The sequence below is a fragment of the Puma concolor genome, chromosome B3 (assembly GCF_028749965.1).
Source record: "Puma concolor isolate L17-30 chromosome B3, mPumCon1.1.hap2, whole genome shotgun sequence".
Classification (NCBI taxonomy): Eukaryota; Metazoa; Chordata; class Mammalia; order Carnivora; family Felidae; genus Puma; species Puma concolor.
The window spans coordinates 46,289,290-46,361,378 of record NC_141672.1 but is presented as its reverse complement, the minus strand read 5'-3'; the positions used below and the strand labels follow the sequence as shown (position 1 = coordinate 46,361,378).

At 39.9% G+C, this 72,089-nt stretch overlaps 1 protein-coding gene and 1 long non-coding RNA gene across 4 annotated transcripts in view; both read right to left on the bottom strand.

The window, feature by feature from the left end:
* The window catches only part of LOC147579950 (uncharacterized), an 8,895-nt gene extending 8,590 nt beyond the window's left edge, over window positions 1-305 (bottom strand). Inside the window, exon 1 of the long non-coding RNA XR_015252360.1 lies at window positions 1-305. This exon is cut by the window's left edge and continues 1,085 nt beyond it. This is a non-coding gene — a long non-coding RNA (uncharacterized LOC147579950).
* A 19,629-nt stretch (window positions 306-19,934) lies between these two features.
* GCH1 (GTP cyclohydrolase 1) lies at window positions 19,935-67,848 on the bottom strand. 3 transcript variants are annotated; one of them, XM_086709704.1, is made up of 6 exons: window positions 67,334-67,847; window positions 40,339-40,448; window positions 37,665-37,720; window positions 24,250-24,281; window positions 23,237-23,321; window positions 19,935-21,248 (listed from the first exon to the last, which is right to left on the bottom strand). In XM_086709704.1, exons 1-6 carry the CDS (start codon window positions 67,671-67,673, stop codon window positions 21,239-21,241), a joined length of 633 nt encoding a protein of 210 aa, XP_086565830.1. In that variant the 5' UTR covers window positions 67,674-67,847; the 3' UTR covers window positions 19,935-21,238. The 3 variants fall into 3 exon arrangements, with proteins under 3 accessions (XP_086565830.1, XP_025775520.1, XP_086565831.1); XM_025919735.2 differs by having other exon boundaries at window positions 19,935-22,332; window positions 67,334-67,845; XM_086709705.1 differs by lacking the exons at window positions 23,237-23,321; window positions 24,250-24,281 and having other exon boundaries at window positions 19,935-22,332; window positions 67,334-67,848.
* Between the last annotated feature and the right edge of the window lie 4,241 nt (window positions 67,849-72,089).

Sequence of the window (72,089 nt, the reverse complement as noted above, 5' to 3'; positions counted from 1 at the left end):
CCTGGGCCCTGGGTGCTCACTGCTCCCTCAGAGTCTCTCCCCCCAGGTATCCTCTTGGCTCTCACCTTCTCTCTGCTCTGTTCAATTGCCAGCCAATTAGAAAGATCTTCCTGGGGGCACCTGAGTGGCTCAGTCGGTTAACTGGCCAACTCTTGGTTTCAGCTCAGGTCATAATCTCACAATTCGTGGAATCAAGCCCCGCGTTGGGCTCTGTGCTGACAGTGCAGAGCCTGCTTGGGATTCTCCCTCCCCCTCTGCCCCTTCCCTACTTGTGTGCTCTTTCTCTCTCTCTCAAAAATAAATAAACACTTAAAAAAAAAAAAAGATCTTCCTGGACCACTTATCCTAAATAGTAATCTGTCCATTCCTCTGCCTCAACATTTTATCATTACTGCATGCCATATGTTATCGTTTTGTGCTGTCTCCACTCCCATAGAATGCACCCTCCACAAAAATAAGGGATGCGTTTTCTTCTCTGCTCTATTCCTGGTGTCTACAACCATGTCTGGCACATACCCAAAATTCATGAAGTGTCTGTTGAATGAATGAAGAAATGAATAGTCCATACAACAGGCCCTTAGGATAGACTTCTCCATTCTCTGATGGCCACACATGACTTAGCCTCATCTTCTCTTTAGTCTGTATGCACCTCAGGCACAGAAGGCCTCCCCACTAGCTGTTATCAACTCCACCACCTCCATCATGGCCACTCCTTAACAATATGAGCTCAGTAAGTGCCATATTGATTGCTGGCTGAAAACTCAAAGAGATAGTCATTGCTCTTGCCCACCTGCTATCAGGAATAGTAATTTGTGATTGTGAGCATCTTGCTGGATGGAAGGAAAACTCACTCATGGCAGTGATGAATTCTGTAATTAGTCTTGATGAGACATGGCAGGCTTTGGGTGAGGGTGATTCATTTTAATTAATGATAAGACTGCATAAAAGTGTTTTGCCCATTTATCTACAGAATTTGTTGGCCTTATTTTTATTTCTCTATTTATTAAAGCCCATATATCCTAGGAAGGTAGATATGGTTCAGTCCTTAATATTTCTTTCACATAAACAGAAAGAGAGTAATATAGGCCTGTGGTTCCCTCTCGATCCAGATCCTCTGGAAAGTCTGGACAGAGCTGCAATGATTGGCTCAGGTCCCCTCGCCATGGACCTTGGGGCTCTCCTGCGCCCATCATGGCATAGTCAACCCTCCACAAGATCCAGATGCACCTCTGTCTAGGGAAGGGCCCATCCTGATTAGCCACAGGTGATGACCTGGATATGTATCCTTCCTTGGCCACCAAACACCCCAGCTCAACAAAGAGAGTAAGCCAGGATGCCAGGATGACCTTCCCCAGATCTGAAGCTTACTTGGGAAGGAAGCATAGCCAAGAAGCCAAGACATACACATGCATGGATAGAAGAGCTTCATCTCTGGCAGTTCTGACACTAAGGCTGTTGGGAGAGGATCTAGGAGGCTGTACAGAGGCATCACCCAGGGCACCCAGATGCCCATGGCGTCTAAGCCATGTGGGGAGAAGATGGACTTGGCACATGGAAAAGGCATTTCTACTTGACCCCTTTCTCTGTTTCCCATAGTCTTGCTCTCTCCACATCTTTTCTTTGCTATCTCAGAACTGTCAATTCAATGTATTTCCTTGAATGTGTGTTAAAAAGGTCTCACTTCTGGCATACATGGCCTGCCTGTCATCACTACCTTGTCACCCCAGCTACCTTTCTGAGGATATTATCATGGGGGTTGTCCACAGCCTTGCCTCCTCTGCCAGCCTGCCAAAATCAAGCCTGCAATTGTCAGGTGACTTCCCTTGTGCCTCCCCCCTCCCAAAGAGGGAGTATCCTTTCTTTTGGAGGAACGGGTAGTGGGAGGGAGAGAGCAATGTTGGGGAAGAGCTTGAATTATGGAGGGGATTGTTCTGGGGCTGCTGAAGGCATGATGGATATTGTAGATGAAGGCAAGAGGTTTTGTCATTTTTTTTCTGTGGTTTATGGAAAGGAATCCTCTTGACAGTTTTGAAGAAGGCTAAGCAATGGACTTCAGCTGCTTTGGGGTTGCCTTTGGCTCCTGGACAGTATTTCTTTTACCACATTACCCTCTGCTTGGGCCCAGGCTTTGAAAGGGTTACAAGCAGATTTAGATCCTCACTATGGGATGTTCAAGAAAAAAGGTTTGTCATCTACCCTGCCACTAACAGCTGTATGACCTGGGACAAGTCATTTGAGCTAGTGTCTTTATCTACAAAATGAGTGACTTGAAGGGAATAAACTGAGAACATATCAGCTCCTAAAACATGATATTTGAAAGTTCTATTCGAGGAACGATGATGATGATGATGACCTAGCATTTACTGCACTTCCATTATATGCCAAAAATTTTAAAAGCATCATCTTAAGAAAAAAGGCCTAAAGTTTTTATTCTGGGTACCATAATCACATGAGAAGATGAAAGCCTTTCAGAGTGATGCCCAGCTCCTGGGGCTGGGAATGGGACACCTGAGCAAAGCACAACGTGATAATTCTCTCCCCAATTATTGTTCCACCATGAATTCAAATGCAGAGACCCCTTGGCCCACAGAACCTTTGGACCACACAATACCCAGGAGGGATTGGAGGATACACAGGCCAACTTACTTTTTATTGCATGTTTCGATGCTATTGACCCAGGATTACTTGGGGGTTCTGCATTAAAGATTCTGTGTTTTTTTTTTTACAGGTTACTAGTCTGGCCACTGAATCCTTGCTGCAGAAACTGCCATCCAGCATGGACTTGCCCAGGGCCCCATCCCAGAGGAGCTGGGACAAGAAACAAGGCAGGCAGGAAGCCTCTACTGTTTGGGATACTGGAGTAGGAAGCAGTTGGGTTAACAGTCTCAGGTAGGAGAATGCAGGTCAGACTCAGCTGCTATCTTCAAGTAAGGATAGGGCCTTTTTGAATTTAATCTTGGCAATTTTACAAAAGTATGCAGAATCATATAGTGAACTTCTATTCATTACCCAGCTTCAACATTTGTCAAAGACTCACTGATCTTGTTTCATGTATCCCAACCCCTGCCCCTGCTCCACCCCACCCCCCACCACAGTATTTAAACACAGATCTCAGACAGGAAGCCATCTCACTCAAGAATGCACATCCTTGGTCCCCGCTCCACACCCACACATCATTGATTTTGTCTGCATTCTTTCTATCCTCTTTCCTATATCTTGCCCACAGGTCATACTTAAAATAAATAAGCTCTTCCTTCTTCTCTTCTCCTTCCCTGCCCCGTCAACAATCCCCTTCAGACCTGTAGCCTGCAACCTGTCCTGAGAGACTGATTCTTTTCTTTAACATAGGGGCTCGATCAAGACTCCCCACCTGATATGCTATTTCAAAGAGTCACATGCACCCCAATGTTTATAGCAGCACTATCAATAGCCAAGTATGGAAAGAGCCCAAATGTCCATCGATGGATGAATGGATAAAGAAAATGTGGTATATGTATATACAATGGGATATTACTCGGCAATCAAAAAGAATGAAATCTTGCCATTTGCAACTATGTGGATGGAACTAGAGGGTGTTATACTAAGTGAAATTAGTCAGTCAGAGAAAGACAAATATCATATGACTTCACTCATATGGGGACTTTAAGACACAGAACAGATGAACACAAGGGAAGGGAAACAAAAAGCATATAAAAACAGGGAGGGGGACAAAACATAAGAGACTCAAAAATATGGAGAACAAATAGAAGGTTACTGGAGGGGTTGTGGAAGGGGGGATAGACTAAATGGGTAAGGGGCACTAAGGAATCTACCCCTGAAATTATTGTTGCACCATATGCTAACTAACTTGGATGTAAATTAAAATAATAATAATAATAATAATAATAATAATAATAATAAGACTCCCTACCTGAGAAAGTAATTCCCTCAGCTCCTCATCCACAGTAGACATGACTCCCTTTGTCTCACTTTCCCTTTATGGCCATCCTCAAAGAAAAATCTATGGGGCACCTGGGTGACTCAGTCAGTTAAACGGCCAGCTCTTAATTTTGGTCAGGTCATGATCACACAGTCATGATACGGAACCCTTTGTTGGGTTCCATGCTGGTGCATGGAGCCTGCTTAAGATTCTCTCTCTCCCTCTGCCCTTCCCCCACTCACTCACATACCATGCTCTCTCTCTCTCAGAAAAAAGAAAAAAAAAATTAAGTCTAAACTTGCAGTTTATACTTCTTCTCTTCCCATTCACTCCTCAGGCAGCTTTGGCAGTGATTTCCACATACTGAATCCAATGGGCACTTCTCCAGTGTTGTCCTGCTTACTACCCTGATGGGTTTGCCTACCTACCAATGTAATATAAGTTTATTGTGTTCAATCTGGAAAAGAGAGAAGGCAAATAGGAAAACTTAAGTGAGTACTGAATAAATAATATATGAATACTAAAATAGTATTTTCTATTATTCATTTTGATGTATCTGTCACCAGTGGGTTTTTTTTTATACATAAATTTTTTATATTTTAACAGCTGCATGGTATTCTATCACATGGTCATGCCATGATTTAGTCCTTGTTGTTGGATATTTAAGTTATTTCAACTTTTAAATATGAACAATTCTAGGATAAACATCCTCATAGATACATTCACCTTTTACATACATCTACCTTGATTTCCTCACATTCTCTCTTTCTGGAAAACCCATCTGGACATTGAGCACACCCATCTCTCATGGTTCTCTGAGTCTAACTATGGATGGTCTTTGGGAAAGTTCACATCTCTCCAGTGTCCTCACTGTGCTCTCTCTTGGCTGACTCAGCTCCAGGTACAACTTGAGCAGCCACTGGTCTGCAGTTGACTTTCACCTCTCTGCCTCCCGCTCAGACCTCACTCTTAAACTTTCATTTCTAGACATCTGCACTTGGGTGTCCCACAGGGATCTCAAAGATGATGAAGGCTCTACTGCCCACCCTTCCCCTACCCCGAATATCCCCAAATGCCCATTTCTCTTATTATAATCTCAGTGATCAGTACTACTGTAATTCTCAGACACCCAAGCCCCAAAACTGGGGACTGTCCCACATTAATTGTCTTCAGTCATTTGCAAACAAACTGTTCAGGTTCTACCTCTTAAATTCTTCTGCTGTCTGCTTTTCTCAGACTCCACTGCCACTGATCTAGATTGGGCTTCATTATCCCCCCTAAATTAATGCAGTGGCCCCCTAAGCTGTCTGTCCTCCAACTCTGATTACAAACCACACTTCTCTGCTTAAAATCCTTCCACTAGCTTTCCAGAGCTACAGGATCAGGCCCTGGGCAAAGCATATAGGCAGGGTCTTCTGTGGCCTAGCCCCTGTCCACCTCTTTGACCTTCTTTCTCCATTACTCCCCTGTCCATTGTGGGCTCTACATATATTAGTGCTTTTTATCCAAGTGTTTCCCATATTTCTCCATATTATCTCTCACTAGACTTAAGGACAGGGCAGTCTTACTCATCTTTGCATTCCAATACACAACATGGTTAAACCAAAGGGAACAGTCATGTATGAGAAGATCTGGGTCTCCCTCATCAATACCAACTGTAGGGCTGTGGTGCTGTCTCCAGGGCAGCCTTGTCAGGGCACGCAGGACCTTGCTCCCAGGAACCACCTGGTCTGGTAACCCATGAGTGGAGATAGGGCCTGATATCCATGAAGCCTCCTTGATACCCAACCCCTCAGAACTTCTGGAGCTAGGGTGCCCCAAACCAGCTCTCCTGGAACAAAGAATCCAGGCTTCTATACCATGGCCTCCTTCCTGTATTATTTCTATCTCTGGTAGTGAAATTTCCAGCAATGAAGTACTCACTGAAATATAGCTTCATTCACAGGGATGTTTCTATAATCTAAACAGTAAAAATAAATGAGAATAGGGAAGAGGGAGAGGAGAAAAGGAGGCCAAGAGGATTTTAAAGCCTTCTATGGGATCATTTCCATAGTTGTAAATGCTAGGAAACTGACACTCACCTACTTCAGGTTAAATTCCTCTTTGCAGCCCATATGGTTGCAGCTCCTTGCTGTTCATGGGAGAGAACCACACAAATGTGTTAGATCTAGAGCCAGGGTCTGCAAATTCTAGCCTGCTAGCCAAATCCTGCCCACACCTGCTTTTGTAAAGTCTACAAGGTACAAATGTTTTTTATATTTAAAAACTTTTTTAAATGTTTATTTATTTTTGAGAGAGAGTAAAGAGCACGAGTAGGGGAGGGACAGAGATATAGAGAGACACAGAATCCGAAGCAGGCTCCAGGCTCTGTGCTAACACAGGACTCGAACCCATGAACCCCAAGATCATGACCTGAGCTGAAGTTAGACACTCAACCGACTGAGCCACCTAGGAGCTCCTGGTTTTTATATTTTTTAATGATTAAAACAAAAAAAAGAAGGTTTTATTACACATATAAATTATATGAGATTCAGTTTTCAGTGTCCATAAATATAGTTAAATTGGAACATAGCCAGGGCTCCTGGATGGCTCAGTTGGTTAAGCATCCAACTCTGAATTTCGGCTAAGGTCATGGTCTCATGGTCTTAAGATGGAGCCCCGCGTGGGGCTCTGCACTGAGTGTGGAGTTTGCTTGAGATTGTCTCTCTCCCTCTCCCTCTGCCCCTCCCCGGCTTGCACATACACATGCTCTCTTTCTCTTTCCCTCTAAAAATAAAAAATAAAAAAATGAATTGGAACACAGCCATATCTATTCATTTACATATTGCCTTATGGCAGCTTTCACACTACAATGGCAAAGTTCAGCAGTTGCAACAGAAACCACCATGATCTGCCAAGTCTAAAATATTTCCTATCAGTCACTTTGCAGAAAAAGTTTTGCAATCCCTGATCTAGCGTACCAAAAGCACTGAGAATTACAGAGAAATAAAGATGCAAAAATTCAGATGAAAGCAATGATTTCTTTATTTCATCCAAGAATTCACATACTTTATCTTTATCCTTTTTTCCCCCAAAACTTACTTCAGCTGTAACGTTCAAAGATATTTCAAATAGTCATTACATGGGGCGCCTGGGTGGCTCAGTCGGTTAAGCGTTCGACTTCGGCTCAGGTCATGATCTCACAGTCCGTGAGTTCGAGCCCCGCGTCGGGCTCTGTGCTAACAGCTCAGAGCCTGGAGCCTGCTTCAGATTCTGTGTCTCCCTCTCTCTCTGACCCTCCCCCGTTCATGCTGTCTCTCTCTGTCTCAAAAATAAACATTAAGAAAATTAAAAAAAAAAATAGTCGTTACAGACCCTATACTTACTTTTTTTCTCTTGGCTCCATATATGTAGATAAAGATGTATATATATATTTTAAAGATATATATTTTTAACTTTGAACAAAAGAAGTACAGGCACACGATTTTTTAAAAAGTCAAAAAGCGACAGGTTTACAATTTAAGAGTCGACCCCACCTTCCCATTTACAAACAACGTCTTAAAAGATGGTTCACCTGTATCTCCTTGTAGTAACTTAACTAAAAAATGTGCTTAATTGCTCTTTCTTGATTGTTCAAGTTAGATGTTATCTAAACTGTGTCGTCACAAATGAAGATAGAGGTTATCTTACAACTTTTAGTTAACTCAGTAATCAGTGTTTACTTTATGACTGTGTAAATATTTCTCACCACAGAGACAAGTAGCATTCCATGGTTACGTTTCTCACATCCATATTTTTGTTTTCTTCCATGTTTTTAAAAGCTAAGAGGGGGAACTCTGTGTCCCAATACTGTCAGAAATTCTAGGTCTCCAATAATGATCTTCCCCAAACTCAGTACACTGCAAATTATCAGAGCAATTACATATCTATAAAACAGATTATGAAACACAGATGTTGCTTAAAAAATAAACAGTCTGTTCTGAATTACAGGCACTCAGGTCTGCACTCCCCTTCCATGTCACAATACCTCATGTGGCTTTTACATAAGAGTTTTGGCCCTTTGCTTTCAATCCTAAAGGAAAAGAGTAAGAAGAGTAAGGAGGACAAGTCTGCATTGCTCACTTCATCTGCTTACAGAACATGTTATTGAAGAACCACTGCCCCCAGACTTCCCTGTCCAGCCTCTAAAACTGAAAGTAAATCAAAGAGGCCAGGACTCCCGGTCCACGAGCTATTTTCTTAGAATGCGATGTTAACTTACGACTTTAAAGGTTCTCAACAAGAACCACCTGAGTTACCTGCCTAATCCCAGAACTTTGTTCAGTGTGAGACCAAGACATTAAGGTGGACAGGGATCAAAAATCTAATTCACCTCCAGGTGGAAGGACTCTAAAAATCACAATCCAAACCTCAAATGATCACTTCACATACTTTGGGTTGAGAGCTGACTTATAAGCAAGAACTTTCTTGTTACAAACAATGCTGAAATGAATAAACCTTGTACACAAACAACACTTTGACACATACACAAATACATGTAAAGGATAAATTCTCAAAAGTAGAATTGTTGGGGTAAATAAAATATATATATATATATAGATAGATAGATAGATATCTATATCTATATCTATATCTATATCTATATCTATATCTATATATATATAGTTGTTTTCAATGACATATAGAGGATCTTTCAGAATTTGATCTTTTTTGCTTATACTCAATATGATTTCTAGATCTATATTGTTCAGGACTACATGGTTACAATTAAATTGCATTTTCTATGCATCGTGTATACTCACTTCTCTAGGCTAATTAGGGAATGATTTATCATAGATTGCATTTCTAACCCCAGCACCTCCCCATGTTATATTTGCCTGAGGACAGTCCCTTCTAATGCCACCTGTTTATATCATCTACCCCCCACCCCTATTCTCTATATCCCTTCAATTTCAAATTCATCCATGTAGTGTTGTTTATAATCTCCGCAATTCCAAGTTCAGCAATGCTCTTACTTTTGCAGAAACAGTGGGTTATAATAAAGGTAGCTCCACACTGATTCACTATAGACCAGTAATTCTGACCCAACAAAAGGAGACATCAGGCCATGGTGCGTGCCATGATGATTTGGAGTACCCTGACCAGTAACAAGGAGAAAGAATATGATCATTTCTCAGAAAGAAACTGAGAGGGCCCTTCCTCTCAGAGATTATCTCCTCTCAAAGAAAATACAATTATTTTCATTCAACTGTACTTAGAAAAGGTAAGTATCTTTTGACTTAGATCAAATCCCTTTTAGAAATAATTTTAGCAAAAGTCTTCCAGTCTGTCTTTAGACAGAAAGCCACATTAAACAAAATATGATTGCCTCAACCACATGAGCAGAGTAGTTAGTACCAGCTTTGTTAAAGATAGAAGTCTGAATGCTTATTGCATTTGGCAGTTTAGTGATTTGATTTTTGCTGAAAATAACATTTTGAAGTATTGGACAACCAGAGAAATTAAAGAAACGTCTGTCCCATATCCTCTAGGAGAACATTGGCCATAATCTTTGAGATCCAATTTGATAAGAAATGTATTACGACTTTAACACAAAGGTAGAACAATGAAAATATTGTTCACTTAGGAATATATTACATTTTTAAAATGATACTCAATGTTGGTAATACTTTGGCAGCAATCTGGAATATTTACCAAAAGTCTTTGTGTGTGTGTGTGTGTGTGCGCACACACGCGCTTAAATTTCCTCCTGAGAACAGTTTTCCAATAACCTCAAAACACACCCTTTCATTTACAAACAATTGATGTACTAATCACAAATCATTCTCATCTATTTATTAGCTAGTTTCAGTAAAGCCATACATAATCCAAGGTCTTTCTTTACAATGTCCTAGTGTTTTTATTATCATTTTAACAAGATGAACTGTGGTTTTGTATACTGTCATTAGAAAGGACTAAAGATCACAAGCATACTGAAATGCAGAACTCAGATCTCAAGAGTTTTTTTTTTTAATGTGAAGATGTGGGATGTGAGATTATAATAAAACAATACAACGGACCCTTGTGCTGTTAGAACTGTTTACTTATCTTGACCCTGTGGAAGTGAATACCAAACCAAATGTTCATTATTAAAACTTAATACAGGGGCGCCTGGGTGGCGCAGTCGGTTGGGCGTCCGACTTCAGCCAGGTCACGATCTCGCACTCCGTGAGTTCGAGCCCCGCGTCGGGCTCTGGGCTGATGGCTCAGAGCCTGGAGCCTGTTTCAGATTCTGTGTCTCCCTCTCTCTCTGCCCCTCCCCCGTTCATGCTCTGTCTCTCTCTGTCCCAAAAATAAATAAACGTTGAAAAAAAAATTAAAAAAAAAAAAACAACTTAATACAAATACACACACACACACACACACACACACACACACACACACACACGAGTACAAGCAAAACTGGGAAAATCTGAATAAGATTAGTGAATTGTATCAATGTCAGTATCCTGGTTATGATATTGTATGATAGTTTTGTTCAATTTAGCATTGAGGGAAACCACTGCAAAGTATATAAGGGATCTCTGTGCAATGTTTTTCACAATAGCATGTAGACCTACAACTGTCTTAAGAAAATATTCTGTTTAAAAATGTGAATCTGGGGCACCTGGGTGGCTCAGTCAGTTGGGCATCCAACTTTGGCTCAGGTCATGATCTCATGGCTCGTGGGTTTGGGCCCCGCATTAGGCTCTATGCTGACAGCTTGGAGCCTAGAGACTGCTTCAGATTCTGTGTCTCCCTCTCTCTCTGCCCCTCACCCTACTCACATTCTATCTCCCTCTCTCAAAAACAAATAAACATTAAAAAAAAATTTTAATAAAAAAATAAAAATATGAATCTGCCAAGATAAATGAAGTGCAAAGGTGCCCCTAGGTAAAAGAAGAAATTAATCTGTGTACTATTTACTAGGAGACAGTTACATATAAAGGGATAACTATATATTGTAGAGGTTGGGAGGTGTCATGACTAGTTCAAGTGAGGTCATCCATTTTTGTTAAGAGAGGGGAAGAGGGAAAAAGGGAGAGTGACTTTTTGTTCTAGTAAATCCATATCTAGAACCTTATTCTTGGGAAATAGAAATGTTTACTATAGCATTATTTATAATAATAAAAAACTGGAAACAATCTATAAGTTCTTCATTATAAATTTGAGCAATACATGATGATATTTCCATCATGGAATGTCACATAACCATTTAAACAAAGTTGTAAGATACCAAGAGAGGGAAAGGCTATGTGTACTTTACAGTATCTAAAGAATTAGACAGTTACATGGGGATAACGAGGAAGCAAAGGCTGGCATAGTATATATCAAAGTGTTAATAATGAACACTAAAAAGAAATTTGAGACAATCTGAGAAAAGGTCAATGCAGAATGGGTATGATATTAAGTAATCATTGTAGATTTTTGTTGGGTGTAGTAATGCGTGTGTGTTTTAAGTGCTTCCTTGCCCTTTATTCATTGGTGTTACATATTGAAGTAAATACAGATGAAATGAAATGATGTCTGGACAAATTTGCTCTAAATAATCCAGGAGTGTATATATATTATTTTTACAACTTTAAAATAAATGTTAAGAGTAGTTATCCCTGGACTGTGTAATTATAGGTAACTAGTCCTTTTCTTTATACCTTCCTATATTTTCTAAGTTTTCTATGATGATCAACTAAAAAAATCAGGGGGAAAAAGTAAGATATATTTAGAAAAATCAGACCAGAGAATTAAGTTATTTATACACGGGTAATTGCAGCACTAATTATATTAATCTGGAGACAGTCCCTTTTAAGGGGCAATTTACCTTTAGACTTATCAGCTGAGTGGTTGCAGATGCCCTTAACTGTGGATAGTGGAACCGATTGCTCACAGCTCGCAGAAGGATCCATGCAGCTGCTTTTCTGTCCAAATCACCTGGACTTGGGCCCAGTGGCTTCCTGATGTGTCCCATGGCTCTGAACAGATCTATCTTAGACTAGTGGTTCTCAACCAGAGGAACCCACCAAAATAACCAAGGGCAGTTTTTTTTTTTTTTTCAAAATACAAATACCAAGTAAGTCTTCATAGGGTAGAGACACATGTATTATCTAACAGTTCCCCAGGCAATTCTGATTCAAATAAGCAAACTAATATATATTTAATGTAGTATAGGAATAATTCTCTGTGTGTATTAACTTGCTTACATACGCCTTAAATATTTTTGGAATTATAAGAAGGTAGTAAAAACCAGTCATTTGGGGGAGGGGAACTGGGTGGTTGGGGACAGACTTTTCACTGTGTTTTTGAATTGTATGCAAATGAATGCATTCGCTATTCAAAAATGGTGACAAGTGGGGAAAAAAAATTTTAAGAGCCTCTGCTTTAAACACTCAGCTCATCAGAAGCACTTTTCGTTGCTAAAGTGGTCAAACTTCTGTAAAGTGGACACATTTTTTGGCTGAAATTTTTGCTAAAAAAAGTTTCCAAAAAAGCATCTAATGTTGACCTAAGAACACTACAAGTAATAATCTTAATGGATCTCACATTCTGATAGTTACAGAAACCACTCACCACTTTAGAGCGACACATTTTACCATTAAAAGTACAAACAGCCTCCATGGAGGAAAGAGGGTTTTCAATTTACAATAATAGTAAAGCATTTCATAAAATATCCCTGGTAGTAACTATTGTCTGGCTTACTCACGGGCAGAAGTAAAAGTAAGCTTTTCCTTAATATCATTTGTGCTGTTTGAATTTTGTTCTAAGTACATGTGTTACCAGTATAAAAAAAATTTTTTTTTAAATGTGAGCATTTAAGACCGTATGACCAGATGAAACAATACACGTAGCCAATTCACAACCCTATCTTTGCACTTTTGAGTTCAAAGGATAAGGCCAATTTACATTTTCAAAAATCAGATTCCAATTCAAAACAATGGGGGCTCAGCGTTACAGAGGTCACCTGGAAAAGATTAACTAGCTACAATGATGAGCTGTTACGAGTAATCTAATGGCCTGAACCCATTGACTAATAGAAAGACCAACAGATGGAGCAACAAGATAGGAACCTCTGTTCTTTAATCCAGTGGCAGTGATGCAAGTCATTTAATCTTCCTAGAGCCCAAACTTGCTCACCGATAAAATAGAAATGTTCTTTATTCAAGAAGACGGTCAAGAAAATAATACTGTGGGAAGTTCTATTGAATGTTTACCCCACTTTAAAAGAGCACCTTGGGGATGCCTGGGTAGCTCAGTCAGTTGAGCATCTGACTTCGGCTCAGGTCATGATCTCACAGTTCATGGCATTTGAGCCCTGCATCGGGCTCTGTGCAGACAGCTCGGAACCTGGAGCCTGCTTCAGATTCTGTCTCCCTCTCTCTCTCTCCCTCTCCCCCACTCACTCTGTCTCTCTCTCTCTCAAAAATAAATGAACATTTTTTAAATAAATTGATAGATAGATAGATAGATAGATAGATAGATAGATAGATAGATAGATAAGCAAGCACCTTGTAGGAGCACCTGAGTGGCTCAGTCGGTTAATTGTCTGATGCTCAGGTCATGATCTCCCAGGTTCGTTAGTTTGAGCCCTGCATGGGGCTGTCTGATGTCAGCGCAGAGCCTGCTTCAGATCCTCTGCCTCCCTCTCTCTGTCCCTCCCCAATGTGCATGTGCTCTCACTCTCTCTCACTCAAAATAAACAAACATTAAAAAAAAAAAAAAAACAAGCATCTAGTAACAACTTTTCCAGATTTAACATTGGGTACACATGCACATGTTCACATCACACACAGTATTAAATCTGGAAAATTCTTCTTCCATCCCCCGAAAATTAAAATGCAGGGAACAAATGATCAGTTTTCAAAACTCAGGGTTTCACCTTGATTTACATTTTTTTTACAGTGCTCTAGTTAAAAAGGCCATGAGAATTTATTGTTGACCTATCTATACTTCAAATGTATAAGACCCTTTTTAATTTATAATTATTTTCTAAATATTAAGTTTATGTGGAAAATTCTGTTAAAATATTCAAGGATTGACATAAAAAAATCACTCTCCTCTTACCCCTTCATTGTGAGGTGATTTTGACAATTGCTAAGCAAGAAAAGGTCAAATAAGATTTGAATAAGGACTTCAAGTTCACATGCTCCTAGGTCACAGTGAATCAACTTTCAGGAGAATCAACTTTCAATCCAGAAATGAGAAATGAGAAATTTTGCTCTGAGATTAGTTGTCCTTGGTTAAAGTTACTTTCCAAATGACCAATATGAAATAATCCTGTGGTTCCTGCTAGTTGTTTTAAATTGATTTTTTTTTTTAATTTACTAACTTTTCTGTCTCTTTTCAGTTTATCCCTAGGTTGTAGATGTGAAATGACCCTCCAAAGAGAAAAGTCTCCACAAAGAAATTTACCAGTTAAGATAGGATATGACTGTAAAAATTAGTATCATCACACATATAATGGGAAACCCCACAAAAAGACAAACTAGAAAGAAAAATATCCCATTGGTCTATTCACTCAGCACATTTTCAAATAAGAAAAAATCCAGGAAAAAAAGAGGGAGAAGAAACTCATCCTAAAATGAGAAGAAAATCAACAAAGCAGAAGTGTGACAGCCTCAGAGGAAGTTTTCATACATGCCCAGGCATTTCATCCCAGACTCCCCTCGATACAGCCTTCTCTGCACTGACCAACAGCCAAACCACATCTCTCTGGGCAGCACAGTCAGTTCCAGAAGTTAAAGGATTTCTCAAAAGGTCAGGGTTGTGGACACATTGCTCAAACCAAACAGGAGAATGTAGAAATAAGAGGAAAAGCGGATGGATGTATTAGGGCTGTGTAATACATGTGCTAGGAGTTATCCCAACAGAATTTGTAAGCAAGTCATAACTACGCCATTAGGGAGAGAATAAAAGAAGCTGCTTAAAAACAAGACCTGGTGTGTCACTTCCTTCTCCACCCCAGTCAGCCAGAGCCAGCCTGGTATCCTTACTCAGAGGGCCATACAGATGTAACAGCAGTCAGGCACCCAAACACTCCTACCTTCCAACCCAAACCTTGGAATTCCCCAAGGACAGGACCTCAAAGTGATGTCAAGTCCTGGTGGATTCACTATTTCCAGTCCTATAATAACCCTTCCACCTTAACCAAATCTTAGCAGCCAAGGAAGCCATGTGGTAGATATTTTAAAACTAAAGCCTATCCAGAAAAGATAGACACCTCCCCCCACCAAAAAAGGAATAAACTCTATTCCATACCTGGGTGGGTGTTACTGGGTCACAAAACTAAAAAGAGCTGTGTCCAAGTTGAAGGGTGAGCCTGCACTACTCAGTGCTGCCTCAGGATCCAGGCTGCCTTGGAATAGGAGTTTAAGGTCATGGAGGAATGTCATAGAAGACAGCAGCCCTTTCTCTTCTGCTTAATTGAAGTTTCACTTCATTCGGGCAGCCACAGACATCCCAGCAGTTGACATTTCATGAGCTCACAGGGACTTCTCCAAAAGCAAATGACCAAATAAATGGTAAGGATAGTATAAAAGAATGGGAGCAAGAGGTGAATCTACAACTTTAAACAGACTTAAGAAACAAATCAACCAAAGAATAATCCAAAGAAGAAATTAAGAAAATTCTATTTACAATAGCATCACAAAGAATAGAGTAGGTGATGAGTACATGGAGCACAGATGATACTTAGGGCAGGAAAAACTACTCTGTATGACTGTAATGGTGGATACACATTATTATGCTGTATTATTATATTGTCCAAACCAATAGAAGGTACAACACCAAGAGTGAAACCTAATGTAAACTATGGACTTTGTGTCAATGTTGGTTGATCATTTGTAACAAATGCACCACTCTGCTGTAGGATGATGATAATGGGGGAGGCCACATGAGCATGGGCAGGAGGTATAGGAGAAATCTCTGTATCCTGACCTAAACTGTCTAATAAAGTCTGTTAAATAAAATAAAATAGAATAGAATAGAATAGAATAGAATAGAATAGAATAAAATAAAATAAAATAAAATAAAATAAAATAAAATAAAATAAAATAAAATAAAATAAAATAAGATACTTAGGAATAAACTTAACCAAGATGGGGAAAGACTTAAACAGTGAAAACTACAAAACAGTGATGAAAGAAATTAAAGACATAAATAAATGGAAAAAATATCTCATGTTCATGGATTATAACACTTAATATTATTAAAATATTCATACTACCCAAAGAATCTCTACATTCAATGAAGTCCCAATGGCCTTTTTTGCAGAAATAGATTTATATGGAATCTCAAAGGACCCCAAATAGCCAAAACCATTTTGAAACAAAGCCGGAGGCCTCACACTTTCTCTCTCATTTCAAAACATATTACAAAGCTACAACAATTAAAATAGTGTAGTTCTAGCATGAAGACATATAGACCAATAGAACAGAATAGACAGCTCAGAAATAAATCCGCGTGTATATGACCAAATGATTTTTGACAAAGGTGCCAATGCTACACAATGGGGGAAGAGAATCTCTTCAACAATGGTGTTGGAAAAACTAGGCACCCACTTGTAAAAGAATGAAGTTGGACCCATACTTTACACCATACACAAAAATTAACTAAAAATGGATTAAAGATCTAAACGTGAGAAATAAAACTATAAAACCCCTAGAAAAAAGCATAGAGGGAAATCTTCACAACGTTCAAATGGGCAATGATTTCTTGGATATGACACCAAAGGCATAGGCAACAAAAGTAAAAGTAGACAAATGGGACTACATCAAACCTAAAAACTGTGCATCAAAAGAAGCAAAGACTGAAAAGGCAATCTATAAAATGGGAAAACTATTTGCAAACTATTTATCTGATAAAGGGTTATAAAGAGCTCCCATGCTCAATAACAACAAAAAATAAATAACCTGATTTAAAAAAAAAATGGGCATAGGACCCAAGTAGACTTTTCTCCAAAGAAGATATACAAGTGACCAATATGCTTATGAAAAGATGCTCAAGATCACTAATCGTCAGTGAAATGCAAATCCAAACCACAATGAACTATTATTTCATGCCCCCTTAGGATGGCCATAATCCAAAAAAGCTGGAAAATAACAAGTTTTGGTAAGAACGAGGAGAAATTAGAACACTTGGTACACTGTTGGTAGGAATGTAAAATGGTACAGCCATTTTATGGAAAACAGAATGGAGGTTCCTGAAAATTTTTTAAAGAATTACCATATAGAGAGAATATAGAAATTCTATAATCCCATTTCTGGGTATATATCCAAAAGAATTAAAAACAGGTTCTCGAAAGAGACTCATAAATATGGAGAATGAACTGAGGGTTGCTGGAGGGATTGTGGGAGGGGGGATGGGCTAAATGGGTAAAGGGCATTAAGGAATCGACTCCTGAAATCATTGCTTCACTATATGCTAATTTGGATGTAAATTAAAAAAAAAAAAAAGTTAAAAAAAAAGCAGGTTCTCGAGGAGATATTTGCACACCCATATTCATTGCAGTATTATTCACAATAGCCAAGAGGTGGAAGCAATCTAAATGCCCATGAATACATTAATGAATTCTAAAAATGTAGTATATACATTGTGGAATATTATTTAACCTTTACAAAGAAGAAAACCCTGTCATATGCTACAACATGGATGAGTCTGGAGAATATAATGCTAAGTGAAATTAAGCCAGTCACAAAAAGACAAATACTGCATGATTCTACTTTATATGAAGAATCTAAAGTAGTCAAACTCAGAAACAGAAGCAGAATGGTGATTACCAGGGATTGGGGGGAGGGGGAAAGAATTCAGTGGATATAAGGTTTCAGTTTTACAAAATGAAAAAGGTTCTAGAGATCTGGTGTGCAACAACGTACATATAGCTGTTACTAAGTGTATACTAAAAATGGTTACGATAGTAAATTTTATGTGCTTTTTACCACAATTAAAAAAAAAAAAAACCAGATCAACCAATTGCAATGTATGGAACTCATCTGTAGCTTGATTCAAATAAGCAATGAATAAATTTATGAGACAATGAGGGAAAATTGAATGCCAACTGGATATTTGATATTAAAGCATCATTTTTTGTGTGTGATAATGGATTTTTTTTATGTGATTCCTCTCCTTTTAGATAATCAAATATTTCATGGGTGAGATAATATCTGCAATTTGCTTTGAAATAATCCAGCGGGGATGGGAGGTAACGGAGGAATCAAGATGGCCATGAGTTGAGACTTATTGAAGCTAGGTGATGGGTACATGGAAGTCACGTAATTATGTACTATCTACTGTTATGTATGTTTTTTTCTTTTTTTAAATTATTTTTGGGGCGCCTGGGTGGCTCGGTCGGTTAAGCATCTGACTTCGGTTCAGGTCATGATCTCATGGTCCGTGGGTTCGAGCCTCGTGTCGGGCTCTGTGCTGACAGCTCAGAGCCTGGAGCCTATTTCAGATTCTGTGTCTCCCTCTCTCTGTGACCCTCCCCCCTTCATGCTCTGTCTCTCTCTGTCTCAAAAATAAATAAACGTTAGGGGCGCCTGGGTGGCGCAGTCGGTTAAGCGTCCAACTTCAGCCAGGTCATGATCTCGCGGTCCGTGGGTTTGAGCCCCGCGTCAGGCTCTGGGCTGATGGCTCGGAGCCTGGAGCCTGTTTCTGATTCTGTGTCTCCCTCTCTCTCTGCCCCTCCCCCGTTCATGCTCTGTCTCTCTCTGTCCCAAAAATAAATAAAAACGTTGAAAAAAAAAATTAAAAAAAAATAAATAAACGTTAAAAATTTTTTTTTAATTATTTTTTACGAAAAAATTTTGTTAATGTTTATTTATTTTTGAGAAAGAGACAGAGTGTGAGAGGGGGGAGGGGCAGAGAGACAGGGAGACACAGAATCCGAAGCAGGCTCCAGGCTCTGAGCTGTCAGCACAGAGCCTGACGCAGGGCTCGAATTCACGGACCACAAGATCATGACCTGAGCTGAAGTCAGATGCTTAACCGACTTACCCAGGCGCCCCTGTTTTTTTTTTTTCCATAGTAAAGACTAAAATAAACATAAACCAGGTACCTCGGGGGAGAGGGGGGCGGCTATCGTGTATTTATACTTCACCTTGAACTCATCTACTGAGACTCCCTCTTCTCACCATCAACAAGTGGACCCAGGCCCTTCAGGGTGAATCCAGGTGTTCTATGTTGGCAGCATTCTCTAAAACCTTTGGTGTCTTCAACTGCTCTTTCCCTAAGCGACAAAACAGGGAACTCAGCCAATCTTTAAAAGTGAAAAAACTCAGGGGCAGCAACTTGGGCTTAGTTGAGCAGCTCGTTGTTCTACTGAGTTATGGTTTTAGGAATGTGGTATTTCAATAAGCATTTCTAGATTGGGTGGCTAGATTCACCGCCCAACAGTCCACAGAGTCCTTGAAGGAGCAGCAGGACACTCCAGAGCCCCAGAATCTGGGCACATGGACATTAGGGAAAGGCAGGGGCCTCTGCCTAGGTAGAGCAGCAAATGGGGAGAAGAACCCCAGAGGAGGTATGGACAAGGGCACCAGACACAGACAGAAAAGAGGCAGCAAAAGCTTTGCACTTCGTTGGAAGTTTTGTCCAAGGCAGGCTCTTCCCTAGAAGAAGGAGGGAAACTCTCTTCCACTCCCAGCACTGCCTGGCTCCCTGCCCCAGCCTGCTCTTCCTCCAACAGCTCCCACACAGAAACAGCACCAGTTCTCAGGAGGCTGATGTTTTTCAAACTTAGATTTAGGACAATAGGGACATGAGGGCCACTCAGACTCCTCACTCTTACCCCAGACCTCCTCTTCCCTTACCAGCCAGAGGGTGAGGACAGTAATACCCAAACCAAATACCAAAGGAAGACAGAGGACCCCAGGTTAATTTCTACTGCCACTGGGATTTATATTTTAATAGCTTGATGACTGAGGGAAGCCCTTATGATGGGTATCTTTGGTAAAAGAGAATACAATTAAAATAATCTATTGTTATATCTATACAAGTGGTTCAGAAAGAAACTACTTTCACAAGAAACTATGGTATAACACTTTAATAATTTCAATAGAACCAACTTCAGGAACAGATGCACGCATACATAAAATTCAAACAATTGAACAGTGTACTTAAATGCATCAAATTCTTAAAAATCCCCAAAATGGATTCACAGATATGAAAATTTTAAAGTACTGCAGACTAGAGTAAAACAGACAAGATTATTACTTTGCATTTACCAATAAGACAATAGCCTGTAGATACATTAGACCTTTATGAGAACACTTGTAGGAAATGTTAGAGACTCATTAAAAAGGAATACAATTGATCTCAGAAAGATGAATTTATAGCTAATAATTTCTTTGGTCCTCCAAATCACATCTTTTTTTACTTTAAAATACCAAACATGAGTTGAGTGCTTAATTCTAGTTCTTAAATGTCTAAACATTAAGCAGGATAATGTTTATATCAGATTAGATTTTTTTTAAAGGAACTCAGAATGAATTAACACTGTATTTCAGAAACTCCAAGTATAGAAAAATATAGAAAATAGAAGTAGGGAAGAATTTTTTTTTTAAACATTACTTCTGGGGGCGTCTGGGTGGCTCAGTTGGTTAAACAAACAACTCTTGGTTTCAGCTCAGGTCATGATCTCATGGGTTTGTGAGATCAAGCCCTGCATTGGGCTCTGTGCTGACAGAGCAGAGCCTGCTTGGGATTTTCTCTCCCTCTCTCTCTCTCTCTGCCCCTACTCTGCGCATGTGCGCTCACTCTCTCTCTCAAAATAAATAAAGAAACTTAAATAAATAAATAAACAGCACTTCTGCCACCGTGTCCCATCATAAGTCAAATGACATCAAAGTGGCAGATTTAGGACCATCAAGGTTAAAGAAAGCACTGCAATTAGTTCTTAAGGTAACAGAATAAATCTGAAGAGCATGAGGTCAACCAAATAAGAGACTTTTCCATGGAATGACTGTGGTTGTGTTTTTGCAGGGGAGTTGGGTTTTTTCTTTGTTGTTTTAATTTGCCCCACACTGCCCCAGTGGAGGAAATTTCAGGTAGTCATTAATAAGGCAACAGCTTCCTGGAAGAAAAGACCTATATACCACTTGAACAGTTACACTGAAGACAAGACCCACAGGGACCACAAGAGGAGCCAATATGGGGGCTTCCTATATTTTCCAGTAATTCCAGAAAATTACAGTGCATTTTCATAGGCACCAACAATGCAGCTTTCATTAAACATTGGATATCGGTCACAATGCAGTCCACGGTTAGTTCATTCTGCCATCTTTCATATTCACAGAAGCTATGGTTCTGCAGACCTGATAATGATGGACATTCTCAAAAGTTTCTGGAAATACATAGAAAAATACTTGATAAGACTTTTAAAAAAAGTTTTCAGGCATCTACAAGGAATACACAAAGTAAGCTTGCAAGAGACTTCTAAAGGTAAAATTGTGAGGACTAGTTATTTGCAGTGTTGGTACTTAAGTCTCATAAAATAATGGCTTTTTAAAAAATGGCAAAGGTAGCTACACTCCAAGTGGTGTGATATTCGCATCAAGGCACAGAGAGTTAAATGTCTAAATCCCTGTATGTTGACATGGGAATACATTCGTAAACAAAAGGAACAAATTCTTTGTACTTGAATTTAAAAAAGAACAGAAAGTAGAAACGTGCCTTTTTAGCTCACAGTAAAATAAAAAACATAGATATCCTACCACCTTCCCTTTCATGACTAACATTATAACTGGACAGTTAAAAAATAAATATATAAAAAATAAAGTGCCCTGGCAGTTTATGAAATGTGATTATGGTGGAGCCTGTTGGACTTTGTGTTTGCAGAGCAATGCTGCATGCTGTACAGGAATTATTTTAAGCACTACACCATTTTTGTTTGGGGAGGGGGAAAAAAAAAAACAGTATATTGGCCATAATTTCCTCCCATTCCCAAAATTCCTACGCTTATGAACCCAATTACCATAGTATTTGAACGAAATACTTGAGTTTTTCTTCCTTTCCAGCACCCAATGGTTATCCAAATGGCAGTGAGTTTGTGCATGTAACTTATACTATTTGGCAGTTTCCTTGACAGTTACCACTAAAAGGTGGCAAGAAGAAAGTAGAGGGCTCACCCCTTTATTAATTATTTTTATTTCATTGCTATAAATAATTATTAAACACAATTAGTGACAAGGGATAAAGTTCACATCTGTAACAACTGGAAACGGAATGTACAAACAGTTAAGACCAGACAAACAATGTTTCTAGTGGCACGATCTGCAAACCACAGGACACACGCTGAAGTTCAGCTCTTAATGAGAGTTAGAAACTCTTCCCGAGTCTTTGGATCTTCCCGGAACACACCCAACATCGTGCTGGTCACAGTTTTGCTGTTCATTTTCTGTACCCCTCGCATTACCATACACATGTGTCTACAAAACAAGACAACAAAGGTGGCTTAAAGAAATCGACAGTTGCTGGTTTGGTTTTTAAAGTAAGAAGCAAGCCAAAAAGTTAAATCCGATTATACTGAGTTCACAGCTACCAGCTGTATCCAATATCACTTCTTAGACAGATTTGACCTGAAGTTTTCATTAAGTTTCTCAGTGGTTGAGTCTTTGATGCATCTAGCAGAAGGGGAAAAAAAGGAATTTTCTTTCTTGTGAAAATACTACAAGGGGTCCGCAGAAATACAACAACTTCTGGATAAAAAGAAATACAGAATTTTCACTTGAACAGTCTTTAGGACCCAGACAACACAATGCTAGCTTACGTGCGAGGAGAAACACTGAAGTATGCTGGTCTCACCAGGCGAATCCACAGAACGGTGACCACAGTGAGCCTAAGCAACCTGATGGGGCCAGACAGCACGCACAGCACAGAGCTCATGCCATGCCAGGAGAATGGAGAAGATGTGCGCAATTCCCATAATTCATTTGAACTTAAATAAGTGTCTTCAGGTGCCCTGTGCACACAGTCTTAGCTCCATTTTTTAAAACGTGTGACAAAATATCAGGAAAAGTCTGCATAGAGCAACAAAGAGCTAAAGAAGAAATCAAGAGAAGACATTTGTGCCACGGTTGCACAAATCACTACACTGATGACTCCCTACACCTCCATAACCCTCACCAAAAACAAAACAAAGCCTGTCTCCTGTACCCAGTTTCCTATATCAACAACACAGTAAATGAAAGAGGTAAAAAAAAGCTTCAGTCTCAGAGACAGAAAATGGGACAGTGTCAATTGTGTGCCACCACCCAGCGCTGGGAAAAGAGCAGCACTAAATATCACTTCCATGCACCACAAGGACATTATGAAAGGCAAACATAGACTTACGTTGCTTCCACCACCACCCCAACTCCAGCAGGCCGCAAGGCTTCTGTGATGGCTACTGCGATTTGTTTTGTAAGACGCTCTTGAACTGTGGGTGTGACAAGAAGCTCGGTTTAGGAGTCTGACACACCCAGCCATCTTTAGAGTATTTGTTGTCTTTAGAATATCTGAAGTCTTAAAAAGCAGACTTCTGTGAAGTTTGAGAGCTAAGGCACACCAGCTTTTCCCAGTTTGCTTTGTCTGCTGCCTGGCCCACAGGGGGCAGCTGTTCAATTCCCTCACCTGCAGAATAAGTACTGACGGGGGCTCAGCACCACTGGAGGGAATGCTAAGAATGACAGCTGTCTCTTAGGTGTGCAGTGAGACCAACAGAATATTGATAACAAGCACCTCCATGCAAATGAACAAGTAGCTCGCAACAGGATTAACAAAGGCGCTACAGTCCAAGTATTGAATTGAAAGCTAGAGACCAACCATTTAACCTACGCAATGCAGTTCCCGTGCTGAATAAACAACTCATCTCTGAAAACACATTAAGAGTGTTCACTGCAGCACTGCATCTATTTGAAAACTGACAAAATTTTCAAACATCTATTGGAGCAGGAAATGGTTAAATCAAGCCCCACCACGGCCGTACAATGGAATGCTAAACAGCCAGCAAAATCAATGAGATAGTTATGTGCATGTGGGGAAAAAAAATGTTTTATTTGTTAAGTGAAAAAAAATAGGGGGAAAAAAGTGAAGCCCATTACATACAATATGAGGACATTTAAAAATATAATAAAAATAAATTGATTTCAAAATGTTGGTAGATGCATGAAATACGAAGGAGTTTGCAAATACATCAATGATTTCTTCTGGAGGCTTGAAACACTGCAGACTTTCTGTCTTACATTCCTATGAGGTTTTGATTTTGGTAAGTCGCATGTATTCTACTTGAAATAAGAACAACAACCGAAAATACTTTTTCCTTAAGAAAAAAATGTTTTTCTGTAAATAAATGTTTAAAAGTTTACCTTGTAATCGTCTACTATAGATTTCTACGATCCTAGAAAAGAAAGAATCGTTTTAGTTAATCATAAATTAGTTTGAAGTGGAATTCATAAGGCTTCTTTAAAAGACTAAAAGGACTTTATTGAAGCAATTGTAGGGTGTGGGCAGGAGATTGAATCTTCTAAGAGGGGAAAAGATACAAAAACTAATGGAAATGAGAAGAGGGAGGGTCTTGAGGAGACCACTAAGCATGACACAGAGTGGTACTTCCCAATGTCCCCAAAGAGAGAGAATTAGATGAACATTCACTTAGGAAAAACACAATGGGACATAAGTTTAGAGCTCCCAAGTCATCAATTTTAGGCCAAGTCTCAAGTGTTCTAATTAATCATATTGTTTAATCACAGCTTAAAGTTCAAGTTAAAAATAAAAGACTATTTGTTAATTAATAGCAGGCCACTGTCAACTATTGTACCCACTAAACCTATTAGGATAATCAGATTAGAACTGAACAGACTTCTTCAGACATCTCTTTATAAGATAGATCTATATAAGCACTCAATACGATTAACTCCCCAAATTAAAAGCCTCCTGATCTTAGCTTATAACACAATCTGTCAAGTGATGGATTTTCCACTTTCAACATCTTTCACTCTAACTTGTGAAATGTAAAGATGGCCACGTGAATTACTCATTTGAGGATAACAATTCACGTTAAGGATCTTTTTTTCAAAATTTGGCTTTTTAGTCCTGAATTTGGACTCAATTTAAGGATCACCTCACCTATGAGGCATTTTATGGCTCTTCCTCCCACCACTATGCTGCTCAGATAAAACTGGAAAGTTGTTCCTTTATATCCATTACAGCCAATAAAGTCAGTAATGAGTATGCCACCCTGTTTACCACTCATCCTGAAGGCAGGAGCCACCCTGATTCTTCTTCGTGTTTCTAGTAGATTTATAACATTGAAGGAATACATGTTTCCAATTTTGAACAAAACCCTGAGGAAGGATGGTATTCAAGCTCCTGGATAGGTCTCATTTCTTCTGGACCAAATCTTTCTATGTATTTCTTCTGACAGTTCTCCAGCTGATTATTTTCTGTTGTATTAATAGGAGATGCCATTAATTTAAAAATTAGTAATGTTGGGGTGCCTGGGTGGCTCTGTCTTGATTTCAGCCCAGGTCACAATCTGACAGTTCATGAGATGGAGCCTGCATCGCACTCCATGCTGACAGTGTGGAGTCCGCTTGGGATAATCTGTCTCCCTCTCTCTCTGCCCCTCCCCAGCTGCATATGCTCTCCTTCCCTCTCTCTCTCAAAAATAAACTTTAAATAAATAAATAAAATAAAAATTAGTAATGTCTTCCTTCTCATAGTCATTTCTTTCTCTCGAGAATTTCAGGTACAACATTAGACAACAGTGATAATATTAGGCATCCATATTTTGCTCTACACTTTAACAGGAATGCCTCTAACATTTGCTATCACCCATGATGTCTGCCTGTTTCTGGCAGATAGCCACTCTCCTGCCAAAGGAAAGCCATTCATGTAGATCATTAATTGAGTGCCTTCTACATGTATGATTATGTGATAAGCAGGGCCCCTGTGCTCAGAGAGTTTATAATTTATTCCTAGTTTATTCATTTTTCATTTTTAAGTAAGCAGTAGGCATTGAATCTCTGTCTTCTCAGCATTAAAAATAATCATATAGCTTCCCTGAATTAAAAAAAAAATCTTTATTTTGCCCTCTTCCTTGAAGATAATTTGTTGAGAGGTATTTGTTGAAAGTAGAATTCTAGGGGCACCTGGGTGGCTCAGTCGGTTGAGTGTCTGACTTTGGCTCAGGTCATGATCTTGCAGTTTGTGAGTTCAAGCCCCATGCCGGGCTCTGTGCTGATAGCTCAGAGCCTGGAATCTGCTTTGGATTCTGAGTCGCCCCCCCCTCAGCCCGCCTCTCTCTCTCTGCCCCTCCCCCCACTCACACTCTCTCTCAAAAATAAGCAAATATTAAAAAGAAAGAATTCTAATTTGACACTGATATTTGCCTTTTAATGTTGCCATTAGCAAACAATCATCAGTCTAATTGTCCTTACCCCCTTAGGTAATATTTTTCTCTGCCACTGCTTTTATGACATTTCAGAATGTGTACCCTGAGGTTTTTTATGTTGTGTCAGATGGGGGTTTAATTTTATTTGCTCTGTTTGGGATTCATTAGGGTCCCTAAATCTAAAGACTATGTTTTTTTCCATGTGCTCCCCAAACCTTTTCAGCCATTACCTTCTCTAATATTGCACCTACCCCATTACCTCTGTGATCTCCAGGAATTTCAATCAAGGACATATTAGACCTCTTCAGTCTTCCATATCTCTTACATTCTCACTCATATTTTCCACCTAGCCCTCTGTGTTACATTCTGTGCAATTTCTTCAGACCTTTCTTCTAGTTCACTATTTTTTACTGTGTCTAACCTGCTATTTAATGTAACTGTATTGGGCTTCAATCCAATTATCACTTTTTTTTTCCTAGAAGTTTTTTTGTTTTTTTTATAAGAAGAACCTTTTTTTTTTTTTTTTTTTTTTTTTTTTTGAGACAGAGAGGGACAGAGCATGAACAGGGGAGGGGCAGAGAGAGAGAGACACACAGAATCTGAAGCAGGCTCCAGACTCTGAGCTGTCAGCACAGAGCCCGACATGCGGCTCAAACTCACGAACCGTAAGATCATGACCTGAGCCGAAGTCAGACGCTTAACCGACTGAGCCACCCAGGCACCCCAGAAGTTTTGTTTTTTTAATCTAATTCTGAAAATTTGCCAAACTTTCGGTACTCTTATTTTCTAACGTATTCGTTGTATATTCTGCATCTGCTAGCTTCAGTGTCTTCCCTGTTTGACTATTTGTTTCATCTGACTCTGACCCACGGTAGGTTTGTGGTTTTTTTGTTTTTGTTTTTACTTTTGGTGAACTCATGCTCCTTGGAATTCTTTGAAGCTGAAATAAAAGTGCATCAGAGAATGAGCACTTGTCTCTGCCAGGTGCTGGAAGGCTACCTCATTGGCAACCTCTGAAATTAAATTACTGCCTTGGGTTTTCTGAGGACCACACATGGTGATGTGAATTTTGAACCCAAATCCTTGTGAATACATAGTTATGGGTTCTTTTTCTTGCACTCCCCAGAACAAAGCTAACAGGTAATCTCTCTCCCAATTTGGGGTGGGATAGGGAGGACAGAAGCCTGACTTTGACTCCAGTGCCAGCTAATCCTTGTGAATTCTCACTGGAATTGCTTACACTTCCACCAATGTTTGAAATGTTCACACACATTATATCTCAGTATGCTATACTAGGAGGGATATCATTACCATCTAGTTTACCATACTCCCAGAATCTACAGTTCTTGGAGTTAACCTCCTTGGGTCATGATGAAAACAATACTTGTGCCTGTTAGAGGAGTTTTTTGGGGTTTTTTTGTTTTTGGTATTTAGGATTTTTACAACTACATTTATAAGTGAGATTAGTCTATAATCTTTTTAAATGCTAGCTTTATCAGACTTTTACCAAGAATAGGTAGCTTTATCAAATTAATCGTATAGCTTTTCAGGTTTACCTGAATAATTTATGCAACATTAGAATTAGTGGTTACTTGGAAGTTGCCTATTAAATTGACCATCCACTCCTTTCCCTCCCACCCAACTCACATTACTTTGACTTTTTCTAATGGTTACTAGTCTATATAAGTTTTCCAACTCTTGGTTCATTCCCTTCTCCATCTTTTTTTTTTTTTTTAACTTATTAAGATATAAAGTTTCTAAAACATACTTTAGTTACATAGCCTCTCATTTCTAGGTATAAATCTTTCTCCTCTCAGACTTCTAAGCAATCTATGATGTATGATCTTTTGGGTTTATGTTTTCTATTCTTTTTTAATTTTCTAATTTAATCATTTGACTTTCTTCTTTCCCATTTGTTCTATTAAGCTTGCTTTACAATTTCTTTAAAAAAAAATATTGGATGCTTAATTTACTTGTAGTGTTTCTTTAAAAAAAATTTTTTTTTAATGTTTATTTATTTTTGAGAGAGACAGAGACAGAATGCAAGTAGGTTAGGGGCAGAGGGAGAGGGAGACACAGAATCCGAAGCAGGCTCCAGGCTCCAAGCTGTCAGCACAGAGCCCGACATGGGGCTCACACTCATAAGCTGTGAGATCATGACTTGAGCCGAAGTCAGTCGCTCAACCCACTGAGCCACCCAGGCGCCCCGTAGTGTTTCTTGTTTAATAATGAAAGCATTTGTGGCTAAAAATTTATCTCCAAAGTGCAGGTTTTTAAAATTTTCATCTTTACTGAGGTATAATTGACATAAAAATTATAAAGATATTTACAAGTGTATGTAAGATATTTAAAGTGTAGACTGTGATTTGATATATGATGCACTGTGGAAAAATCCCATCTAGTCAATTAATACACCCATCACCTCACATATTTATCTTTTTTTTCCCCCAGTAAGAACAATGAACACTGGAGTACAGATATCTCTTCAATATCCTATCTTTATTTCCTTTGGATATATACCCACAAGTAGGATTGCTGAATCATATGCTAGTTCTATTTTTAATTTTTTGAAAAATCCCCATACTGTTTTCCATAGAGGCTGCACCAGTTTACATTCCCACCAAGAAAGTACAAGGATTCCCTTTTCTCCACAGTCCCACCAATACTTATATCTTTTTTATAATTCTGTAGCCATGCTAACAGATATGAGGTGATATGTCATTGTGGTTTTGATTTGCATTTCCCTAATGATTAGTGAAATTGAGCACCTTTCACTTATCTGTTGGCCATATGTATAACTTCTTTGGAGAAATGTCTTTTCAGTTCATTTGCCCATTGTTAAAAATTGGATTGTTTCTTTGCTATTGTGCTGTAGGAGTTCTTTATATTTTTTTGCACATTAACCCCTTACCAGTTATGTAACTTGGAAATATTTTCTCCCATTCTGTAGGTTGCTTTTTCATGGTTTCCTTTGCTATGCAGAAGTCTTTTAGTTTGATGCAGTCCCACTTATTTTTTATTTTGTTGCTTTTACTTTTCCAGAAAATCATCACCAAAACCATTGTCAAGGAGCTTACCCTCATGTTTTCTTCTATTTTATGGTTTTAGATCTTATGTTCAATCCATTTTGAGTGGATTTTTGTGTATGGTATAAGAAAGGTATCCAGTTTTCCTAACACCATTTTTTAAAGTTCATTGATTTTTTTTTTAGTAATTTCTGCACCCAACATGGAGCTCAAGCTCATGAACCCAAGATGAAGAATCACACACTCTACCTACTGAGCCACCCAGGTGCCCCCCCAATACCATTTGTTGAAGAGACTATCCTTTCTCCATTCCTTGCTCCTTTGTCATAAACTGGTCATATATACATGGGTTTATTTCTGAGCTCTCTATTCCATACCTTTGGCCTATATGTCTGTTTATATGCCGTTGCCATTCTGGTTTGATTTTATAGCTTTGTAATTTAGTTTAAAATCATAAAGTGTGATACCTCTAGCTTTTTTGTTCTTTCTCAAGATGGCTTTGACTATTCAGGGTCCTTTGTGGTTCCATACAAATTTTAGGATCATTTTTTCTATTTCTGTGAAAATGCTGTTGGAATTTTGAAAGGGATTGCATTGAACCTGTAGATTATTTTAGGTAGCATGGACATTTTAACAATATTAATTCTTTTAATCCAATAACATGAGATATTTATTTGTATCTTCTTCAGTTTCTCTCATTAATGTCTTATAGTTTTCAGTGTACAGATATATCACCTCTTTGATAAAATTTATTCCTAGGTATTGGTGCAATTGTAAATAGGATTGTTTTCTTAATTTCTTGGACAGTTTGTTAACGTATAGAAACACACTGACTTCTGGATATTAATTTGTATCCTTTATAATTTATTAGTTCTAACAGGTTTTTGATGGAGTCTTAAGGTTTTTTTCTTAAATTTATTTATTTTCAGAGACAGTGAGATTGTGTGGAGTATGTATAAGGGAGGGGCAGAAAGAGAGAGAGAGGGAGAGAATCCCAAGCAGGCACCATGCTGTTAGCACCGAGCCCAACATGGGGCTCAATCCCACGAACCATGAGATCATGACCTGAAACGAAATCAAGAGTTGGATACTCAACTGACTGAGCCACCCAGGTGCTCCTTTAGGGTTTTCTATATATAATATCATGTCATCTGCAAATAGAGACAGTTTTGTCTCTTCCTTTCTGACCTTGATGCTTTTTTCTTGTTGTATTGCTCTGGCTAGTATTTCTGATGCTACATTGAATTAAAGTGGTGAAATAGGGTATCCAGGTGTTCTTGTGTTGTTCCTGATATTAGCTGAAAGCTTTTCCTCATTGACTATGAAATTAGCTATGGGCTTCTCATATATGGCCTTTATTATGTTGAGGCACATTGCCTTTATATCCAGTTTGTTGAGAGTTTTCATCACAGATGGATGAATTTTGTCAAATGTTTTTCTACATCTGTTGAGATTACCATATGACGTATACTTCATTTTGTTAATGTGGTTTATCACTGCATACGTTGAAACATCCTTGTATGCCTGGAATAAATCCCCCTGGATCAGAGTGTATGATCCTTTTAATGTATTGTTCAATTCAGTTTGCTGGTATTTTGCTGAGAATTTTTATATCTATGTTTGTCAGGGATATTGGCTTATAGTTTTCTTGTATAATTTTCTGTTTCAATATCAGGTTTAATGCTGGCCTTGAGAAATGAATTTGAAAGTATTCCCTCCTATTCTATTTTTTAGAAGAGTTTGAAGAGGATTGGTATTAATTTCAAAATGCAGTTTTTTACTTTGAATTGCACACACTGACATACAGTGTTTGTATCATTATGATTTTCTATCACATCAAAGGAATTTAAAAGAAATTTAACTTCCAAATAGTTGGTTTTTAAAAATAATTTATTAATATATAGTTTCTTATTACACAATAGTCTATTCATTTAAGTTACAGCTAGTTTTTGACCAAAATCCTATTACTCTGCTTTGTATATCCTTTTTTGTACATCTCAATCAAACATTGAGAGGTAATTGGTGTTCCCACTCACTTCTTTGGAGTTTGTCAGTTTCTCTATGTATTTCATCTAGCTCCTGTTCTGTTTTGAACCCATTTGACAAAAAAAAGATTCATGACCACTTTTATTATGCAAACTTCAATATAAGAGGACCCACCTTGTCTCCTTTGACAAAGTTTGCATTTTCAGCTTTTGTAATTTTTTTTTTTTTTTTTAGAGAGAGTGAGCACGAGTGGGGGAGGGGCAGAGGAAAGGAGAGAGAAAATCTCAGGCAGGCTCTGCACTTCCAATGAGGGGCTCAATCCCAAGACCCTGGGATCATGACCTGAGCCAACATCAAGAGTCAGACACTTAACCAACTGAACCACACAGGCATCTCTGTAATTTTTTTTAAATAAAGGGGGGCATGATTAGGTACTTATAAAATCTGTGTTAGGTCCTGTTTCCTGTGTTGCATTATGCGTTCTCTCCTCTTCCTCCTCCTATGACAACTGGGAAAGTAACCTGGTGACACCTTTGCAGGTAGATGGTATAATTTAACCCTTGCAAATCTTAACAGTATTTTTGATGCCTTCATATAACTTGACTTGTCACTAGGCTGCAAATTCTCAACCATGGCTAGAGCAAAGAGCAAAAAAAGCAGCAGAGGGTACAGCTGGATCACAGTGGGACTTGCCAGCTAAAGTGAGGAGTTTGAACTTTATCTTAAAAGCTATGGGGAGCTACATCAAATCCACACTTTAGAAAGTACATCCTAATAGTGTATGAGAGCAGATTTAAGGATGCAGAGAGATTAGAGGCAAGGAGGAGTTCAGGGTTTTATAATCCAAGAAGAACATATGCAAGGCCCAACAGAGTGGCAGCAAGGATAGCAAGAAGGCAGCATGGTAACAGGAGGGAAGTGGGGGTGCTGTAGGAGGTCAGTGAGCATACAACAGCAATGGATGGATTCCTTCTCACTCCTTGCACCAAAATACATTCCAGATGGAGTGAAGATTTAAATATAAAAATAAGGCCATAAAAATAACCCAAAAACATGAGTTTATGACTACATAAAAATTTTAAACTTCTCTATGGAAAAATGATATTATCGAACAAAATCAGAAGACAAATGACAAACCTGGAAAAATTATTTGCAGCACCTGACCTAACTGGTTTAACATTCAAAGAGCTCATAACAAATCAGTAATAAAAAGATAAGCAATCCAATGGAAAAATTAGCAAAGGCTAACTAAGAGAAGGCAGTTTCTATAAAGATTCAAACTCTATTAAAAAAATGCAAGTTTTAAAATTGCAAATTAAAACAATAAATACCCTATCCCACTTATCAGTTTGGCAAAGATTGAAAAGTGTGATGAGGGGCGCCTGGGTGGCTTAGTTAGTTAGATTGCCGACTTTGGCTCAGGTCATGATCTCATGGTTTGTGAGTTCAAGCCCTGAGTCAGGCTCTGTGCTGACAGCTCGGAGCCTGGAGCCTGCTTCAGATTCTGTGTCTCCCTTTCTCTCTCTGCCTCTCCCTTGCTGTCACTCTCTGTCTCTCGCTCTCTCAAAAATAAATAAACATTAAAAAAAATTTTTTTAAAAAGTGTGATGAAACTCAGTGTTGGCAAAAGTGGAGAAACACACACACCCTTTGACCCATTATTAGAGTATAAATTGATACGCTCTTTTTTAGAGAACAATTTAGTAATAGCAAAAATTTGGCTACCCTGAACCCAACAATTTAATTTCGGTAATTTACACTATACAAAACATGTTCACCAAAGCATTTTTTCTACTTTTTTTTAAAATATGAAATTTATTGTCAAATTGGTTTCCATACAACACCCAGTGCTCATCCCAACAGGTGCCCTCCTCTTTTGACAACAGTCTTAAACTGTAAACTCTCTATCAAAGACTGATTAAATGAATTATATTAAACAATTAAAGAAATACTATGTAGCCATTAAAAGAGAGTCAGACTTTCTGGACTAAAAGGTGTCCAAAGGACTTCAAGGTTTTTTAATTAAAACAAAAACAAAAACACAAAGGGGCACCTGGCTGGCTCAGTCAGTAGAGCATGTGACTGACCTTGATCTCAGGTATGTGAGTTCAAGCCCCACCCCACCCCCACCTTGGGATTACTTAAAAAAATTAAAAATACAAACAAAAAACACAAGTTGTAGTACAGAATGTAGGGTATGATCTCTCCCTTTTTTGTTTTGTTTTGCTAGTCTTTTTTTTTTTTTTTAATTTTTTTTCAACATTTATTTATTTTTGGGACAGAGAGAGACAGAGCATGAATGGGGGAGGGGCAGAGAGAGAGGGAGACACAGAATCGGAAACAGGCTCCAGGCTCTGAGCCATCAGCCCAGAGCCCGACGCGGGGCTCGAACTCACGGACCGTGAGATCGTGACCTGGCTGAAGTCGGACGCTTAACCGACTGCGCCACCCAGGCGCCCCGTTGTTTTGCTAGTCTTAAAGTGATATATGTTTGTGTTTGCATAGAAATTTTCTGGAAGGACAATCTCTAGCCAAGAGACAAGAAATGTCTAGTTTTAACTTTGAGTAATGGAAATAGAAAGGAAAGCTTTCCCTTTACTCACTCATTTGTATTTAAGCTTAACTGGTAAGTATGTTATTTTTATAATAGAGAGAGGGGCGCCTGGGTGGCTCAGTCAGTTGGGCATCTGACTCTTGATTTCCGCTCTGGTCACCATCTCCTGGTTTGTCAGGTAAAGGCCCGCCTCAGGCTCTGCACTGACAGCTGACAGCGTGTAGTCTGCTTGGGCTTCTCTCTTCCTCTCTCTCTCTCTCCTCTGCTCATGCTCTCTCAAAATAAACATTTATAATAGAGAAAAAAGGAAAAAATAATGTCCTCCTTGTAATCTAATGCCCACCCTACCTTTCTGACGATCTTGCAGTCATCCCTGCCTACATCTCTTACTTCTGTCAGTTAATCTCTCTATCGACTTGCCTCTGCTTACGCATTTACCATACCCAAAGGAATTTCTCTTCCCTTTAGGATTTTTTTTAAATGTCTTATTTATTTTTGAGAGAATGTAAGCAGGGGAGGGGCAGAGAGAGAATGGGGCAGAGGATCTGAAGACAGCACAGAGCCCAATGTGGGGCTTGAACTCACGAACCCTGAGATCATGACCTGAGATGAAGTCAGATGCATAACTGGCTGAGCCACCCAGGGGCCCCTCTTCCCTTAAAATTCTGCTCAGTTTCCACCTCTGGGTCTTTCTTTCTTAATTTTTTTCAACATTTATTTTATTTTTGAGAGACAGGGACAGAGCGTGAGTGGGGGAGGGGCAGAGAGAGAAGCAGACATAGAATCTGAAACAAACTCCAGTCTCTGAGCTGTCAGCGCACAGCCGGATGTGGGGCTCAAAATCCACAAACCTCGAGATCATGACCTGAGCCAAAGTCCGACACTCAACCAACTGAGCCACCCAGGGGCCCCTCTTCCCTTAAAATTCTGCTCAGCTTTCCACCTCTGGGTCTCCTTAATCCTGCCAGGCCACAGTCATCTTGGCTCCTCTGAACTCAGAGCTCCAAACCAGGCATTTCTGTGGTACCTGCTGCCTCATATTGCCCACCCTCCGTGAGGGCGGTGGTTGTGTCCCACTTCTCTCTAGCAGTCATCATGGCTGACACAGTACCCTTTCACAGTAGATACTCAATAAATAGATGAACCACAGCTAACCTGAGGCACTTCAATTCTATATTCAAGATTTAACTATGTTCACTCAGTTATTCTAAGGCAAGAAAATGAATACATGTTCAATGGATATTTAGCAACAAAATGAATTCTTTTTTTGTTGTTGTTAAGATTTTATTTTTAAGTAATCTCTACACCCAACACAGGGCTCAAACTCACAACCCCAAGATCAAGAGTGGCAGGCTCTACCAACTGAGCTAGCCAGGCGCCCCAACAAAAGGAATTTCTATTCAAACTACATTTACTCTAGAATTCTACTAGAGTTAAACCAGATCAACTCACTTCTGGCATTTTCTTGTTACTTAAGGCTTTACTGTTTGATATTTGACTTCCCTGGCACTAAAAGGTCATTCGTTTAAAGGCAAGCATATAACAAACTTCACATACAAGATTAAAATGAGCAGTGAAGTTTTGCTAAGACATTCAGCTTTCTTTATGACTCTTCATTCCCTAAATATTCCACTTCTTATAAGAAATAAACTGGATAAAAATCTTAGCTTTCTTTCCTGTTTAATAAACACTTCAATCAAATTTTTCTTTACAAATATCTGAAAGTAACATACACTCTGTTCTTTAGTTTCATGTTCCTTTTTTTCCCTTAAGTTTAATCCTATTAGTGTAAAGACGAACCCCATGCTAATCATTAACTTCTTTGTATTATTTCCTAAAAGCTTAATTATTTGAGATCTTTCCATTTCACTAGGAAAGGAGGTAACACAAGCGTCAGCAGTGCCCAAGTTTCTATGTAGGAAAGGCATAGGGTTGGCAGTCTTGCTGAAAGGGAGGGTGCCAGCAGACTGGGCCTGCAGCTAGGTTTGCACAGAAACTAAGCTGATTTTACTTAGACTGTGGCTTATCAAACAGTAAGAATAACCAATTTTAGTACAGACACTTCTTTCACAGTTGACATGACTTTATTATTTGGGAGTAAGTTACTAGGGAGGGGGCTGCTAATAGAAATTAAAGTAGGATTATTTGCCCCCTCCCATTACCACCAACATCCACCCACCCCTCGGCACTGCCACTGGGTACAGATCACTGAAAGGTGGCAAGATGTTTCTGGATTTGTGTTAAGAGCCTTACTGCAGTGAAGCAGTTACAGCTATGACATAATAACATCTTTTCATGGTACCAAGTAGCCCTGTCTGATGGAGAGTGCTAAGCAGGAATGAGGTCAGAAACCAGGGAAGTTAAATTTCTCTCTTCTACCTACTTTCTCCTTAATCCCAAGAGGAATGAGTAAGAAAGTGGAAGAGAAAACAAAGTAAAAAGAACAGCTGTGTAGAGCAGCTGTCAGATTGCTAGCGTGGTTTTTACAGATTCCAACACAGAATTGAAAAAGATCTGGACCACCATTTCAGGATTGTGATGAATCCCATTGTCTAAGTGGAAAAGCAGCAGGAATACATCAGAGTCACAGTATATATAGTTAGTTTGGTCACGAAGATTCATTTATTCCAAATTTTTTAATGTTTATTTATTTTGAGACACAGAGAAAGAGGTAGGGAGGGGCAGAGAGAGAGGGAGAGAGAGAATCCCAAGCAGGTTCTGCCCTGTTAGCACAGAGCCCAACGTAGGGCTCAAACCCACGAACTGTGAGATTATGACCTAAGCTGAAATCAAGAGTCAGATGTTTAACTGACTGAGCCACCCAGGCACCCCTATTCCAATTTTGATATGGTCACTATAATCTCAAATTATCCAAACTTAGCTTGGTTTGGGGGAGGGGGGCACCTGACTGTATGTTCATCGCCTATTACCTCATTTTGTCCTTAATTCTCTCCCAACACACACACAACCACACCTCCCAGCATTCCTCCATACCCAGGACTCACTAACTCCATACAAAGAAATTACAAAGAAGAATATTTAGGGGCAATAAAATACTGGTTGCTGAGCTATCAGAGATACATGAACACCAATTGTCAGGTTGATTTTTAAACATAGATGACAGTACTTGTATATTACCTCTCCTTCCTAAAGCCCAAATAAAAATAGTAGCAAAGGAATTTTTTAAAAGGCATGAACCCACAGGATAAAGAAGGGAAAATAAGACTGTAGTAGAAAAGAGAAACAGAGAGGAGAGTAGGTATTATTTTTGGAATATTGCTGAGAAAGCCAAGGAAGGCACAGCACAGTTTTGTGCCTGCAGAGGTATCAAACCAGAAGTGAATGGATGGCGCTGCAGGACCCCAGAAGATGCCCACAAATACTCAGGTGCAGAAGACCCCAAATGGTAGTATGATTAAAAGTCTGAAAACAGTGCAGTGGAATTAGACTCCTGCTCAGGTTTCCTCTCCCCTCCCCCCCACCCACTGTTAGTAAACCACCCTTAAACATGGGGGGCTGGACTGAATGCATCCTGGTCCTTTCCAGGCTCTACAGAGAAAGGTATGAACTAAGACTTCAAAGATGTGCCAGTGGGAAGAGTTGTGGAAGGTGGGGGAGAAAGGCAGTGATGGGTGAGAATAAAAGGGATTTGTGTCTCAGGTCCTCCAAATACGCTTGTCTCTGTGACTATAAATTTTATGTTGTAATGTGACTTCCAAGTTAGATCCACACCAGTCAAGAAAGCAAGCCTTATGAGATTCTAGCCATATAAGGGCAGGTCCTACAAATCTGTTTTCCTACTCACCACACAGTCATACTTACCTCGCAAGTTTGCTAAGGCCAAGGACTTGCTTGTTAGGAAGATAGCCAATATGAACCTTCAAAGAAGAGACAGAAATCACGAGTTAGTTGAAAATCCAGTGCTTCTTTGTAACAAAATAAGGAAATAGAAGACAGTATATGTATTATGTAATTCAACACGATGAAAATGTCTCTTTAAAATATCTAGAAGTTTTGGGGCACCTGGGTGATTAGTTGGTTAAGTATCCAACTCTTGATTTCAGCTCAGGTCATGATTTCAAAGTCATGAGATCGAGCCCCACGTCAGGCTCTGCACTGAGCATGGAGTCTGCTTAGAATTCTCTTTCACCGTCCCTCTCTGCCCCTCCTCCGCTCATTCATTCTTTCTCTCTCTCTCTCAAAATAAATAAATAAACTTAAAAAATCTAGAAGCTTTAAGACTTAGAAAATGAAGGACTAACAAAAGCATTTAGAAAATTACAGATGTGCAGGAAAAGGAAAATATATGAATGACTATTAATGAAATGACAAATTTGAAATATAGTCTTGATATTTCCCGGTGAAGTTAAACTCTTGATACAATTCTTCCAGTATTTCTTCTATTGAGAGGACATTCTCTCAAGACAGTGCAAATTATCCTATAGCAACATTAAAATGTAGCCAGGAAAGCTTCCTTTAAATGGCCCAAACTGTAACTGTGAACACTGACATTCCACACATCCTGGTGGCCTTAAAAGTCCCACCCCACTGCACAGAAAGAGGGTCTCCATGTCCTTTGTCATGGTTGGTGGCCCCATCTCTAAGCTGCTGGAGAATACTATCTTCCTGATGGGAGATAAAGGACACAGCTACAAATGTGACTTGTCAAAACCTGGACCTTAAGATCTAAGTTCTTATAGCACCTACTATGAGGCCAAGCCAATTCCGTAATCTTAAAAGTCACTGACTAACATCTAATATGTCCATGTTACCTCTCTTTGAGCCAAGTATTAAATTACGGGAACACATTAGTTCTACAAAAGGCTAATAAGTAAACGGCCATTTGTAGGCAATCAATTAACCTAATATAGAAGTATAGATTCATTTGCATCATGGTTTGCTAGCGTTTGTTGCATTCGCTCACCTAATTAATATCTACTGTACATGTGAATAATGGATATAGTAGTAATTAGTGATTTTTCATCTATTAGCACTGTGCTTTGGGAATTTAAGAATACCAATTCATCACCTTCCTGGTCAGCAGAAGGAGAAAGCAAAGTAGCACCTGAACTGACTATTTCAAAGAAAAATTAGAGAGTTGAAAGTTTCCCACAGAGCTAAGATCTTCTGTACCACTTGAAATTTTATACTTATATGCAGAGCTATAATTTGTTTATTGTTTGTACTACTTTTGATCTTTCTGAAGATCTTAAGTCATTTCAATGTTGATTTTAGAGAAACACTGCTGAACAATAGATTTTTTTAAAAGTTAGCAAGAACACAAACACAGAGATAATCATAGCAGAAGGTAAGAGGATATAGTGAGAGGCTGAGCACAGATCAAGTTCCTAAGTCTAGCCCCAGCCCAAATCACTAACTTCCTCCGTCTTCTTGGACAAAGCCTATGCTTTCTGGGCCCAAATTCCTCACTTACAATAAAAGGTAGTAAGATAAGCTCAAAGGTTCCCTCCTTCTTGAAAATCCTGAGCCCTTAAGTGCAGGCACACTGGAGAGCAGGGGAGGGGCAAAGGGAGGGGAGGAGGGGAGGAGGGAAGGAGGGAAGGAGGGGAGGAGGGGAGGAGGGAATGGGGGATAGGAGGGGAGGAGGGGAGGAGGGGAGGAGGGGAGGAGGAAAAAGAGAAAGAGAGAGAGAGAGCGCGCGCACACATGAATCCCAAGCAGGCTTCACACTTGGTGTAGAGCCCCACACGGAGCTTGATCCCAGGACCCTGGGATCCTGACCTGAGCCAAAATCAACAGTCGTATACTCAACTGACTGAGCCACCCAGGTGCCCCCGAAATGAAATATTTTAACAAAAAAATGTGAAGCAAATGTTAACACATTAAATTTAGGTGATGGGTATACAGGTATTCATAACACTCTTTGCTAAGTCTTCTGTTTAAAAACTATTAATAAAAAGTCAAAATAAAATAAAATTATAATGGGAGAGAGAGGACAGGACTACTTTTGGTCCTACATCCACGGTTTCAAAGATATGCTTAAGTGCAACAAGCTAGACAATATTAAGCAGCTTGCATTAGATTCACTGTTCCTAATACAGAAAGAGTTAGAAACAAAGTCCACTAATACTATGATCTCTGCCATAAGAAATTCTGCAATCATTGCTGCTCATGCCATATTACACAAAAGTACATCTTGGATCAAACATTATTTAGTCAAAATAAAAAGCAAAGGTTTTCAGAGTCTGCTGCAGCTACCTTAAAAAAAAAAAAAGGCAACTTTATCTCATTATTTTAACCAATACCATGGTACTTACTATGAAATATTTACCCTGAGGACCTTCAGCTACTTGGTTTTTGTTTTGTTAATTTCAAATTATTAAATTAGTCAGGTTGATAAAGAGTAAATGTTTATGTGTAATTCTACATATCTGGGATATTAGGAATTAGCAGGTGATGATTTTAAAGATAATAATCCTAATTTAAAAATTTTTGTTATATTTTAAAATTAACAGGAAACAGAAAAAACCCTTACCTTTCCAACAAATGGAACCAGATGATGTTCACACATGGAAAACATATCTATGTCCTTCACAATCACCATCTCATCATGATCTTCATCAAATATAGCATCATTTAGGACATCTGAAATCAGAGGCTTGCTTTAGTAACATTTCCAATTTTACAGAAAGATTCAGAGTAGAAAAACTAACAATCTCCACGGTTAAACAGAGATTGACAGTCAACAAAGACAAAATGTTAATCCTAACTAAAATGTTAAGGAAAAACGTGTTAAAACTAGTTATTTTTCTCCCACCAAATTAGCAGTCTTTTTCTTTGAATGATGAAAACAACCCTTAACTATATAATATTACATAACAAATGCAGGATTACAAACAAATGTGTCTGCTGCATGAGAAAAGGAGAAAGGGAGAAATATGCAAAACAAAAGTTCTGGTGACGAAAGGGAGCTGCTTTCCTTTTCTTCTTTATATTTTCTTGTACCTAACACTTTCTCTATAGTGGATGTGTAGAAAACCTTATCTGACTTCTGAGGCCAGAAGTCCTTAGCCATCTAACCTCTGAGGCCAGATCTCAACACCCATAAACTCGACATTATCTATCCCCCAAATACTTGTTTACTCATAAAATTTACTATTTCTTGAATGCAAGCACAAGACTTATTCTAAGCAGTTACATTTTTCCCTACGGAACTAAATGCTATAATTTTTATGTATATGCCTGCCCAGATTAGCTTTTGACCTCTGGACTCTGGCACATATGGCCAGGCATACAACAGACATTTGTATGTTTATGTAAAAACATAAAACTTTATTTTTTAAACGTGCACTGATAGCTGGACATCATGGCAGCCTACATACATTCAAGACTCCAAGCCGTAGGATTTCAAGGATCCGGGGATACCCATCTACATAGTACGATGAGACGGAGCGGGGAGGAGGTGAATAGAGTTTTGCGGCCACCTACAGTTAATCTCCCCTCAGAAAGCCAGGCTGCAGTGTGAGTCACAGGGAAGTGCAAACGTCCACCCACACAGCCTGACCTTCAGTGGCTCCGTTGTTGCTAGAATAGAGGCTCACAGATATTGAGTCATCACCGAACCACAGTTATCATCCCCTGAGTCAGGCTATTCAGAGACACATTTGATTGTGGAGTGGAAAAGTCATTAGCGTGGTCAACAAACGTGAATATGCAGGGTTTAGACACACACAGACAAACACAACACCCCTGGTAGGAGAGGCTGATAAAAATCCACGGAAGAAAAGGATCAGTGTCATCCTTGAAGTAAATACTTCGCCAAAAACAGTTTTCTATTCTGAATACTCTGCCCTAACCTACAGTCATATTTCTGGAAGAAGTCTAAAAATAGGCCCTGAGTGCTCCCCAAAGTATCCTGGATTTCTCCAAGATTTTTAAGTAATATTACTGCCATGCATAGCTTATTAAAATCCTTAGTCATACAAGAAAACCCTGAAAGTAAAACAAAGTTATTTCTTAAAGAACAAAAGAATTATCAAACAGAAGCATTCATTTTCTCTGACAAAGAATGAGAGCATCCCCATTCTAAGTTGTGACAACTACCATATGGCACATGTTAAAAGCTGGTCCTCAAGTTAGGCTAAGTTAGTGTCTGGGTCCATTACTAAGTAGCTGTTGGACCTTGGAAAGACTATTCTTTGCCTCAGTCTTCTAAGCTGTAAAATGGACATGAAAAAAGCATCTACATTTTTAGGAGTATCCTGAGCATTAAATGAGATAATCCACATGTTTTTAGAAGTACGCAGGTGGATTAAGTAGTAGTTGCTGTTATTACTGTTACTATAATTACGGTTGAGGGAGTGGCTAAACTATGTGTCCCATGCACACTAATATACATCAGAATTTAAAAAGCAATAATTTGCTTCTAGGAGACAGACTACAGAAAAGGAAAAAATAGTAACTTTACACCGAGGAAACCTGGCAAACCAAGTGATCCAGTTTAACTCTACCAGTAATAAGACATAGTAATAACATGTAGCTTCTGGTAAAATATGAAAAGGGCACATCACCTCTGTGGTGTTCTTCCCCCGAAGTGTGTGACTGTAGTCTAATTACTAGACAAACTGAGGGACATTCTGCAAAATACCTCAACAAGCACTCTTTTAAAATGACAGGGGGGTAAGGCGGTGTGTGGGTGGCTCAGCTGGTTGAGCAATTGACTCTTGATTTTGGCTCAGGTCATGATCTCATGGTTCATGGGATCAAGCCCTGCATTGGCAAGGCACTGAGCATGGAACTTGCTTGGGATTCTCTCTCTTCCTCTCTCTCTGCCCCTCCCCTGCTCATTCACACTTTCTCTCTCTCAAAATAATAAACATTAAAAAAAAAAACAACAGGGGCGCCTGGGTGGTGCAGTCGGTTAAGCGTCCGACTTCAGCCAGGTCACGATCTCGCGGTCCGTGAGTTCGAGCCCCGCGTCAGGCTCTGGGCTGATGGCTCGGAGCCTGGAGACTGTTTCCGATTCTGTGTCTCCCTCTCTCTCTGCCCCTCCCCTGTTCATGCTCTGTCTCTCTCTGTCCCAAAAATAAATAAAAACGTTGAAAAAAAAAATTTAAAAAAAAAAAAAAAAAAAAACAACAGAGAGATGGAAAGACTGAATTGTCACAGATTAGAGGAGACTAAAGAAATATGAAGACTAAATGCACTGGAAAAACTAAAATCCACACAAAGTCTATAGTTTATAGTATTGTACCAATATTAATTTGTTAAATATTTTTAAAGTTTATTTATTTTTGACAGTGTGTGAGAGCATAAGCTGGGGAGGGGCAGAGAGAGAGGGTGAGAGAGGAACCCAAGCAGGCTCCGCACTTCAGCACAGAGCTGGACGTGGGGCTCGAACCCATGTCCTGTGAGATCATGACCTGAGCCAAAATCAAGGGTCGGACATTTAACCAACTGAGCCACCCAGGCGCCCCCCCAATATTAATTTCTTAAGAAATGGTAACTATACCATGGGACATAGGAGAGGTTAACATTTGAGGAAGCTGGGGCAATGGTATATAGAAACTCTCTGTACCATCTTTGTAAGTATTCTGGTAAGTCTAATGTCACTTCAAAATAAAAAGGAAAAAAAAGCAATAGGACAATGCCCATCAACTGGAATGTATAAACAATAGGGCACTATTCTGCAATAAAATAGAATAACTACTTATATATGTACTAATATGGCTGAATCTTCAAAGAATTATATACATAGTGAAAGAAGTCATATACATTCACACAAAAAAAGTATGTATGAAATTCTAGGAAAGAGAAGTATAGTTAGAGAAAGCAGACAGATGGTTTAGCAGGGACCAGAGGGGTGAGAGGATTGGCTGTAAAAGGGTAGAAGAAAACCTTTTTGGGTTATGGAAAGAGTCTATACCTTCATTGTACTGGTGGTTGCACAACTGTATGTATTTGTCAAAATTCAAATTGTACACATGAAGTTGTTGAATTTTATTGAATTTAAGTTATCCCTTAGTAGAGCTAACTTTTTAAAATAATCTTAAAAGAATATAGAATAACATGCAACCTTTTGTGTAAAGAAAGTGGAATGGGGGAGATATAAACATATATATGCTTATCTTCAAAAAGAAACACTAGGAGAATAAATAAAAAAACTAATAAAAATGATTATGCATAAAGAAAGCAGGAGAGAAGGGATATGGATAGAAGTGAGACATCTTTAAATATGATTTGTTACATAGTTGACTTTGAAATCATGTAAATGTTTTACATACTTAAATTAAGCCAAAAAGAAAAAAAACCCAGTGACCCCCATAAATCTTAATGGTTTGTGGTAATGGAACAATATTATGTTGCCTATATCCCATTTCGTGAAAGTGAACCCAGACTATAAACTTGACCTAGCTGAATCATTTTTCTTCAATAATGAAGTTTCCCTGCTATATTTATTTATGTTTTGCTCCAACATATCTGAAAGCTACCATCTGTGGCTAATAAGAACAAAACACTATCACAGATTGTTTTAATTTCCTGCCTGTTATCAGCAGCAAGAAGGTAACCCTGGAAACAAGGATTTATGGCATTCTGTTTCCTACTCTTGGTCATAACCAACAAAGAAAACTGAAGGGGCCTCCAAAAGTTGAAGGTTTGTCTATTACAATACCACACAAAGAAAAATGTAAAGGTATACCTTGCTCGTGTCATTAATGATTAAGCAATGACAACAAATAACCCTGCTGGGCAGCCATCCCTTAAGTAGTTAATCCCTTCCTGAAAGTACAGTTAGTCAGGTCCACAATAGGAGCCCATGTACCTGTTTAAGCACCCTCGGAAGCAGGGTGCTTCTCAGACTCCCCCAGGGGGCTTGTCAAAACACAAATCACTGGACCCCAGTCCCAGAATTTCTGATTTAGTAGGTCTGGGTGGGAATGAGAATTGACATTTCTAACAAGTTCCCAGAAGATGCTAATTCTCCTGGTCTGGGAACCATACTTTGAGAGCCCCTGTATTTTTTTTGTAGATTTTTTATCTAAACGTTTATTCATTTTTGAAAGGCAGAGAGAGACAGAGTGGAAGTGGGGGTGGGGAAGAGAGAGAAGGAGATACAGAATCCAAAGCAGATCCCAGGCTCTGAACTGTCAGCACAGAGCCTGACGTGGGGCTTGAACTCACGAACTGTGAGATCATGACCTGAGCTGAAGTCTGACACTTAACCCACTGAGCCACCCAGGCACCCCAAGAGCCCCTGTATTAAAGTTGTATTCATGTTTTGTGCTGCTACACAGAATCTTCACACCTTCAAAATGCTCCTACTCAAACATAGCAATATAAGAAACACAGAACTGCTTCTGCCATGGTGAAAGGGGGTAGGAGTAACAGGAAACCTCTGGGAGAGATTCCCCACAAAAGAAAAATTCTATCTAATGGAATTTCTTTTTAACGAATGGTAATAGGAATTAGCATTATCTAGGATGTTTGGTGATCAGCACTAAAATTTAGAGATCTCTGAGGAAGCCAGAATTTCACACCTGATGCAGCTTCCTGGAGAACAGCATTAATAGACAATGGAAGAAGGCTTGGAACATTGAATGTACCCTAACAGATAAGAAAGAGAATGGGGTCTGCCTACCGATTTATTAGAAAAAAATTGTTTTTCAGTTTATTTTGAGAGCGAGAGCATGAGCAGGGGAGGGGCGGAATGAGAGGGAGAGAGAGAATCCAAAGTAGGCTCTGTGCTCTCAGCACAGAGGCTGATGTGGGGCTTGAACCCACAAATGGTGAGATCATGATCTGAGCTGAAATCAAGAGTCAGACACTGAACCAACTGAGTCACCCAGGCGACCTATCTGCCTACTGACTTTAGAACTAAGACAGCAAAACACAGTGACAACTAATAAGGCAGGAAAAGTTTCTTTGCTCTTGGCTGGAATTAAATCAACTTAAGGGGCTAACAGCCACCCTGACTTAGTGGAGAAAGGTCTGAATTACTGGCCCAAACCCCTCAACATCAGAACTGTCTCAACCAGCATTGGGCACTTACGTCATATACCTCCTGGTACCACCGTTATGTCTGTAATTTCTCCCAACCTTGGAGGCAGGCATTGTAGCTTAAGACTTTATGAAGTTTCAGCACAGTACCCTATATGCCATTCACAGAGCCAGAATTAAACGCAAATTTTCCATTTTATCCAATTAATATGTCAGTCTCTACCCTGTGATTTACTTCCTTAAGACAGATTTCAAAGAAAGGACTCCAAAAAAACTGATGTGGCCAAGGGAACAGAAAAAATATTATTGCAGCATTATTGGTAATAGCAAAATTAGGGATTTAAATGGACATCAGAAGAATGATTACACAATCTGTGTAGAGTGATGTAATAAAATATGGCCCAGCCATGAAAGTCAGTGAATCTAAGCTGAATTTATTATTTCCTGAAACAATGTCCAGTGAAAAAAGCAAGTATTAGAGGCAATAGCGGATACACACAGTAATATCCTTTAAATGAAGTGGAAGCAAAAACCACATGTTGTTTATGGACATACATATGAAATAAAAGTACAAAAATAGGCATGAGAGTAGAGATCAAATTCAGGATAGCGGTTAACTCTGTGAGGGAGGGGAACAGGATCAGAAAGAGGTATCTATGAAACTTATCTGTATCTTCCAAAGCAATTATAGCAAAATGTTAATATTTATTAAAACCAGATGAATGTCGGTTAAACTAATTCTTTGTCCTTTTTCTTATATATTTGACGCATTTCATTAATTAAAAAAATTTGGAGAGCACCTGGGTGGCTCAGTCGGTTAAATGTCTGATTCTGGGTTTCAGCTCAGGTCATGATCTCACAGTGTACAAGTGTGAGCTCACATCGGGCTCCGTGCTGATGGGGCAGAGCCTGCTTGGGATTCTCTCTCTCTTTCCCTCTCTCTCTGCCCTTCCCCTGCTTATGCTCTCTCTCTCAAAAATAAATAAACGTTTTAAAAAATATTTAAAATTGTTTTAATTGCGTTGTTCATGTACATGCTGGTGTTCTGGGTTTTTTTCCTGGGGGGGAAAAAAAAGCAAAAACCCTGAAGTTACCTTTGCATAGAAGTTCTGATGCTAGAGTGGCATTACACAGGAAAGACCGAGCCTACTTCATGTAACACTGCAAACTCCAGAAACTTCCCTTGATCACACTCTGCAATTAAAACAAAGACTTCTTGGGGCACCTGGGTGGCTCAGTCGGTTAAGCGGCTGACTTCAGCTCAGGTCATGATCTCGCGGTCCGTGAGGGCTGTGAGTTCGAGCCCCGCGTCGGGCTCTGTGCTGACAGCTCAGAGCCTGGAGCCTGTTTCAGATTCTGTGTCTCCCTCTCTCTGACCCTCCCCTGTTCATGCTCTGTCTCTCTGTCTCAAAAATAAATAAATGTTAAAAAAAAAAAATTTAAAACAAAGACTTCTTCTGCCTTCAGTGTGGCATTATAACATTTTGCATTCTACTCCTGTTTGAAAAATTTGTCCTACAAGTAAGGGCAATGTTAAATTAAAAGACGGAAGAAAATCACCCTCTCTGCCTTCATTTCCATCATGATGGTGCACCTCTTGTTAGCACTTCCAACACGCATAGCTTCTTGCGCTTAACAAGATAGAACGAACATTTGTAAAACTTGGCCGAAATAAGCATGAACTCAAACATTCCACAGACTGACATAGGTGGAAACTAAGATGACTTTAGACAACCATTCATACCATCTGGAGTAGGCAGAGCTGTGGCACAGCTCTGATATGCTCTGTGAACTTATTTCATAAACTGCGAATTTGTCAGCAGGAAAGATCCAATGCATTGCAGAGAAAGTAAAAGTTTGGTTATTTTGCAAATTTTCATTTCTGTCATCCCTGGCAGAGATAAATTCCCATGCTGCTTGTAAGCAATTAAAATATAGCCAAGGGGCTCCCGGCTGACTCTGTCACTAGAGCATGTGACTCTTGATCTCATGGTTGTAAGTTTGAGACCCATAGTAGGTGCAAGGATTACGTAATATCTTAGAAAATAAATAGGAGCACCTGGATGGCTCAGTTGGTTGAGTGTCAGACTCTTAATTTTGGCTCAGGTCATGATCTCACAATTCGTGGGATCAAGCCCAGCATGGGATTCTGTGCTTAAGTGTGGAGCCTGCTTGGGATTCTCTCTCTCCCTCTCTCTCTCAAAATAAATAAGCTTCAATAAGTTAATAAATGAATAAAAATTAAAAAATAAAATATAGCCAAGACAACATGGATGGATCTTGAAAGCATTATGCTAAGTGAAATAAGTCAGAGAAAAACAAATATTGTATGCTGTCACTTACATATAGAATCTAAAAAAAGCCAACCTCTTAGAAACGGAGAGTAAAATAATGGTTATAAGGGGCTGGGAGGGTGGGAAAGATGGGGAGATGTTGGTCAAAGAATGCATACTTCCAGTTAAAGATGAATAAATTCTGGGGATTTAATGCACAGTATTTTTTTAAGTTTTTTTTTTTTTTTTTTAAGTTTATTTATTTTTGAGAGAGCGAGAGAGAGCAGAGAAGGGACAGATGATCCTAAGCAGGCTCTGTGCTGACAGCAGACAGCCTGATGCAGGGCCTAAACTCATAAACCGTGAGATCGTGACCTGAGCCAAAGTCAGACACTTAACTGACAGTCATCCAGGCACCCCACAGAGTATTTCCTTTTTTAATGCACACCTTTTTGATTACAGTTAACGATACTGTATTACATACTTGAAAGTTGCTAAGACAGTAGATCTTAAATGTTTTCATCACAAAAAAGAAACAGTGATTTTGTGATGTGATGGAAATATTACCTACCTATGGTGGTAATCACATTCCAATATACACGTGTATTAAACCAACACGTTGTACACCTTGAATTTACACAATGTTGCATGCCAACTTTTTTCTCAATAAAACTGTAAAAAAAAAAAAAATGTAGCCAAGGCTATTGAAATAAATGTACTGGTTGCGTTAAAAATAGTACTGATATGCATCCTTTTTTTTTCAATCTTTATTTTTGAGAGAGAGAGAGACAGAGCATGAGCAGGGGAGGAACAGAGAGAGAGGGAGACATAGAATCCAAAGCAGGCTCCAGGCTCTGAGCTGTCAGCACAGAGCCCCATGTGGGGCTCAAACTCACCAACCACGAGATCATGACCTAAGCTGAAGTTGGATGTTCAACTGACTGAGCCACCCAGGCACCCCTTCATGTGCCTCCTTTATTTGCCAAATGCAATCCTGGAAAGCTGTTCCCATCCTCTTAGCTGGGCTTGTCATGAACATAATGTCTGTTGCTGAGGGCATGTTCTCACATGATAACATAACCAAGACTTTTTCCTAATTACAACAGTGTTTGTTGTAGTTTATTTATAAGATATTGAAGTACTGAAATAAGAAAATAGAAGTACACAAATTGCTCTACCTAAACACCATTACTTAACTGGCCCCTAGAAAACCACATACACGCAGTGGTTCAAAAAGCATAACAGTAAATTAGAAAAGATGAAGTTTAAAAGTCCAGAGACCCAAGTTCTCATTTGGACTTTGTATGGACTCTGACCTGGGCTACAGGATCGCCACAGGTAAGAGAATGGTTTTTGGAGAAGGAATTTAACAGGACTCCCAGGTTCTTGGCTTGTACAACTCTAGGGATGTTGGAAATCAATGCCAAATTACAACACAAGTTATCCACCCACTCCTACTGGTCAGTCACCTTTTGAGATGCGCAAAGGTACTGGCTAGTGGCTTTCAGTACTGAGGTAGGGAAAAGCACTTTTTTTTTTTTTAATTTTTTTTTTAATGTTTATTTATTTTTGAGACAGAGAGAGACAGAGCATGAACGGGGGAGGGTCAGAGAGAGGGAGACACAGAATCTGAAACAGGCTCCAGGCGCTGAGCTGTCAGCACAGAGCCCGACGCGGGGCTCGAACTCACGGACCACGAGATCATGACCTGAGCCGAAAGTCGGCCGCTTAACCGACTGAGCCACCCAGGCGCCCCGAAAAGCACCTGTTTTAAACTATTCAGATTTTTTTTTAAGGATAAAACTCAAGGCTATCAATCCTATACATTATTAACTCCCAAAGTTATCCAAGCCTCCAAGCCTAAGAACTTCCTTCTGGTCCCGGTTTACTACTCTGAAAATTTGTGGTAGACAAAAATTAGAGCCTTAAAAGGCTATCTAAGGAAAGAAATAAGAGTGTATTCAAGGAGTCATTTAAAAAAAAAGGATGCACACTTGCCAAATATAGTCTTTTAATTGGATAACTTTGTATATCTTTCACAATCCAGCTGTTAAACTGTAAATGGAATTTACAAAACAGATGGTGGTAACAAGGTCTGGTTCACAGCAGTTCTAAAGAAAGAACACACCAATCTGATAAACTATCCATTTGCTTCAGAAGCCTTTAATAGGCTCATCCTTTATCATCCTACATTCACTTATGCCAAGAGATATCATACAGATGGATGTTATAGAACCATCTGTAATCCTATCCAACAAATAAGTACCAGCAGGGTGTGCAAGCCACCATCATTACTGACAAATGATTAAGGGAAAAGGGATCACGCTTTAGAACAGTGGATCCCACATATGGCCAATCATAGGGAGCTTTGGAAAATACAGCTTCTCAAGCTACCCTGAAAAATCTGATTCAGTAGCTGTTGGGGTGAAACCAGGATTATTAAATCTTTTAAAAACCCAAGCAATTCTGATGACCAGTTGGGCTGGGAGCATAGGCTTTTGAGAGAGGTTGAGGGTTAAAAATGGACCCACTACTGGCCTTAATTTGCTGTTTAGCAAGGTTGAACAGTTGGCAATGTTAATTACCCACCATAAACCCTCACTATAGTCACCAACTCAGAGGATGACAATTCCTGTGGAACACTGTGAGGTCTGCACACCAGCTGGGGAAGGAGGCTTGGAACAGAGAGTGAGATTGGATGGTGAGGTGGGGAACAGGATGGGGAGATTAGGCAAAGAAGCTGGAGCCAACTTTCCAGAGGTCCAGTGAAAAGTAAAGGAAGGAGGACCTCACATAAGAAAATTATATCCATATCCTAGAAAAATATCAGCCATTTAAGAAACCAGTTGGGTCCTACATATCACCAGCTCACTATAAATCAGTTTCAAGGATAACATGATCAAGTTTTCATGGGAAGTTCTGTACTAATTTCTGAGCTGGACACAAATATATCAAACATGACCTCAAGAAACTTAAGATCTGGGGAAATAAGAAAATAAGTGAAGGGAATTAAGAGTACACTTATCATGAGAAGCACCATAATGTACAGAATCATTGAATCAGTATTTGTACACCTGAAACTAATATAACACTGTCCATTAATTATATTAGAATTTTTTAAAAACTCAGCCCCCCAAAATGGAAGGCATGCCTAGAAGCTAAACTATAGAAGCAATAGTTTATATAAAGGAAAAATTATAAGTTGGAAGAAAACATACGGCTATATTGAGCATAAAAATTTGATCCAGGCCTTAAGGACAGATTGAAGGAAAGGAAGGGAGGGTTTCCAGATGGGGTAAGGAAGAGAGATATTATAGGAAATGAAATACAGAAATACAGGAAACAACAAAAGGTAGAGTTGACTGCCTGAGTGGGTCTATGCATTCAGCAGAAACAGATGCCCTTCTATTTCCGAGCACATAAAATTGAATTTTACATTTCGCTCATGACTTCTTTCAAGTCCTGTCTTATTCTGCAGTCGTCAAAACAGTTATCATCCCCCATTTTACAGATGAGCAAACTGATGCTCTATCTGGAAACATTAAGTGCCTGCTAAAGAAGAGTGTACCTGTTGGCATGAAGAGCTGGATTTTGACCCCCTGTCTTCTGACTTACACATGAGAGCCTTATCACCAGCCACCACGAGTCTGAACCTGACCTATGAGAACAATGGACTCAAGGGGGAGAGCCCAGAGGCAAGGAACCAGAATCAGAAGTTGCTGCACTTCAGTCAGCCATGAGGTGACAGGCCTAAAGCCAATGACAGCAAAGGAAACAAAGAGAACAAATCTGAGGTTTTAAAATAAAAGTAATATTAGTGATAAACATGGGGGTTGAAGAAGAGAAGTGTTAAGGTACCTGCCAGCTCAAGAGAACAGACAGAAAGAATGGCTTGATACCCAGAGGCTGCCAGAGCCCAGAGCTGGTGCACATTGGTTGCAAAATACTGTTTTACCAACTATTTATTTGGTTTATATGAGGAAAAATTCTGTAATTTAATGTTACTTTGACCTTTACTTTTTGAAATGAAACTGGAACAGTTCAGGGGAAAGGAGAATCCCATTAAATCTTCAAACTAATAAAAAGGCTTGAGAAAAAAAAAAAAAAAAAGAAGCTCTCTATAGAAGTTTATCCTAGGAAACCAGTAAAGAATCGCTTTTACAAACCAACCACAGTCTTTAAATCTTCAAGATCCACATATTTTATGTCTCTTGGTGTGATATGGTGTGAAGAAAATAGCATTCTTGCTAAAATGGTTTTCCTGGAATTTAATCAAGTCTTTAGACCTAACTTCCACTTCCAGGAATATGAAAGAGATAGAAACAAGTTAAATGAAAACAAGAAGAAAACAAGCAGACAAATCCCAAAGGTGGAAGATCTTATAGGACACTGAGAATTGGATAAATCAGTGTCACAGGGTGGGGGAGAGGAAAACAAGAAATCTTCTAGATTAAAACCTAACAATCAAATACAAATATATGGATCTTGAGTGGGTCCTAGTTTAAACAAGTCATGAGTAAAAGACATTTGGGGCAACTGGGGGTGCAGAATTAGGTATTAATTCTACTGTTATGAATGTAGATTAGGTATTAAAACATATGAGGAAATTAATAGTTAATTTTGCTAAGGACACTGTAAGTGGTTAAGAAGAAAAACACTTTCTAAGGTGAGATTTCACCTCTAAATACAGGTCTCTGATTTGTTCTCTGTAAAATAGACCATGCCAATGTGGCAAAATGTTAATTTTGAATCTAGGTAGTAAGTACATAGCTGTCCATTATACAATTTTGTCTATGTTTGTGTTTGAAAATTTTATATAAAAAAATCAAAAGTAAAATAAAATGTCACAATCCTGACAGAAAACACTGTTTCCTTGTTATTACTGTGCTACCAAATAATCCAACAATCCCTCTTCTAATTGATATGAAACCTTATTAACAGACTAACACCTCAAGAGCTAGTAGGACTAGCAATTGCTTTTTCTTCTACAAGTATCTACAATACTCCTGAGGAAAAAATCCTTAAATAAGGGCTTTGTCTAATCAAAGGGGCCATAGGTTAGAAGACCACAGCATGAAGAACCTTTTCAAAAATGTGTGTGACAAGAAAAAGAGAGAGATGTGTTACCATAGAAACTTCTGTGTGGCTTAAACATTCCAAAGGAAATCAGCACCCCTAGCAACGAAAGAAGCCTGAGATTCTTAGTAGGACCTCACCTGTCAGCTGCTGGAAGTCAACACAGCGAGCGATGAGGCAATACTGACAAGCACACCCACAGTACAAAGACTCTTAGTCCAACTGCCCCTCCCTGTAGACCAGACCCAGAAAGCCTTGCAAGGGACTTGTCTAGGGTCATAAACTACTTAGTGGGGATGCTGTGACTAGTCCAGACTAGTTGTTCTTCCCACTATACCAGGATGAGTTTGTTGATGCACTAAAATAATTTAAGAAACACCAAAAGGACCTTGGGATTGTATCAGTGAACACAGTTTCTAACACACTAACTATAAAGCTGAAACACTTGACTCTCTTATAAAGTACTGCACTTGTGGGGTGCCTGGGTGGCTCAGTCGGTTGAGCTCCCAACCTCGGCTCAGGTCATGATCTTGCAGTTTGTGAGTTTGCTGACAGCTCAGGGCCTGGAGCCTGCTTCAGATTCTTTGTCTCACTCTCTCTCTGCCCCTCCCCTACTTGCACAAGCACCCTCTCTCTCAAAAATAAATAAACATTTAAAAAAATTTAGAAATAATAAAGTACTTCACTTGTAAAAAGCCCCACCCTCAACTTATGTTGGTGGTGGAGGAATAGAAAGAAATGGATATCAAAATGAAAGCAAAAAACAGCATGGAATAAGCATGACCTCCACTGAGGCAAAGCAAGGGCACTAGCAGCTGGAAGCTGTAAGCTAAGCACTTTGTGCTGCTGAAAGGCAAGTTGTTCCTGGTGGCGATCAGTGGCACACCTCCAGGATTGCCTGTGCATCAACAAAATATTTAATATATATTAAATACATATATATATATATATATATTTAATGTTTTTATTTATTTTTGAGACAGAGCATGAGCAGGGGAGGGGCAGAGAGAGAGAGGGAGACACAGAATCCAAAGCAGGCTCCAGGCTCTGAGCTTCAGCACAGAGCCTGACACGGGACTTGAACTCACGGACTGTGAGATCATGACCTGAGCTGAAGTCAGACGCTTAACCGACTGAACCACCCAGGCGCCCTCAAAAGCACTTATATTTTGAAGGGGTAGTCAATAAGTTCTTTGGCAAAGTCCCCAATATCAGTTAAATTCCAGCACCTACCACCTTCGTTGCTGCTCATGAACCACTTACCATAAAATAGATACGATTGCATTTGAAGCTATGTTATTAAGAACTTCCTTGTTTGGGACATTTGTCAATGGCCTCTGTTGAACTGGGTTCTGATTCCTACTTAGAAAAATAAACACTCATCTATGTACAGAAAACATATCATACCTCAGAGCAAGAATCATATGTTCCTGGCAAAGCTCTTCACTGAAACAGCACTTGGACCAACTGGATCTCAAAAGACTTCAATGCAGAAACTCAGCAATGGGCAATTTCCTCACCCAAAACTGCTTTGTTGTTCAGACTCTAGAGAGGCAATGGCTGTTAATAAATGGGTGGTGGGGTGGGGATCTTCATGGTGAGCAACCAAAACCAAAAAAAGATAGTGAAAAAAAAAATTAGAGGAAGAGAACAACAGATAAAAAGGGCCAAATATTTCAGACAAACAAGGCTTGGGTAGAATGTCTCCCTCGATCTACAGCTCCATTGTGGGAAGAGACACAGTGGTTCTTCAAGCTAGACTGTGCACTAAACTAAAATACTAAACCTCTCATGAGGGGACAGTGATGCAACAGAAGAAAAAAAATGCAGGCAAAAGGATGGAATACTACAAAACTTCAAATCATGGTGAGGAAAGACCAGAAAAAATCAGTTAAGTATTTTCAGCAGGAAGTGATCTATTCAATTTAGTAAAATTACACTGGCAGTAATGGACTGGAGCAGAACAAGCTAGGCGGCAAGGCAACCAGTTAAGAAGTCACTGTACTACGGGGTGCCTGGGTGGCTCAGTCAGTTAAGCGTCCGACTTTGGCTCAAGTCATGATCTCACAGCTTGTGAGTTCAAGCCCCGTGTTGGGCTCTGTACTGGCAGCTGACAGCCTGGAGCCTGGTTCAGATTCTGTGTCTCGCTCTCTCTCTGCCCCTTCCCCGCTCGCATGCTACCTCTCTCTCTCTCTCTTTCTCTCTCTCTCTTAAAAATAAATAAACATTAAAAAAAAAAAAGTCACTGTACCTCTGGTAAGAGATGACAAAGAATCAGAAGTGAAGACAAAGTCTAGAGATACTCAAGAAGTACAAGAGCCAGGACATGAAGCACAGGTAACCAAAGAGATTAATAAGAAGTTAGAATCACAAATAAAACAACCAGCCAGATTATAAAGACTAGACCAAATAGCCCAACTAGCAACATGCATTCAAGTAAAGTTCATAGAAGGGCTGGGTGGCCAAATGGACTTTTAAAACATTAGGGGTGCCTGGGTGGCTCAGTCAGTTAACCATCCAACTTTGGCTCAGGTCATGATCTCATGGTTTGTGAGTTCAAGCCCTGAGTCAGGCTCTGTGCTGACAGCTCAGAGCCTGGAGCCTGCTTTGGATTCTGTGTCTCATTCTCTCTCTGCCCCTCTCCTGCTTGTGCTCTGTCTCTGTCTCTCAAAAAAATAAATAAATGTAAAAAAATGTTTTTTCAAGTGGCTAAAATGGTAAATTTTATGTTATGTATATTTTACCACAATAAGAATCAAACAAATAAAAAAAAGAACATACAACATGCAAGTGTATCCATTTAGATAAGGTTGCAAATATACAGTAGGGAACACAATTTGGAGAGATTAGCACAGATGGAACATAATTATGTTGTAGTATATTTGCCTAATTGTTCAAGGTGTTAAAGTAAGTTTGTATCTCTGAAATTTATATACCTGGTGGTTATAGATAAAATTACTTTTAATGAAATATTATTTATAACTGCATTTAACAGAAGGTACAAGCCCTAAAAACTAACATTTAAAACAGAGAAGTTTCCAAACAATAAAACTATTAAAAGACTCACATATATAAAATACAAAATGGCCACAACACAATTCAATGTGCTTTAAACAAAATATATAAAATTTTGGTCTTCAGATATCTCCCTCAAAGGATGAAATAGGGAAAAGTTTGTTATAATCCACCTTAGAATTGAACACAATTTAGTTAAGATTTTTGCATTATTCATGAATTCCCCTAATCAAAAACTTCATGAAATCTCTTTCAGTCAGGGTAGTAAGAAATGCCTCAAACATAAATCTACTTGGCTCTCTCCTTGCTAGAATTCAGGAATAAAAGCAGATTCCTATGTATTATGATCCTCACATATAAATGGATCTTCATATAAAATTGTAACATAGGCACTTTAAACCTGAGGGGGCATGATGTCGATTAGAACATGAGTGCTGTAGTCACAAATACCTCGGTTCTGCTCTGTGACCTCTGGCAAGTGACAGCATGAGCCTCCTCAGTTTCCACTTCTTTAGAATGGGTCTAACCTTCAAGTTGACAGGCGTATCATGTGAGATCACACGTATACCACCTGGCCCACCTTCCCAGAGTTTTGGGTTCATGCTTTTCTCTGACACCTAAGGGTTTCACTCAGCAACATCCAGCACCCAGCATGTTGATGCCTTGATACACATCAAGGGGAAACTCACTTGATCCTGCCAGTCAGAAAAAGATACCTCAAAATTTTATTGTTTTCCAGAATTACTCCCTAACATCCTAGAAGCTGGCTTCTGACCACATTAAGCTATAGAAACTACTAACATCATCCCCTTCAAATCTCAGTCCTCATGGCTAACGAGTACAAAATGTCTATAGAGCTTCCTGTATGGCAAGCATTGCCCTTACCACTTTTTGTGTACTAACTCATTTCATCCCCACAATAACCCTATAAGATGCATGAGTACTATTAATAGCTCCATTTTACAGATGAGGTAATTGAGGCACTGCTCACAAATAACAGAATTTGAAGCCAGGTAATCTGGCTCAAGTTTACACTGTCTCATGACCTCGAGTTTTTGTTCCTTGTCTCTCTTAAAACCATTTTCTGCCAACACACTTTGGATCTCCTGCTTCTGATATTTCCTTTTAAGACTGTCTGCTGGCTCTTCTCTCATTCTTCTTACTATCTAAATGCAGACATCTTCTAAAGTTTTAGGCCACCCATCTCCTATCACTATTGTGAGGAGCCCAGGTACTCTCCTCACTTCAGGTATCAGCCTTATACTGATAATTCACAAATTTAAATCTCTGGCCTTAAACCATAATGCCATCTCTTGGCTTATTTAACTCACTCCCTCTTCCTCTGTACAAATGCAAATCTAACCACCCTCATCTAAAAATTTGCTCCAGTTGCTTTTAGTGCATAACAAAACGCTCCAGAATTTAGTGGTGTACAACGATTTTATTATGTCCCTGGATTCTGTGGGTCAGGAATCCAGACAGGACACAGAGAAGATGACTGGCCTCTATGCCTCAATGTCTGTGGCGTCAGTGGAAATGGCTGGGAGCTGGAATCACCTGGGGGAATCTATTCCCCTGTCTATTTTTCAATGCCAGCTGTTGGGGGAGACCTCGGGTAGAGCCATCAGCCACAACACCCACCTGTGGTCACTCCATGTGGCACACCTTCCTCACAGCATGTCTGTGGGCTTAGGGCTCCAAAGTGTCCCACAGTCTTAAAACACTTCTCAATTAATCCAATGTTACAGTTTTTCCTCACCATAAAGAAGGACTAGATGAAGTATCATGTGCTTTCTCACATACCTTCTTAATTCTTAGAAGAGCCCAGGCAAAGCAGGTATTACCACCCTTTACAAAAAGGGGAAAACGACAAAGTTTAGAGATATACCAGTAATTATACAGATAGTTAAAAGACAAGATCACATTCAAACTCAGTCTCTATGTAGTAACGATCACAACAAAGATCAAGCTCACAAATCTGTATGTCCAACTATTTTTCTCTAATTTCAGGGTAAACATTTTCGGTTACCAGATTTTTCTCGTTAGCTAGGTAGTTAGGAAAAGTTGTATTTCTTTTACTCCTAGATTTGAAACAACTTTGCCATGATACTATTTAACGTTTTATTTATTTTTGAGAGACAGAGAGAGACAGAGCATGAGCGGGGGAGGGGCAGAGAGAGAGGGAGACACAGAATCTGAAGCAGGCTCCAGGCTCAGAGACACAGAGCCCCACGCGGGGCTCGAACTCACACGCTGTGAGATCATGACCTGAGCCGAAGTCGGACACTTAACCGACTGAGCCACCCAGGCACCCGCCACAATATTACTGAATTATCTATTTGAAAATAAATGCACATACCTCAGAAATCAAAAACTGAAAATGGTGAAAAGTCTTGCTTCTACTCTTATCTGTTACCCCAGTTCATATTCCTGATGAACATGTAAGCACTTGTGTATCCTCCAATTCTTAATATGAATATAAACGACATGTAACTATGCCCCCTCCCAATTTTCCCTACAAAATATAACTCCTCTGCATAATTTAGCCATTCTAGGGGCCTAGACATTGAGGTTGCTTCCACATTCAACGCTACAGTGATGAACTCTGAGCATATGTCATTTCGTGTGTACAAGTACCTAAGATAAATTCCCAGAGGCAGGATTTTCAAGTAGAATATGTAAGTTTATATATGACAAATGTTGCCAAATTATCCTCCATAAGGATAGTTACCCTTTCAACAGCAGTATTTGTTTCTCCATCACCTTAATAACATAACAGGGTATCAAATTTCTGAACTATTGACAATCTAACAAGGAAAAAAATGTATCTTGGTGGGAGTCTGTGTGCATTTCCCTTATTGAGGGTGAGGTCAAGCATCTTTCCAACTGTTTAAAGATCCTTTGTATTTCCTGGCCCTTGAACTGTCTGCTTACGTGTCTTCCCAATTTTTCAATTGTGTTTCTGGCCTTTCTCTCACGTTAATTTCTAGTATCCCTTTTTATATTAGTGTGATTATCCTGTCATCTCTGATAGGAATTGTAAATATTTCCTCCCATTCTGTCATTTGACTTCATTTGTATTGATATTTCATATGTGAAAATTCATAGTTTTTATGTAAAGTTTAATTATTTTCTTTTATGGCTTCTAGACTGAGTCACAACGAGGTAGATATCCACTGCAGAATTAAAGAAATTAACAACCTATATATTTTTAAGCTTTATTTTAAATACTTTTAAACTTACTAAATAGTTGCAAAGATAGCCTAAAGCATTCCCCTATACCTTCTTTATAAAACTCCAGTCGACAAATCCAAAAGGAATTAAAGAACCAAACATCATTATTTTGCAATTTCTAATAATTACTGAATGGCTGGTAACACCTAAAGTTGATCAACTGTAACATCACAAAAAGATAGACAACTAGATTATTTAGCTGCTTCCTGACAGAAGCCCATGCCACACCTCTGAATTATTCTTGACTAAATTTAAGAGTTATTTTTGGTGTGGGGGCAGCGAGGCATACCTCTAAATCTACTAGTATATAAGCAATACAGGAGCTAAAGGAACATGTTAAACTAAATCATGAGAAAATAAGGAGCAAAACCCAGAATGTAGGAAATCCTATAGGACAGACGACCCTGTTTCTTTGAAAAGTTATTAGGGGATAAAAAGGAATATCAAACTGTAACAAACTAAAAGAGAATTAGACATTTATCAAATATAATGTGTGAATCTTGTTTGAATCCTTATTCAAAGAAACCAATTTGTAAAGAACACCTGTGGGAAAATCAGAGGAATGTAAACACTGGTTAGATATTCTAAAGTAAGGAATTTATGTTAATTTCAAGCATAATATTTTTAGGTTTTTATAATTTAGATATAGTCAAGTATTTATCAATGAAATGACATATCTGGGATTTGCTTTAAAATAAGTCAGTGATGGAAGGTATAGGAGGCAGAAGGGATAACACAAGATAACCTATGTTTATGTTAACAGTTGAGGCTACGTAAAAGGCACTTGGCAGGCAGCTTGTTATCTTATCCTAATTTTGTGTACATTTGAACATTTATATAATATCTTAAAAACTGGTTACAATCCTGACAGGTTTTCTAGAGATCCTTCCCCATGATAATTTTTATGTGCCAGGGAAATAGGCCAGTCACTTCAATACCTTGAAATAATATGTTGGCTGGCTGTAACAGTTACCTCACCCAACAGGTGAGTTTCTGCAGGTGCAGGACTCTATGACTCTACAAATATGTCTAAAGGGTGTCCTCTGGCCTAAAGTATTCAAGAGATGCAGTTGGAATAACTTGTAGCTTTTTTCATAAAGAAAAATCCTCTGCATTCTTCTTTAGTGTATAAAACAGCCAGTATTATGGAGCACCTATGTCTGAGCATTGTAGAAGAAAGATAAGAGTTAAGAAGGGGACTTTGTCTTTATGAAATAAATTCAAACATTCATCAAGTCGTCCACATGTGCTGGGCAATTTGCTAGGGATTCAATAATGAGTACAAACAGTCCCTCTTCCGCAAAAGAGTCTTTTAAAAAACTGCTACTGAGGCTATAATCAGACAAAATTCTAGTGAGTAAATGTCCTCTCAGCCCTGACTATAACAAATTTACCTCAGTTCACAAAATCTTTGATCAGCCCAATCCAAATTATCCCCTAATTACCACAAACTCAATAGAGAATGTAGAACCGTAGGGAATATATTCATTTATATAAATGGGAATTAGGAATGGTTCATATAATCCAGGACTCATAATCTAAGATTCATCAAAGATTAGATAGTTGCCCTCTCCTGGCAAATTTTAATACTGCAGTCTGGCTCAACCTAATACTGGGATCAAATTACAGGGGTATACTGCAAATAAATCAGTGCGGGAATACCCAGCCATGAAGGAGTTTCAAGAGCTGAACAAAGAAAACAGCAATTTTTTAAAAAGGAGAGGGAAGGGGGTAAGGGGGAGTTAAATAAATCAGTAAAATATTATTAGTAAAATTAAACAGAATGTCAGAGATTAGGACTCTTATTCTCTATCATCCTCCCAACACTGCTACTTTCAAGATAGGATCTTGGACAGGTCCTCTCTGTATTTCAGTTTCCTTACCTATAAAATGGGAATAATATCACCTACCCCCTAGGGCTCTTGTGAAGGCAACAAAGGTTATGCATGTCAAGGACTCAGCACCTAGTTAAATCCTCAGCAGTGTCTGTTGTTATTCAGATGTCAGCTCAGGCTTCCCTGCTTCTATCTCCCAACACAGATAAACTCCTCTGCTAAGTGCTCTCCTTGAGCACTCTTTATCCTTACATGCCTCTATCAGTAATCACACACACACACACACACACACACACACACACACACACACACACACAGGTGATTCTGATGAATATCTGTTTTTGTCCAAAAGATTGTAAATTCCATAAGGGCAGACACCCATCCTGTGTTCCTAGCATTCAGTGCGGGGCCTGGCACTCAGCAAATTTGTTCATTGAAACTGTAAAGTTGCCAGTCTTTTGAATAATCGTATTTAGCACTGGTATAGGCATAGGTTGAAATGTGTTCCCTCCCCAAAAAGATACCTTGAAATCCTAAACCCTCATACCTCAGAATGTGACTTATACGGAAATAAGCTAATTACATCTGCAATTACTGTAACTAAGACAGGGCATACTGGACTACAGTGGACTCAGTCCTAGGTGACTGGTATCTTTAAAAGAGGAGAATTTGGACAGCAACAGAGGCAGGGATTAGAATAATGCGAGCAGACAAACACTGAGGATTGATAGCTACCACCAGAAGCTGGGCAGAGGCAAGAAAGTTCTCCCCACTACAATTTTCAGAGGGAGTATGGTTGCACCCACACCTTGATTTTGGACTTTTAGCCTCTAAATAACAGAGCTCTATTGTCTCACAGTTCTAAACATCCCAATTTGTGGTACTTTGTGTCAGCCAATGAAACTAAGAGAAGTATTAATTTGATGGCTTTGTTTGGTATTTAAAGGTATGTACAGGGATTTTTTTTTCTCCAAGGCCAGAAAAATTGTTTATAGATAATATATTTTTAAAAGAAACCATTAGGGCAAGTTTTTTTCGTCTATTCTCAATGACTTCTTAATGGCTTTTTAAAAACATGCTCATTTTTTTTTAATGTTTATTTATTTTTGAGAGAGACAGAGAGAGGCAGAGAAAGAGAGGCAGAGAGAGGGAGACAGAGGCTCCGAAGTGGGCAGCAGACAGCAGTGGGCAGCACTGACAGCAGAAAGCCTGATAAGGGGCTCAAACTCATGAACCCTAAGATCATGACCTCAGCTGAACTTAACCAACTTAGCCACCCAGGCTCCCCTTTAATGTTTATTTATTTATTTTGAGAGAGGGGGAGAGTGTGAGCAAGGGAGGGGCAGAGAGAGAGGGAGAGAGAGAATCCCAACGCTGTCAGCACAGAGCCCGACAAGGGGCTAGATCTGACAAACCAGGAGATCATGACCTAAGCCAAAATCAAGAGTCGCTTAACCAACTGAGCCATCCAGGCACCCCAATGACTTCTTAACAGCTTTAATCAACTTTGACTACTCCCCAATTCCAGTCATATATTCCAACAGCCTCATTATTTTTAGTTCTTTATTCATAGAACTCTTTCTGGCAATAAACAGAATTAAGTCCTACATAAGTATTCATTAGCAAAATAAAACAAAAATCATTAGTGAATCAAGATTTAGATGAACTACATACATCCAAAAATAGCACCTCAATGATGAGATTAAGTTTTCTTTAATATACTTTCAAACTTGGGACGTAAACTCACCTTTCACCCACGATATTGGAGGGATAGTAAAAAATTTGACTTTCTGTCCCCATTCATACCTTATAAATTGTTACAATTTTTAGTTCTTCATCAGTCTGATTTGTTAAATCACAAAAATCTGTGATTCAAAAAAAACCAAAAACTTTTCTAAGTGCTAAGCACATTCAGCACGAAGTGGCTAAGACTCATTTTTGTATAAACAAAGTATCTAATTGCCTTGTGTTATCTTTAAGGAATAGATATCATCTTGCAGTGAAAATGATTGAGGCAGGGACAAGACTCCTCAACCCTGGTGGGTTAAGAAGTTCATCACCTGTGGTACCATCTCCTCATGCTACATTATACACATGCTCAAAATTTGGGACACTGTCCACTTGATTTATGAAAACTGCTTTGGCATCCTGGATAAGACAAGCTAAAACCTACTTTAACTAAAAATGTGACAGAAGAGTCAAGACTCTTGAGTGTTCCCATAAACTCATAAAGAGGACAAATGATGAGACAAGTTACATGCACTTAACCTTTAGTAGATAATGTTATTTTAAGAATTATTGCCATTTACACCCAGGAGGGCACAGGGAATAGAAAGGGTCAGACACAGACAGGGACAAGACGACCAAGAACCCCAGAGAATAGTAGAGCCTCCAATGTAATTAAGGTTCTGAGTAAAATATAGGAAAGATCCCTTATTGAGAAAGGAGACATCATCAAGGTAAACTCTGAATACATACAAAAACTAGGATGTGGTTAAATGGAAATGGGACAGCAACAGATAAAGATGAGCTGGTCTAAGAATCACCATGTGATGCCAGATTCAAGAGAGAGCCAGTTTCTGGGAGAGGTGACAGTATCTCTTTCAGAACTCCCTCCCAGGCTACAAGTTAAAGCCCAGTGGTGAACAATAACCAGGAGGCTTGCACAACCCTCACATAGCCCCATCCCCGCTGATCAAAGATGTACCCATGGTAAGGTAACACACTGGAATGTAGAGGAAAGGTCATGGAGGGAAGGGGCAGTGCAGGGAGAAATGACAAATTCCCCAGAACACCAGAATTTAGCATCGGTCCACTCAGGAGAAACAAAAAATAATTCGGAGAATAATTTGGGGAATTTTCTATTTTACAACACTGAAGTCAATACCATTAACCAGGAATTAATATAGACAGATATAAAAATACAGAGTATCTTGTTTACAAGCATATAAAAGTGAGAGTTTGAAAGAAATTTGTTTCTATCCAAAACAATTTATAGTAGTCACTGACTTATGCTCTCTAAAGAAATAAAAATTAGAGATTGTGCAGAATTGTTTTATTAGTCTCTGCCATATTTGCTACAGACTTAAAAGTCTCCTTCCTTCTCTCTCCCACCTAGGCTGGCCCACGATCTGGACCACTGTCATTTGAAGTTTATTCCTTTAAGTTCAGCATTATCCTCATTGTCCTCTCCTCTCCGTCTTCTGTACCTCTAAGAAATAGATGTTAATTCCTTAAGTATGATCCCTTAGAGGCTTTCAAACTTTTGACCACAACCCACAGTTCAGTAATATATTAACATTTGGAGCCAGTACGCACCAAAAAAATATACCTCTAAAGCGGACTCAGAAGCTCCTCACAACTTGTATCCTTACTTCACGTTATAAACGCATCTTTCCCATTCTACTCCACCTACTTCATTTTTTTTAAATGTTTATTATTACTGAGAGAGAGAACACAAGTAGGGAGAGGGGCAGAGAAGGGGAGGGACTGGGGGAGGGGGGTGGACAGAGATTCCGAAGCGGGCTTCACACTGACAGCATCCAGCCCGATGTGGGACTCGAATTCACAAACCATGAGATCGATCGTGACCTGAGCCGAAGTCAGATGCTACACTGACTGAGTCACCCAGGCGCCCCTCCACCTATTTTTTTAAGTTTTTTAAAATTTATTTTGAGAGAGAGAGCAAGCAGGAGAGGGGCATAGAGAGGGAGACAGAATCCCAAGCAAGCTCTGAGCTATCAGTGCAGAACTGGATACAGGGTTTGAACTCGTGAACTGTGAGATCATGACCTGAGCTGAAATCAAGAGTCAGGTGCTTAGCCAACTGAGCCACCCATGCGGCCCTACTTCACCTTTTTTTATGCTGGTAACCCAATGGTTAGGTCACAACTCACAGTTTGAAATACTTAGCAGATAAGACACAAGATAGCAACATAAGAAAGGAAGTAAGAGTTCGGCATTCAGGCTGTGGGAATTCAAACACCAGCCCTACCACTTGAAGCTGTCAACCTCTCTACCTCAAGGTCTTTATCATGGGGATAAGAGAACAGTGTTTATCTCAAAACTAAGGATTAACCACAGAAAGCACTTAAAGCATCAAAATATTCAATTAATGGCTGGTAATAATTCTTCAATGGTCTGTGGACTTTTTTCATTACGGTAAAATACACATAAAATTCATCATTGTAACCATTTTAAAGCGTACGGTTCAGTGGCATTTAGTACATTCACAATGTTGTACAAACATCACCACCTCTCTAGTTCCAGAACATTTTCATAACCCCAAAAGGAAACCCATTAAGCAGCCACTCCCCATTCTATCCTCCTCCCCAGGCCCAGGCAACCCCTAATCTACTTTCTGTCTCTAGGTCCAGAGACCTTTTTAAGTAATAAATTAACATTTTACTGAAACAATTTTCTAAGGTATACGGAAGTGTTCTTTGGATTCATTAGCCCTACAGCTCATGAAACAAACTTCTGCTCACCATTTGTTTAAATAAACCTTGTGGGTTAGGTAATTCTGTGACCTGTCTTTGGAGTCAGAAACCCCTCTTGTGAATTTGGAGAGATTCTCAAAGTCTGACCCACGTTATGGAGGAGACTGTATTCAGTGTCCACAAGAGACAGAATGAGCAAGACCCTAAAAGAAGTTTCTTCATTACCTTGTGGAAGATCACCGAATGACAGAATATTCACCAAATGCAGACTGCTTATTCTTCAGTCTCTGCATTTTGAAATTCTGCTCTTGAGTCTCGGAAATTTTTCCATCAAGAGGTAAAAAAGTGAACTTGGACACAGAACTAGAGGCCCATTTCTTGGCTTTAGTGTGTAGTATCATTTCCTTTTGGGGCCCCACCCCTCTCTCACTGATTTCCCACCCTTCCTTTGGGGTGTGGAAGACTGGGCAAAAAATAACTTTGTCCTTCGCAGGATCTACTGGGTGAGTCGCCGGATACTTGATCAAGAAAATAACAGGGACAGGGAGTTACCTTGCAAAGCAGCACTGTTATTCCTTGAGACATGATGAAGGCAGAGACTTCTCAGGCCAAATAAATAAATGTCACCAAGAGGCACAGAAGATTTGAACTGGAAAACAACGTCCTTGGTCCCAGTTGCAGAAGTCAGACTATATCTTTCTCTTTTGTGAAGACCAACACCGTTCACCCAGCAAATAAGCAGCGAAGTCCTCATTTTCCATTCTCCCTACCCATCCCCTACAGCTTTCTGGCCTTCTGGGTGAAAGCCTGACCCGCCTCAAGCACGGATAGCATTGGGCAAACCCGGCTTAGAGGTACTCCGATTCCGGCTTAGAGGTACTCCGATTCCGGGTCCCAGAGCTCAGCAAACCTTCCCGACTCCCAGGGAAGAGCTCTATGGCTTTTGAGCTTTTACAGTGGGGGCGGGGGCTTCAAACAGCAAACTAGCCGGAGAAACCTCACGCCTCAAACCCTGGGAGCATCCTGAGATGGAGTTAACTTGATGTGGACACAAACTACACCTTTCCGAAGACCCGGGTGCCCCCTGGCAAGTCAGTGAGAGTGCGGATCTGAGTTTGCCACAAAGGATCACCCCCAGCCTCCAAGCAGACGAAACCGAAGTTTCACCCCAGATCTATCAAAGAGTGAGACCTCGAGAAAAAGACCTGGGAAGCCCTCCCTTCCGCAAGTGCCAAGTGATCCTAATCCTGGCAAGTGTGGGTCCAGCACGTGCTTCAAGCATCCGGCCCTGGACGCTCAGGCAAAAGGGGCTCCAGCCGCCCACCTGGCAGGGAGCTCAGTGACCGCGGTCCCAGCGCCCCGAGGCTCAAGGAGAAGGCTGCGCGCAAGGCAGGGAGGACCCCGCAAGGACTGCTGCGCGGACCCTTGGGGAGGAGAGGCGGCTGCCTCCCTGGGCACCAGAAATGCGTCCCGCGCAGGGCTCTCTCCAGCGGGGCCAGCGCAGAAGGCGGGGTGCGGAAGGGACAGCACTCGGTTCACTCCGCCAAGAGTGAAGCAACTCCGGAAACTTCCCGGAGCCGGCGCGCGCCTCCCGCCGCCACCTACTCGGCGCCCCGCAAGCCAGAGCAGCCCGCGCCCACGCCGCGGGCGGGCGCACTGACCTGAGATGGTCTCCTGGTAGCCCTTCGTGAAAAACTGCATGGCTGTGGCCGCCCTCCAGGGCGTCTTGAGCAGTCCCTGCCGCTGGGGGTCCTCTCCTAGCGAGCGCAGGATAGACGAGTAGGCGGCCGCCAGATTGGGGAGGTTCAGCTCATTATCCTCCTCGCTGCGGGGCCGTTCACCCTTCCAGCCGTCCGCCGGCTGGACGCTCTTGGTTTCCGGCCGCGGCGGCTTCTCGGCCGGCCGGCTCGGCCCCGGTCGCGGCGACTCCCCCTCGGGGAACCCATTACTGCACCTGGCACCCCGCGGCTTGGCCGGCGCCCGCACCGGACCCTTCTCCATGGACCTGCCGCTGCCGCTTCGGAGGGACTCTGGGACTCTTCGGGGACTGCAAGTAAATTGCACCGGCGGCCCCAGGCAATAGGCTGTGGCCGGGATCACCTGAGGAAAGTAGGCGACCTGCCTGTAATACTCTTCAAGCCAGGGACAGCTGAGGGCTAGGGAGCGCGGCGGTGCCTCCTTTTTATGGGCTGGCGGCTCTGGCGGCGCCGCGAAGCGTTCCCATTGGCCGGAGCCTACGCGCGTCACGGCGCTCGCCCCGCCCCCTCGCCTGTCCTTTGCCCGGCGCCCGAGAGGGGGCGGTCCCGCGGGCTGGGCGCAAGCGGGGTCGACCCCGCGAGCTCCGGAAAGGCAGCCGCCTGGGGCAGTGGAGCAGACCCGCGCCAGCCGGGAGGAGGGGGTTGCATCCCTCGGATTGTGGCGGCGCGAACCGAATCCGGACGGAGGCAGATGTCGAGTGCTGGAACCTAGGCTGGGGGATGCACGCTCCGGGCGCCCGGCGAGCCCTCTCCTCTTCGGCAAAGAGAATGCTGCTCAGAAGTGCTCGTGTCCCCTCGCTCTAGGAGAGATGACCAAACAGGTGGGCTCGCCGGGGAAAAGACTGCGTTAAGCTGTCGGTAAGGAAACCAACTCTTACGCTTTTAGGGCGAGAGAATAATATGACATGACACTCTTGCGTTCGTTAGTTTAAAATATGGCCAACGCACCTGCCACCTATGAGAACCCACTCGCCTCTCTGAGGGAGAGTGTTGCACCAAGTGGACCTTACGTGAGTCCCTGTATCTAGGAGGATGGCATTTGTGATGGCCAGAACTTTGGCCCTGGAGAAGAATTGATTTGTAAGCGAGGAAAAGTTAGGACTTTCATTAAAAACCCATTTGCGTTCTGTGGGTATTTGGTACTGATCATTTTGGAGTGACGTGCTAAGCTCCTTTCCCCTGATGTTGGTACAAATTGTGAAACGTTATTGATCAACTGGACTCGTAACCAGTGACATCACCTTTGACTGTTTTCTTTAAGATTAAAAAATGTGGGTTTTTTTTAATGGGCTTTTTATCCCCCCTCGCTGGGGGGATTATTTCTTAATGCCAAAGGTAGGTTTTAAACATGTGTCAAATTATTAACTTGATTTGCTCCAGAGTTTCTCATGCTGACTTTCTGACATATATACAGGTATTTAAAAAGCTTAGAATCAGAAGAACCAGGAGGGAAGCCCTTGAAATTATTCTATACTGATATATAATATCAGTATTATATCATATTTTATGATGATTATATTTATTAATATTATTACTTATTTATATGTATTAATTATTTGTTAATATAATTATTAATTAGTATTATTGGAACAGGCGTAACCCTGTTGTTAACATCAAGGAGGGAAATATGGAAATTACTTGGCCTCCTCAGCACCTTTAGTCTAAAATAGAAGTATTTGGGCGAATGTGCCTTTTAAAGATAATTGTTGAATTTCTACATACATTAAAGACCAAGATACATGACCATCTCTTGGAAAACCTCTTTGTCACTCTGCTAACATTTTTGTAAGTCCCCCCGCCCCCCTTCCCCCCCCCCCCCCCAGCAAATTCTTGCAACACTTTTTCCCTGTAAATGCACTGCCCACTGTCCACTGATATTTCCTGGTCAGAGTTATCCACTGGGTCTCAAACTGTTTCAGCATAGCTGCAGACAGCGTTAAAGAATGGTCTTGTAGGGGTACCTGGGTGGCTCAGTTGGTCGAGCGTCTGTCTGACTTTGGCTCAGGTCATGATCTCACGTTTGAGCCCCAAGTGGGGCTCTGTGCTGACAGCTCAGAACATGGAGCCTGCTTCAGATTCTGTGTCTCCCTCTGTTTCTCTGTCCCTCCCCGCTTGTGCTGTCTCTCAAAAATAAACATTAAGGAAAAAAAAAAAAAAAGAATGGCCTTGTATTTAACAAATGAAAAGAAAGATACCAAGTGAGGTACTTTTTTAAATGGAGGGATTCAATGAAGACGCTTTCAGTAAGAATTTTTTAATTTTTAGTGGCAATCTTTTTCCTTCCTTTAAAAACATTTGTGAACATTAACTCATATCATATTCCCCAAAGACAACTTCTAATTAAATTTTTACCCTAAAAATTAACATTTTCTTATAAACACTGCTACTGAAGCATTAGCACTTTTGTTGCCAAATAATGCAAAATCTCCAGATTTGTTCGATAATATAATTAGTTGTAAAATGGAGGCAATGCCTTTCAGCCAAATGCCCAGAGGTAATATAAGGAAACTTTAAAATCACCTTTATATAAACAGTTTAACAGTGAAATGTAGGTACTTGGCAGGGGTAGTTACAAGTGGAAATGAGAGAAAAAAGAGGAATAAACTAAAATAGGAGGGACATGTTCCCAGAATTTATTAGCACAAAAAAGTGCAACAGTAAAACTATGTGCATTCTCAAGCAGGAATTGTAATGGCATGTATGTATCTAACCCAGTAAGGGACCCATTTTCACCTTGGACCCAACCTGGGAGTTGCTTTGTATCAAAAGGCCAAGGAATTTTTTTTTTTTTTTAATTCTCCCGCTTTTAGGAAAGTAGCAGAACAGAGAAACAGATGAGTGAGATCCACAGTATCAGAGATTGAATACTGCAGGGCTATAGAAATATATAGTCATTTGCCAAGGGTAGCAGGGAACTAATGTTAGGAATCTGTCAATGGTAACTGGAAAAAAGGAAATTTCTTTAAATACACTTGATGGTGATTGTATATTTGAGATTCAAACTTTAGAGGATATTCTTGCATAAGGTGGAAAAACACACAGGAAAAGTGTCCTTATTCCACTCCTAACTTCCAGAAGTAGGACTATGGAATCAGTGCAATCCTGAGATGTCTCACGAAATCCCTCAAATGTCAGGAGAAGCAAACTAGATTGAGGCCTTTATCTTTCTTCTCTTCTGACTGAGGAGGAATGGGACAACTTTTGGAGAGAAAATGGAAGAACACAAACACTGAGCTGAGTCTCTGAGATGGAAAGAAGGATCAAGGGCTCCATGCTGACTTGAGGAAACTGTCCAAAGCCCAAAGGTACCTCACAAGGGTAGGGTAGACATACCCCAAATGTCACATATTCCTGGCAGGGGATCTTAGATACCATTTCAAAAGAACTACCACATGCTAAAAACAGGGATACTAAGGAAGAGTACACTCTACCACAGATGAACACTGTCCCAACCTTCATAATCCCTTATAGAAGAAAGGATATATTACAGTCACCTCAAGTCCCCAACTGTAGCAGAGTCAGCAAAGCAAATGAGCTTCTGCAATAATGGGAAACACAAAGAAGTCACCCTCAATAATATCAGGAATGGATAGAACAGAGAAATAACATGGCAACCATGCAAACGTGTAACAGCCAAACTAAACTAAACAAGGGCGGAAATAATACAGCACAAAGAAGACACAAACACAAAGAGTGCAACTGAGTAGGAAGTAAAGCTCATGGAACAGAAGCAAATTGCTCACAAATGTTTCATGCTATAAAACAAATTAATAAAAACATGGGTTCAATATGATTAAAAAAACCAAGATAATAAAAGTGAAAAAGGAGTTACAGATCTAAGGAAATATATTGAGGACCATCATTATTATGGAATTTGTTTAAAAGAACTATATATAAAATATACACTGTTAAAAATTTAATTACTGGGGCACCTGGACGGCCAACTCTTGGTTTTGACTCAGGTCATGATCTCATGGTCATGAGATCAAGCCCCATGTGGGACTCCACACTAGGCATGAAGCCTCCTTGGGATTCTCTCTCTGTCCCTCTTTCTCTCTCAAAAAGTAAAAAAATAGGGGTACATGGGTAGCTCAGTCGGTTAAGCATCTGACTCTTGGTTTCAACTCAGGTCATGATCTCACATTTTGTGGGTTTGAGCTCTGCATGGGACTCTGGGCTGACAGTGCAAAACCTGCTTGGGATTCTATCTCTCCCCTCTCTCTCTCTACTCCTCCCCTGCTCATGCATGCTCTCTCTCTCAAAAAACAAAACAAAACAAAAAACAAAAAACTAATAATAAATAAAAATAAAAAATAAAATAAAAAACCTTAAAAAAATTAATTACTGACATGGAGAAAGGCAGGTGAATGAATGCAGAATAAGAGACAAAGATGAGAGCTATTAGAGAAGACAAAGATGATCCAGCATAAGAATAATTAGGGTTCTTGAAATAGAGAACTCAACAAATGGGAGGGAATATAGTCAAAAATATGATACAAGCAGATTTCTGTACTAGAAATAAACCCTTATATTTATACACAGTTGATTTTCAAAATGAGTGCCAAGATGATTAAACAGGGTAAAGAGTCTTTTCAACAAATGATACTGGGACAATTGGATACCCTCTTGCATGTAGCAAAAGAAAGAACTCGGTGGTGGG

Bases quoted from the DNA above. Each gene is read 5' to 3' on its own strand.
- GCH1 (XM_025919735.2), bottom strand. From the start codon at position 67,673: ATGGAGAAGGGTCCGGTGCGGGCGCCGGCCAAGCCGCGGGGTGCCAGG. The intron at 37,721-40,338 runs GTAAGGGTTTTT...TCTTCTTTGAAG, and splicing joins TGGTTCCATTTGTTGGAAAG to GTTCATATTGGCTATCTTCC. The intron at 22,333-23,236 runs GTAAGTCTATGT...CTTGTTTTGTAG, and splicing joins GGGGTGGTGGTGGAAGCAAC to ACACATGTGTATGGTAATGC.